This window comes from Candoia aspera, chromosome 1 (genome assembly GCF_035149785.1).
Source record: "Candoia aspera isolate rCanAsp1 chromosome 1, rCanAsp1.hap2, whole genome shotgun sequence".
Classification (NCBI taxonomy): Eukaryota; Metazoa; Chordata; class Lepidosauria; order Squamata; family Boidae; genus Candoia; species Candoia aspera.
Window position 1 is genome coordinate 37,922,041 of NC_086153.1, and position 60,948 is coordinate 37,982,988.

General features: G+C 40.3%; 2 protein-coding genes across 3 annotated transcripts; both read right to left on the minus strand.

Moving 5' to 3' along the window:
- Positions 1-1,471: 1,471 nt before the first annotated feature.
- MALL (mal, T cell differentiation protein like) lies at positions 1,472-13,584 on the minus strand. The gene is made up of 4 exons (XM_063302097.1): positions 13,388-13,584; positions 4,170-4,337; positions 3,838-3,975; positions 1,472-1,883 (listed from the first exon to the last, which is right to left on the minus strand). The coding sequence occupies exons 1-4, from the start codon at positions 13,496-13,498 to the stop codon at positions 1,821-1,823; spliced, it is 480 nt and encodes a 159-aa protein (XP_063158167.1). The 5' UTR covers positions 13,499-13,584; the 3' UTR covers positions 1,472-1,820.
- A 10,758-nt stretch (positions 13,585-24,342) lies between these two features.
- On the minus strand, positions 24,343-60,289 carry NPHP1 (nephrocystin 1). 2 transcript variants are annotated; one of them, XM_063302108.1, is made up of 20 exons: positions 60,118-60,289; positions 56,577-56,650; positions 55,504-55,564; positions 54,353-54,489; positions 53,208-53,440; positions 52,551-52,648; positions 51,673-51,770; positions 51,176-51,218; positions 50,309-50,393; positions 49,066-49,160; positions 45,753-45,881; positions 45,317-45,391; positions 43,255-43,365; positions 41,944-42,026; positions 33,359-33,435; positions 32,683-32,782; positions 31,388-31,500; positions 28,612-28,685; positions 27,804-27,848; positions 24,343-24,762 (listed from the first exon to the last, which is right to left on the minus strand). In XM_063302108.1, the coding sequence occupies exons 1-20, from the start codon at positions 60,187-60,189 to the stop codon at positions 24,487-24,489; spliced, it is 2,079 nt and encodes a 692-aa protein (XP_063158178.1). In that variant the 5' UTR covers positions 60,190-60,289; the 3' UTR covers positions 24,343-24,486. The 2 variants fall into 2 exon arrangements, with proteins under 2 accessions (XP_063158178.1, XP_063158185.1); XM_063302115.1 differs by lacking the exon at positions 43,255-43,365.
- Positions 60,290-60,948: the final 659 nt, after the last annotated feature.

Genomic DNA, 60,948 nt, shown 5'->3' on the forward strand with positions numbered 1-60,948 from the left:
TAGATTGGTGTCAGCATTACTTATCAGGAAGTAGCAAGGTCTTTGAAGCAGTGGCATCTGAACGTGGATCCAAGAGGGCTCAGGCCGAAGTCAGCGGCATCTTGACATTGCAACACAAGCCCCATTCCCAACATTCACCACATACCCCAAAGGAGCAGAGCTTGTGGTACAATGCTGTTTTTATCCTTCTGACAAAAGCTGGAAGTGCCTATGGACACTGCTACCTTGAGTTCAGAGAAAGATGGCTGAGGTTAAAAATAAATTATGATCTATGTATGCTGTAATGCCGAGCAGTCACACACATTTACAAATGTACAACTCCTGTAGTTCATAATAGTTTAAAGGTGCCTAAAATTGATGATAAAGTTATGTGCCCAATTAATCCATATTTTTGCATCTGCAATGGCACATCCCTCACTCATAAAGCAGCAGTGAAAACACTCACATGAGCCAGGCAAAGAAGGAAGAAAGTCAGTTATATTCATTGTCTAGGCAAAAGATAGTTAACTGAAACAGCAGTATAAAACAGAACTAAAAAACACATACAGGCTTACCAATAAGTTACTTCAAGTTTCTACATCAATACAAACATTCTATATACTGTAATTGGTTACCGTAAGTAACCAATTGGTTACCGTAAGTAACCAATAAGTTACTTCAAGTTTCTACATCAATACAAACATTCTATATACCGTAATAACAAAAAGTGGAACACCTTTACATGTATTAACATTACTGAAAGGGGTAAAATTTGCACAGCATTTTTTAATTGGTTAACATCAGGACAGAATGAGTCTTCTTCAGTTCTGCAGGAGCAATCTTGCTTTTTTTGTGCAGACGTAAACAGATGGTATTCATCAGCTGTTGCCACTTTAGGTTCATACATACTTAAGATAGAAATCACACATAAAGTTAAGGAGATAAAAATCATTTATGTCACAGCTACCGTAATGTGTGTGAACTTTTCTTCCCAGACATCTTGATCATTATTCCCCAGGCCATGGAGGCAACAGCTTGTTTTCTGTAGCCGAAAGGAATAATTGGTTGCATCTAAATGGGGAAGTTTTCAAGCAGTGTTGTAGAGGAACCTGAAATTCTCTAGAAGCTTTATCGATTAGAAAACAGACATACTTTCCTGGGTTGCCAACCACTACACAACCTTTCCTGTGACTCACAACCGCAAGAGATTGGATGATGGATTTTAAGGGACACTCTTGAGTTGTGTAGTATTACAGTATATACTATACACTGTCTCACTTATGGTTCATCCCAACTAGGAATTGGCCACCTCAGAATATGACCCAGAATCTTCTGCCACATGCAAGATTCCATAGCAAACCCAGGGCCGCAACTAGGGTCTGTGTCACCCAGGGCAAAGATGGATTCCACGCCCATTTTGGCACACACACCCCAGCGCGGCGCACAGGGCACATGCCCTGCTTGTCCCCCACCAGTTGCGGCCCTGAGCAAACCAACAGGAATTCCTCCACAGAAAACTGATGTGAAGACACAAGGTTCAAAAGTCCCCCTGTTTTATATGAATGTACATTATTTATAGAGGCTTTACAGAACAAAACCAGAGGGAAAAATTATGATTTGGGGTAATTGCAGGCATGAGAAATCAAGGTTTGATTAGTTTGAGTAGATTTTCATACAGAACTTAGAAGTGTGGTAAAAATAAGCAAAATACAGGTTTTAACAAGTATCTCTTTCACTTAAAATGAGATGGTGCTAGCTGATGGGTGAATTCAGTTGCAACTAAATTATCTTTTTAAATGTTAGCTGTTTGTTCTGGAATATAAACTCTGGCTCATGTCATTTCAATGGTAGTAGTTGCTGAAGGCATGCAAAATATACAGCAGTGTAGTGATGAAGGCGAAGAACTGAAAAAAGGAAAAAAATGACATAATTATTACCTATGGTTTCAAACTCTCAGCTTCCCAGAGTAGATTAGCATATGAGACTAGGAGTTTCCAGTTTCAAACTGAGCCAAGAAGGTAACCTTGGGCCAGTTTTTCTTCCAGCTACCCAGCTTGCTTGGTTGTTGTTGTTAGGATAAAATGAAGGTGAAGAAAACCAGCTTGAGTTGCTTTTTAGAAAAGAAGGCTATCTATCACAGTAGAAAAGAAGACTATTAATTGGGGTTGTGTAACACTATACAAAGATTCAAAGACCAGCATTGCTTCAGAGTGTGTTGTATGCAAAGGGAGCACCCAGCTACAACTCCTTATGCCGAAAGGCATGGCCTCTTTAAGGAATTGCAGACAGGTGATGTGTTTGCACCACCACCACCACCACCACCACCCTGTGCCCCAAAGCACCTTTTTCCCTTTGAATCCAAAATGCTTCATAGCCCTTCAGTTAATACACTTTCTGAGAGAACACAGTAGAAACCAGTTCTGTCACATAGCAGTTTAGGAAGTAACTAAACTGTCAAAGAGCAGGCCTTCCTAATGCACTATCCATTTGTTTGTATGCCTGGTTTGGCCTGGGAAGCAGATTAGATTCACCATTAACCAAGAGGAACACATGGGCTGAACAACCATGTTACGCTGGCAACATTTCCATGGTGCTCAGGGCTCTGTCTTCCCCGGCCCTCAGGCTCCTAGTTCTCCTGCTGAGTTAAACTCCTGCAATCTGTCAGAGCAGTTTAGCTCACAGATTCCTTTCATTGCTTACACTCAGAACTGCCTTATCCCTGCCCTGAATTAATGACTTTGCTTATTAATTGGAGAGGTTATAGAGCAATTGACAATTCTGCATATTTTATCAACTCTAGCTATTATTTTCATGTCTTGTTTAACCTACAGCTGTATGCAGAAACAAAGGGGGGGCTTCTTGCATCAGTGTTCTTCATCATAAATTCAATGGGAATAGCTAAATAGGTAGGGTTAGACATGCTTGACCCATAAATAGCCCATGTGCTATGTGAAAGTTAATATCACTTTACAACAGGCCTTTGTGCACACTTGAGTCATAAGACTCACGCTTGGTCTTTGATGTGCTGGGGCTGTATTCCAACAGGTAACAGCTAGGGCCAAACAAAAGTAAATTTTGTTACACTTCATTTACAAAAGTGTACTGTAGTGTAGTGTCGTGAAATGTAATTTACTCAATTATCCCTAGCAACCTCTCATGGAACCGTAGGGCTTCACAGAACCCCAGTTGAGAAAGTCTGGTCTAAATGATAAAACTAGGGTCATGCTGCCATGCCACAAAGTGCTTGCATCATCATGGGGCTTCTATTGTCATAAGGCCCCCTCTTGACGCCTCTGTAGCTGGAAGAAAACAAATAAGGAACTATGAGCACTAGAAAACAAATAATATGCCTTTTGAATCTTGTATGAACTTTTCACTGAATTTCTAGTAAATCAGGATGCTTTTTTCATTTTATCAATTTATGCCCAATGGAAACAATCCTAGCTGAGACACCAAACCATAATAGGAAGGTTGGCTGTTCTGTGAATAATCAAAACTTAACCAAATCAGAAGTTAACCAAGAGTAAGCATTTAATGCAAACAACCATTCAGAGCAAAGGATATGAAGCTCGTGACCTGTGAGTTGTGTCCATTAGGGGCTTCCTTAGAGTGGCTGGACATAAGATTTGGCACCTTCTTCATAAAGAACAGTGAAGCATGCATTTAGGTGAAACAGCATCATGAGGGGAGACAGATGAAGCATCTCAGGGATCAGGAAGACATTTTGAAACATTGGGCCTAGCAGGGGCTGCCCTGCCATTTTCGCTCTGGTTCCAGCAATAAAATGTCATGAGCAAGCACTGAAATGGGAGGTTCCAAGCAGAGCAGGTGGATGCTCAGGTGATGTGGGGATCTTACCGTGGCTGCAACGTTGAGCTGATAATAGCGAGGGTTGTATTCTGATAGCACTTCTGTCTCTGAACGGATTGTTGCGTTTGCCTGCAACACAGCAGCACTCAGGTAGAAAATGCCAGTGGCTCCATGGTAAAGGCTATCCTAAAAGAGGAGAGAAGTAGATATGGGGCAGTGTTAAAAAACAGGAAAGACATGTGGAATTCTTCAGCCTGTGTACATCATTATGCACATTATTACGCACAGACCAAAGCCATCCCAGTAAGGGGCCCATGCATGATCTGGAAGTTTTGCCCACCTCAAATCTCTTTAAGCTACAGGAATTGTTCCCACCTTACCAGTATTCTCCAGGATTCAAAGTTTTTGTGGAAGCCAAACAGGTAGCTCAGGAGGAGCAGGAAGGAGATGACAAAGGAGCTGACCGAGACATACATAACCCATCCTTGCAGCAAAGGGAAATACACCGTGGTAGCAGCTACAAGGATCCAAACCCAGCAGCCAAAGATCTGTAAGGGTGACAAACGTTGACATACAAATAATTATCACTAAACTTTTTTTTTCCCATCACAGATTGGTTTCGTCTCTGATTTATGTCTGCCATTTTTTTATTTATTCGATTGATTGGTTGGTTGGTTGGCTTATACATTTCATTAAAAGTACTGTAACTCCAGAGCAGAAGGCAACAGTACAAATAATACCACCATGTACAATTATCTATCTTAAAACAGCATGGTAAGAACACTGACAGCAATGCACCAATGCACAATATGTCCAAGAGAAGCTTAGTTGGACAAGTAGTGTTTCATATGGAACGTTAGAAGCTAGCAGGACATTGCACCAATCACTGTTGAGCAATTACAGCGCATCTCAGACTGCAAATACTGAATGTAAAACAAAAAACAAGTTCTAGCCGGCTTTCTGAAAATAGTGCACCTTTCCATACCCTCCTTCTTGTCCAGTATTATATTGGCTACGTAAGGAATGACCCTCAGAAAGAATAAGTATAGATATTATTTAAATAATAAATTGTAAACATGTTTGCAATAGACTGTTACGATAATATGCATAATCAGCAGGGTTGTTGTTGTTGTTTTTGCTTAAGAAACTTCTAGTCCAAATTAAAAATAATTCCCTTGGATGAATAACATACTGTATGCATATATTGTGGTTAATATGAAGCAGACAAAGTGCAAAACCACCAATAATTTTCAGAAGATTGCACAGAAGAGAACCAGTTCTGGTTTGCTTGTTTGCTTTTTTTATTTTTTTGAACAAGCAAAACAGCAAGGCACAAAACTTTTTTAAAAGCCAAATCAAGGACAACATAAAAACAAATGCAAGAGAAAGACAAAAAAATTAAAACGTGGGAATGCCCACAGTATATTTATATTATATGAATGCACATTGAATCCTAAGGAGAAATACCAACATTTTAAACAGCTGTATTCAGTATTTCCACTCTGAACAACATATGGTACAACTAAGGTAATCTATTAAGAAAAACGTTAACAAAGTAAAACCTCAAGAGACCGTTTGGGGGAAAGGGATGTCAGTTAAATCCAAATATCTGTTAAATCCAAGTTTAAATAAATGAAGTAATTAGCATCATTGCATCACTGATCATTTGTATCAATCTACATCATTTGCACAAATGACCTAAATGGATGCAAATTACATAAAAATGTCAATGATGCAATGGTATTGCATGTCAATTGTCCATTCTGCTTTGGAAACGGAAGTGTGAAATAAATCTGAAGTCTGAAGAGAAATCCAAAGTAAAATTTTGTCTATTGCATCCAAAGCCCTCTAAATAGAAGTCTAACAAATTGAGGTTCTCACCCTCTAGCCAATACTTGGTGACCAAACTGGACTACGTTTATTCTTCATTACAAAGTTTTTCAAAGCTCCGTGCTGTGCTACATTATCCACCACAGCAATTTCCAAAGAGGGCCAGTTTTATTATTAGGTCGAATGAAAGGCCTTTCTCAGGAGGATGATCATGAGTATCATGAAAAATCAGTAAATGACAAGCCACCCATTTTAGTATTGTTTTTGCTGCTGCTGCTGCTGCCATCTGAGCATTTTTTAAAATGCTCTTTTTAAAAAAAATAGCAAGGGGGGAATTGGGTCATTTTTTGATAGCTTGACCTTTTTTTGCCTATTATGCAGTAAAGAGAGGGCTATTTGCTTTTCTACTTGAGGCAGTAAAATGTTTTGGGGCCAGCCAAATATCTATACAAATTGACATGGAATGGTATTTTGTAGTTAGTTGGGAAAAATGGATCTTTTTTCCCCATAGGTTTACAGGTTTATGTTAAAGCTATGTACCAGGGCAGGTTGTAATCAATTAATGGTGATAACAGTTACTCATCCAAGGTCAGCCACTCCCTTTCACATTCAGATTCAGGAATTCAAACTAACCATCTGATCACTTTTTAATATTATTCATCTTTATCTTGACACTGGAATGTGGAAACCAGAATTTACAAGGCTCTACGCTAATTTAACAGCAACGGTGTGTACTAGCAATGAACTCCAATCTCATTTCTTTTTTGTGAATTCAATAGAAGGTTAGCTTTATTGCTAATAAAAATGCCAGTGTTTTTTTTCCAAAAAATTGTTTTTCCAAATGTTTGATTTGATCCCCTTGACTATGAACAACAAGCCAGATTATGAAAAAAGATGTAAGTCAAAAAAAGATGTATATAAAATTATTTAAAACTGTAATTTGCTTTAGTCTGTTTTCTTTTAAATAATGGATTACAAATCTTTTATAAAAAAACAATGTGGACAATTATAAATATTTCAAACCATTTATTCCATGCAGGACAAAGCGGCTTTGCAAGTATATAAATAATTGTGTTAAACAAAGGGTGGTACCAAATCCTTAGTGCCATAAACAACAATCTGAGACAATCGCTCATCCTCATCACCACCATCTGTCATCATATTCTGAGCAGCAGGACAATAGTACATTTATAGTTTAGTTCTGTGCATGTTTATTGTATTCAGTGAGGTTTTCTCCCTCCTTTTAGAATTGCAATCTAAATAATCAACATTTTAAAAAAAAAATAATCTTATTTTCGATTATATTATTCCATGTCACAGTTAACTTAGGTTGTATTCCAGATTCTTGATATTAGGACCAACGTAAGTTTGAATTCCAATTTCATGTAACCGCATTCTTTATTTTTATCCATTTCTCACCCGTCTTGATTGTGATTTTGGTTGTCTTCAGCAGGAAGGGTAGGCAAATGACATCATATGCATCATTATATCTAGTGCAAAGGATGCCATGACATTATTGTGGCTTGTACTAGACATCTATGATTGAAACTGCAATCTGCTCTCTGCAGGTCGTTTGGATAGCAGCATAAAAACAGACAACTTTGCTTAAATAAAGGGTAACGTGAACAAACTGAGCATTTCCATAGCTGGCTGGGGATTTCTGGGAGTTGAAGTCCACACACCTTAAAGTTGACAAGGTTGAGAAACACTGCTCTAGAAGGTCCAAACACTCTCTTTTGGATGGGAGTGAAAAAGCAGAAAGCCCTTTTTTTTTTTTTTGCATCACTGAATGACAGGTTGGCAGTCCTGGCTTCTTCCACACAACACTTCTCATTTCTGTAGCAGCCTCTCCTTTCCCAGTCTCTCCCCTAAAATTCCTTAAACAAAGGGCCCGGTGGTATATATTCTTCAAATTAGGCCTCGGTCATCATCATTCTTCTTCACCCTCCTGTGTTGCTTTCTTGGCAAAATCATAAACCAGATCTTCAGATGATTTTAAAAGGATAAAGCTTCCCCTCCCACCCAAGCAGCCACCAACCCTCATATTGCTGCAAAATGAACACCTTTCTGCTCAATCTTTCAAAATTCCTAGAGGCCTTTGAGGCAAAATGTTTGTTGGTTCTCCTTTCACTTTGGCCTTGTTGCATTTTCTGTTGAGGTGTCTTTTCTCCCTTGGTTTTATCTATAGAAATCAGTGATCCAGTGAATGGAATCATGAGGAGTAGAGCAAAGTCAAAATGTTGAATAACTTGTGTGATTACATTAAAATTAAATTTGAAAAAATGATTATTCTTTTGGCCTCCATACCCATGCTGTCTCATTTTGTGTCTCTCTCTCCCTTTGCTCAGTGGTTTCTTCTCACAAAAGTTACTGAACTGAGAAAAGCAAGTTCAAATTCTTTTACTATTTGATAACAGAAGCTTGTAAATCTCTTGTTAAAGAAAAAAAGAACTACCAATCAGATATTTATTCTATTTACCAAATGCCCAGTAGTGGTCTTTAAAAGAAGAAATGGCAAATGGAAAGACTTTTTTTCACTGATTCACTCAAGCACCAGTTGTGGATTATAGTTTTATATATTAGAGGTTTTCTTGAGTAATGATATAATTAATTTTCTTTGGAAAGGGCCTCTTCTCAACTGGTTTAAAATTGCAATCCTGCCTTTCTAGACAACAGTTGCATGCACACTTGCCTTTGGCTGAACGCTGTGAAGCTCCATATAAACATGCATAAGACTATGCTGCAGAGCACCTACCTAAAGCACCCTACTCAAGATACATGTTTCTGAGTAGTCAAGCATAGGATTGTGTTACAGAGGCACCTATTCTACTCCAAAGCTAACCAGGTTCAGATAGCTGTTTTCAGCTACAAGTGACATGGACTGCCTATTTTCTCATGGTGTCATCAGTAAGCCACCCGACTTCCAATTAGTTTGCATTTCAACAAGTTCACATTAAAATTACAGCCAATAGCAGTCATGGTCAATCAGACCAGGAGCCCGCCTAGTCCATCATTCCCATGGGAAATAGGACATATAAACATCTTCCTTGTGATTCCCAGCAATTGGTATTAAGAAACATGTTGCTATTCATGTCCAATAGAGGGGTGGATGGGTGGGTGTGGAGAGAGAGAGAGGGGACAAGTGTAGCATAAAGCTTAAGCATCAGAAGACTTCTCCAGGAGTTCTGCTGAATATGTGGCAATCTAAAATGATTGTAGAATGGGTCATAAATAAATGTGGCCACTGCTTTATCCAAACTTCCCCAATTCCAATGAGAGATCTGAAGAGAAGCTCTATTTATAATGGCTTGAATGCAAATGCAGTTGCCTTTCTAATCCTAGGCCCTAATAAAGCAGCTTCTCTGTGTTGACGATGTCCCAAGTTCTGTCACTGGCATCTCTAGGTATAGTAAGAAGACAAAAAAAACTTGTTCAAAACCTTGAAGAAGTCAGTGTAAATAACACTCTGTGCTGAATTGGAGCAGTGATCTGCTATGGTCACTTCCTGAATTCTGATCTGGATCCTTAAATATGACTCCCTGCAAAATTGAATATAAGATATTATGGCCCAGAAAAGGAAAAACATCTGTGATTATATTTAGAGGATATAGCATTTGTGAAAACATTTCATTATTAACAAATTATGAATTTCAAAGATCGTTAATTCCAAAGAACATGATGGTCCTGCAGTTCTCTCTGGCTGTCAGGTTCTTGCATACCTATTTTGGCATACTTTGTAAAGGTGTTCCCAGAAATACCCGGCACTCCCACTTCATTTTCAAGAGGGAAACAAAAGTGATCTGAGGATGTTGAATTCTTTTCATTACCCACCAACAGGCACACACCCACTGAATGCCAGTGAGCAAGGATCACTGTCAAGGAAGGCAATGCTCCCCCTTGCTGAGAAGTTATCAGACAGGTTCTTCAAGGTGGAGAGAACAGGAATATGCATTGAAAAATAAAAACAGTCAAAATGAAGTTTCCACATTGGTAGAACAGTGTATTATTTCAAAAGCCGTAGTGTTATCTCTTTGTGTTGCTTTGTTTTGTTTGTAAACTGCAGGTTCTTTTCATGGGAAATACAGCTGCAATTATAGTATACTTGTAGTTTCTATAAAATACTCAAAAAGTAATAGTTTGTGGAAAATTCACATACACAAACTCCTTACTGTACAAGACTACACTCTAAACTGACCCAGCCAGATGCAGATTTAAGTCTATGCTTAGCCGCAGAATTACACTTTGTACCAGTTGTCTTTCTAAACCCAATTTTACTTTCTTGAGTTGTTATAATAAATCAATGTATGTAGATTTGAGCTCCTAGAAGATAGGATAAAAATGCAATTAAGAAAAAAAGCTGTCTTCACTGAGCTGCAGTTAGTTCTGAGTGCGGAGTATTGCTGCTCTAGTGACATTACAGTATCTAAGTTGCTTCTGGCCACAAAAAAATGTAAAAAGAAAGATCTGGGATGAGATATGCTTGAATATTTTAAGTGACAGCAAGAAATAAAGCAGATTTTGGGTAAAGAGAATCAAAAGGCATGATCCTGTCTGTCTTCCTAACTTTGATTCCCACATAAGCAGCCATATTCCATTTTATATTCAGCTTTTGTCCTGATGTCCTTCATGAACTGCCTTCCTTGCCCTTCAATACTTGAGCAACTAAATATTTTAAAATATATGTATCACACAGTCAGAATTATGCAATTTAGTGTAAATCCATCTCCTCCCATACATTGGACATTTTTAGCAGTTCAGCAGACTTTCATGTTGCTTTCTCATGTGAAAACTGTCTATTATTATGTCACTTGTGAAAATGATCATGGAAAACAGAAACCCTCTTCCACTGAGTAGCTCATTTTTTATGCCTGAGTACAGCCATAGTCAGTGGGTTCCTCTGTACCACCATGGACTTGAAGATGCATTGCTCACATTCAGTAATGGTTTCTGGAATAATATTGTAAAGAAGGTGTTATCTAACAGGGTTTCCATTCTCTTGCTTGCTTCGTTTTCATTATAAGCTGTCAGCCCCACTAGGTAGATCAGACCAAGAAATCAACTCCACAAGAAGGCTAAAATTGGTTTTATGGAGACTGGCTATAATAACAGAATCTTGCAAGTTTGGTTTTGCCGCGCCCCCTCCCCCTTTCCATACTTCAATGAATTAGGGAGGCATCTGTCTGAGCTGCTTCTGAATGGTATCTGGATGTTCCAGACTTAAAACATATTTTACCACTTGTTGCCTTGGCAACAGAGATTGCATATCTACATATCATATCCTTGTTAAAGGCAAAGTCCAATTGAGTTAAAGCCCACGCCTCATACAATTAATTGAGAATATAATTAACATAAGGAACATAGTTGCTGTGCCATGTTTTGCAAATCTTAAATTATAACTTCCTGAAAGTTCTGAAAGTGAAGCAAAGTACAAAATGCAATGCCACCGCTTCCCAGGGAATTTCATTATCATACTATGTAGTGATGACCAGTTTATTTATTTATTTATTTCAAATTTTGCTACCGCCCATCTCCCCCAAAAGAGGAGTTACTTTGATTTTATATTTATAAAATAGGACAAATTCCTGAAAGCCAAGTTCTGCAGATGGATGTAACCATAGGGAATCTCCAAGAGTGTCAATACTCAGCACCTAACATTCAGAGTTATGCTGCCTTTAAACAAGGAGATTCTCTTAGGGTTTCCCCCCCACTGGATATATGAAGTCCAAGACACCAGCTGAACCCTCAAGAGATAACAGAAGGTCTGCATCTTTAGTTATCCGAACCTTGAAGATACATACATACATTTATTTATTTGTTTATTTATTTATGGCTCAAATCTAGAGACTTGCTAGGAGTAGGAATGGGTGAAAGGGTAGAAGGTCCTATTCCTCTCTCTTCCCCTCTTTCCTTCTCCCCTACAAATAGCCCTGTATAAAGTCTGGAGGATCCTGTTTAATGAACTGGGCTGTTTGAGAGTGGCAGTACTTCTGTCTCTCTTCTTTAGATAGGCTGGTTTTGGTGTTTTTTTTTAATGAACTCTGCCTTCTGTGTTGCTACATGGATCTTCCTGCTCTTGTCCCTGAATTAATCAGCTCAGCTCTTTCTCCCTTGTGAAGCACTCTTAGTTGAGTCAATCTTTATCCAAGGTATCACACGCCTAACTACAACTAGCCAAGAAGTCAATCCCTTTTTGGATTGTCTCCAGAATTCATTGTTTAAAAGATTGTGGCCCATATCTTCAAACAGCAAGTCCTGTATGAGCACAGCATCTTACAATTTCACAGCAGCCAAACTGAATAATCTGAGAATAATTAGGCTGGGTGGAGGAAAGATTCCCAAGCCTTGTAAACCAGACTGATTGAGTGCTGCAATGCACTATTAATATCTCCTAGCTAACCATTCCTCTGCTAAGAGTTTCTAGCTGTTGTTTCCTGAAAATTAGGAATATACCCAAAGAATGACATCCTTATACTGCTGTCAGATGATCAGCTTCATAGTTAGGATAATATTTATATATATATATATATATATATATATATATATATATATATATATATATATATACACACACACACACACACACACACACACACAAACACATACATATATATGTGTGTGTGTGTTTGTGTGATATTTTATGAGGATTCTGTAAGATACTCTGCGAGTTTCTACAAAAGGGTAAAATAGAGATAAACAAAGCAAATGTAATAGTGGCACCTTACGAGTCTATACATTAAATGGTCAAGCACATATCCTTCCACACGCAAAATGGCCCCACTTTCTCCAGTTAAAAAACCCCAAATAGCAGGAGATGAGAAGACCCTTTTCCAAAACCCTGGAGAAAAGCAGCCAGTCAGAAAAAAAGGATAAACAGATAAAACATGTTCAAGCCTCTATTCTGACACACCCAAAGGTGAAGCAAGTCATTAGTTGATCCCCTGGAATTGCAGCTACTACATAAAGTGGAAGCCATGTAGCAATACAGAAGCAAACCAGTGTTGAAGTTTGTGCTTTTGTATAGCTTCCAACTGAAGAGGAAGAATAAGTAATAGTTACCAGGTTCTGGAAATTTTATAGCCACTGACCTACAGTGATACTCAGTGTCCACCTTCTCTTATCAATGGATCAAGGTTTCCTGTGGTATTTGTGTAATTTCAAGAATGTGGTTTCTTGAAATTACCCCAGTTTTATAATCTTTGCCATCCCAGATTTAATGTACAAGCCACATCAGTCAAGCTGTTCTGTTTATCTGATGAAGTGATCTGCAGCTCACAAAATCTTATGCCTTAAAATAAAGATTGGTTAGTCTTAAAAGGTGCTGTTGGATTCTTTCTGATTTTCAGCTACTTTAGACTAACACAGCTCTCTTCCTACAAAGCTACAACTTTGGCTGTATGTTAAATGTGGATAGATGCTTCAAATCCTTAAGACAATTCAAGTGCACATCCCACTGAGAGCAATGGGAAGCAGATATATGGCATCTGTTTTGATGCATATAATCAACATATGCAATTCTTGATCTACAAAATGAAACATGGAAAGCCTACTAATCTTCAAACAAACCTTTCATTAACTGAGCACAATTAGCATAAAAATGTGTGTGCACAAATCTGCATATATCATGCAAGTAGCAGGTACCAGGACTAATCACTATGTCTTTGTACACTGAGTACCTACAGTTACACTGCATAGTGTGCAAAGCTGCCCCATGTTAAACTGAATATAGGATTTTTTAAAACATACAACAAAATAAAGTTAGTCGACTTACCAGCTCTGGCAAGATTAAGGCATATGGTATTGTTCTAAAAACAGCCAATCCTGAAGGAATATTTTCAAGTGCTGGGCAGCCAGGTGCTGGTCCCGAAGATTTGGAATCCATTTCTATTGTCTCTATGTAGCTGTCGTTACAGTCTGCTATACCCAATTATCTCTGCAGCAGAACTGCTGGCATGTGAAGCTTATAGTAGTATCCAGTGGCACACCCATGTGGACGTCAAAGGTGAAATCAGTTCCAGCTTGGCAGGTAGCTGTAGTCATCGTGGAAGAATTTCATACTACACCATGATTAAGGCAACCCATCCATAAGAGTTCAGAGGTCAAGCGCCCTGGTGGATGTATTTGTGTGTGATTAAATATCCTTTCGTATCAGAAGGAAATGAACCTACAAACTGTAACTCTTTCTAAAAGGGTTCCTTTTGAGGCTCAAGTTCTCCATTCAATCTTGGCAACTTTAAGATGTGTGGACTTCAATTCCCAGAATTCCCCAGCCAGCAATTGCCAAGGCTGAGAAACACTGCTCCAGTCCAACCTCAATGGAGGAAGTTGGTAAGTCAGATGGCTATCCAGCCGAGTCTCTGTTTTAAAACTCCCAAAAAGGCAAGTTCCATTTTTACTTTTAGGAAATTACTCCTAATATTGAAATGCAATGCTTCTAATTTCCCCCCGCTGGTAACTGTCCTGCTGGTTCAAAAGAGAACAGATCTCTTATGACAGCCTTTTTGTCTCCCGTTAAGACTTACATTTTGCACCCTAAATATGCCCAGCTCACAGAACATGCTTGTGAGACCTCTTATCATCCTAATAGTTCTCCTTGTTGACTCGCTCTAACTTCTCCACATCCCTTTTGAAGTGCAGTACCCAGAACTGGATACAGCATACAAGTGCAATCCAGCATGTGCCGAATAAAATTGAACTATTACCTTCTTATCTCACAATCTTAAACTTCTGAATTAGTCAAAATTAATCTACTTGACCATCCCTAACAGCAGAAACAATTAAGCAATGAAAAAAACAACAACCTGATTTTTAATTCTTATTTGGGAAAGTTCTACTGCATAAGACAGGGTTTCTCAACCAGGGTTCTCTGGAACCCCAGGGTTCTGCAAGACGTCACTAGGGGTTCCCTGGGAGATCACGGGTTATTTTAAAAATTATTGCAAATTCAGGCAACTTCACATTGAAGAGGTAAGTTTCATTCCTTATTTTCAGTTTAAGAACACTGTTAATGCATGCATGCACGCATCCATGCACCCACGCACGCACACACAAACACGGGCCTACGCATGAAATGAATATAATAATTTTGTAACTTCTGGCCTATATTTGAGCCTGCATGTGCAGGGGTTCCCCAAAGCCTGAAAAATATTTCAAGGGTTCTTCCAGGGTCAAAAGGTTGGGAAAGGATGGCATAAGAGCTACTTTACAAGTGAGCACACCGCTAGTAGAAGCCAGCAGGGAGGGGTGGCAACAGTTTAACAGAACAAGAGGCAAAAGAGAGGAAGAACAAAAGAACTGCAATGGATTTTAAGCCTGTTTTGTTTTCTTCTGAAATCAATACAAGGAGTTTGTTTTTTAGCAACAGTAATACGGCTTCAGGAACCGATTGTCTATGCTAGCCTTGGACTCATTCATTCCCAGTTCTAAAGTATGTGACCTGTCTTTGGCTCTTGCATGACCCTTCCTTTTAATGGGGAGCAGGTGGTAACAGGGGAACTAATTTGTACTGCATCTGAGCATCTTTCACCAATCCTTCAACTAATGCAAAGAAAGAAGATGCCACCAAGTGGGCACAGGAATGCATTGTTTAAGAAGCATGAAACATACCATTTCACTTGTACAATCTTTCCCAAAGGATGGGGTAAATAATCACTGAACTGGTTACTGAACAAGACCATGGTAGTCAGAGCATACTTTGGAAATAAGTACTTGATAATTTCCCCACCTCGCCACTCTCCCCACAATGCTGATCAAAAGCTTCAGTTTCTAATGCCAATGCAATGGAAATCGAACCCCATGCCACAAAGTTAAAACATACGAGTTTATGTGACTTTGTTTCAGCACATTCTTTCATTTTCTGAGCGTTTTCTCCTTGGGTAGCTCACAGTGAAAGCCTAGTAACTACATACCATTCCCAATATTTTAACTGGCTGTTTGCGTTCTTTAAATAAGGATTGCTATGAGGTGTTATTTATTGGCTGGGGCATATTACTTCAGGTACCATTCTTCTCTATTTTTGAGAATAGTATAAACATTTGAAATAAAATGGGCTGATGTTCAGATGTAAACATTGCATAAATCAACTTTGCTGTAACTATTTTGCAAGCCACTGTAGATCTATACAAAGATATACCCAAAATAGATGTTTTATGTTAATGCATTAGAAACTATGTCTCCCTGCAACACATAAATATAGACACACCTATGTAGGGGAAAAACATGCACCTCCAAGAAATACTGTAGCCTTGAGGACTGTAAACCTACCTGCTCAATTTCTACAACTTGCTGGACTGAGAGGAAGACAAATGCACAGCAAGGTGCTTAGCCTAAAGAATGTTTAATTATATACATATTTTAACTTTTGAGGTTGAGGCAGGGAATCTTTTTATTAACTTAACAGCAACCTGTTTTCAAACCATTTTAAGGGCAGCACTGACATGTTTTGCAGAACGAATTCCATTGTCTTGCTGTTAATTGCTTGGGAATACGTCCAAAAACATGACTACCTCTAGCTAGCCTTGTTGAACCAGTTTCTTCTCAACAGCTATATTTCTGATTTTGGGATCATTATGCAAATTAAGTAATTCGATTGTCATTTATTTCAGTGGGATTTGTGCCTGGAGACCAGGGCAGAATTCGATGGTGAGTTTCTGAGGGAAGTAGTTTCTAGGCAGATAATAAAAAGGAAGCCGTTTCCTCCTCTCCCCTGCAAACCTTTCAACCAGCATGTGCTTCAAGATGTACTCCATAGGGTCTTCCAAATTCTGTGACACATATTTCAAGACTGCTCTTAAGTCTGCCGGCAAGAAAACAAGAAGAAAGCCCTCTGCACAGCCGAATTCCATTTGTGTAATTCCATACCACTTGGGAGACTTTCTGAGGTGGCCCACATTGCAAGCCAGTCTCATTCCATTCTCAGAAGGCTACATCAATATCTCTGCTGATCATGCTGGAGTGACAAAATGCCTAGCAACACTGAAAAGGCAAAAGATGTTGATAAGCCTCATTGAAGTATGAACACATAGCAACATAGATCTCAGCCAAGTCTACTCCCATCCTACCAAGCAAAAGGCAATAGGAATACAGGTAGTTCTCATTTAGCAACCACAATTGGGACCAGCAACTCGGTTGTTAAACAAAGCGGTGACTAAGTGAAACTGCAACTGTGCTTATGATCTTTCTTCAGCTTTCCTTTGCTTTACAGACCTGTGAAGGTCATAAATACAAGAATTGGTCACAAAGTTACTTTTTCATTACGTTGTAACTGTCATGCGCTGCCTACCTCTGAATAACGTTCAGACACTGGGTTGCAAAGCAGGCTCTGGTTTATTTCAGGATAGGTACAACGTTGTTAGAAAAAGCTGAGAGTGACAGGAGCGCGCCGGTGCGGGGTTTAAATACCCCGCGCCGGTCAGCGCCCCCTCGCTCTCGGTCACGTCACCCCCCTTTGTCCCATGCGTTGCCCTGCCATTGGTTGAGGGTTTCTAGGATCGCCCATCCTCAGGTTTTCATTCTTCTGCTGATTGCTTTCAGCTGGGCGATCCCCGTGGTATTGCTGCTGATGGCTTGGGTGGCTCCGTGATCCGTTTATCTATTGTTTGTTAGCCGTTAGTCGTTGTGGGTTGATGGCTACTTAACTTGTACCCCTTCACCTATTTCCTTGTCATTGTCATGAGTGCCATTGCGCTGATTACTTTAGCTCAACGGCACTCATGACATACTGCCCCCTTTCCGAATAGTGTTCTCCCCCGGGTTTCTGGGTTTCCCCCATGGAGCTGTCAAAACGCCATTTTTTTTTTTTTTTTTTTTTTTTTTCAAAGTTCCCGCCGGAGTAGTTGTCGCCCCTCCCTTTGCTTCTCCCTCTACCACGTGCCTTCCCAGGGTGTGTCCATGGTGCGCATGCTCGGGTTCTGACCTGGCGTGCGCATGCTCCAACCACACCCTGTTTGTTTGGCTCAGTTCGGCGAGGCGAGAGGCGTGGCTGGTCGGGTGCTGCTCAGCTCCAGGTAGGGCCCTTTTTTGCTTATTTGGAGTGCGTCGCCTTTGTTGTGTCTCCTGGGCGTTGCCCCCAGGTTGCCCTGTTGACTTGCTTGCCACTCCCCCGCGGCCAGGGGGCGGGGGGAGGGTGCTGGCGATCGTTTGTCACCACCCCGTGGGCCCGGGGCGGGGGGAGTGAGTCCCGGGGGGGGGAAGGTCCACCCAAGTCGCGGGCTTGGGGGGGGGCCCCTTCCCTTGGGGCACGGGAGGCGGGGGGAGGCCTGCGGGGGGGGGGTTGGTTTTGCTGACCTTGATTGCGGTTTGTCGGGGTATGCCCGGTGGAAAGCTCTGGTCAGGTCAGGCGCTTTAACGTTGTGCGCCGCCACCCATTCCGGGTGGGGGAAGTGTTTCCACCTGACCAGATAGTGTAGGGTTCCTCGTTGCTTGCGTGAGTCGAGGATGTCCCTTATCTCGAAGTGGTGTTGCCCGTCGATCATAAGCGGTGCGGGCTGAGGCGTGCTTGGGTGCCATCGGGAGGTGGTTGCCGGTTTTAGGAGGCTGGTGTGGAACACCGGGTGGAGCCTCCGGAGGTTGTGTGGCAGGTCCAGGCGTATTGCTACCGGGTTCACTATTTGCGTGACTCGGAACGGCCCGATGTACTTAGGCCCCAGTTTTTTCGAGGGTTGGGTTGACTTTAGGAACTTGGTGGAGAGATAGGCCATGTCCCCCGCCTGGAACGTCGGTTGTTGGCGCCGGTGCTTGTCGGCCTGCTCTTTGTAAGCAGCCTGTGCCTCCTTCAGCGCCGCCGTGATTACTGGCCATGCTTCCGCGATCTTCCGTCCCCAGTCGCTGGCGTCCACCTGGGGTTCCGGGGGTTGAGGTAGCTCCGGTATGGGGACGAAGTCGCGCCCCGAGACTACTTCGAACGGGGTTTTTCCCGTGCTCGTGTGGACGGCGTTGTTGTATGCGACTTCGGCGAACGGGAGCAGTTCGGCCCAGTCGTCCTGGTGGTAGTTCGTATAGGATCGTATAAATTGCTCTAAGGTGGCATTAAGAACCTCAGTGGCTCCGTCCGTCTGCGGATGCCAAGCCGTAGACAGGGCCTGTTGGGTCCCCGTCAGCTTCAAGAAGGCCCGCCAGAATTTGGAGGTGAACTGTGTGCCCCTGTCGGTCACCACACGTGCGGGACATCCGTGTAGCCTGTACACGTGGATGAGGAAGAGTTTGGCTAGTTGTTGTGAGGATGGGACTGACGTGCAGGGGATGAAGTGGGCCTGCTTTGAGAAGTAGTCCTTCACCACCCAAATGGCCGTTTTCTTCTGGCTGGGTGGGAGGTCCACTATAAAATCCATAGAGATTTCCTCCCATGGGCGGGAGGGTTCTGCCACCCGTTGCAATAGCCCCGCGGGTTTGCCTGGTGCCCGTTTGGCCCGAGCGCACGTTGGGCAGGACGCCACGTAGGTTTTTACGTCTCGCCTGAGCGCGGGCCACCAGAATTGCCGCCGTGTTAGGTGTAGGGTCTTGAGGAACCCAAAGTGTCCCGCTTGCTTGGCGTCGTGTGACCTATGCAAGATCGCCTGGCGTTGCGAGTCCGGGACGTAGATTCTGCCTTCCCCCCATGCTAGGTCTTGCGCCATCGTTACCTTGTCGGGGTTTGCCAGGAACCAGGGGTCGGTTTTGAGGGCGGCGGCGAGGTCCGTGCGCATTCCCCCTGGTAGTTGCGGTTGCCTTCTTTCCGTCGCCGGTTGTCCCGCCGTCGGCTGCGCCGTAGCGTCGAGCTGCCTCCGTGCGCCGCTTCGGGTGGTCACGGCCATCCCCAGTTGCGAGGCGGATAGGACCGTCCCAATGGTGTCTGGGGCGGGCTCTTCGTCTTGGGGCAGCCGGGAGAGGGCGTCGGCCAGGAAGTTCTTCTTGCCCGGCATGAACTTCAACTGGAAATCAAAGCGGCTGAAGAATTGTGCCCATCGGACCTGTTTTGGGCTAAGGCGTCTAGGCGTTCGTAGGGCCTCGAGGTTCCGGTGGTCCGTCCAGACCTCGAATGGTTGGGTGGCTCCCTCGAGTAGGTGACGCCATGCTTCTAGTGCCGATTTCACCGCAAAGGCTTCTTTCTCCCAGACGTGCCATCGCCTCTCTGTCTCGGAGAACTTCCTTGACAGGTAGGCGCATGGTTTCAGGAGCCCCGTGGAGTCTTTTTGTAGGAGGATGGCTCCCAGGGAGAAGTCTGAGGCGTCGGCTTGGACCACGAACGGCCGTTCTGGGTCCGGGTGCGCGAGGATTGGCTCCGTCGTGAACAGCGCTTTCAGCTTGTCGAATGCGGTCTGGCACGCGGGAGTCCAATTCAGCACTGTGCCTGGGTTCTTGGCGCGTCTGGTGTCCCCCACCCCTTTGGTTTTGAGGAGGTCCGTTAAGGGTAGGGCTATCTCAGCGAACCCCCGGGCGAAGGACCTGTAGAAATTCGCGAATCCCAGGAAGCTCTGTAGTTGCCGTCTGTTGCGGGGCCGCTCCCAGTTTAGTACCGCTTCGACTTTTGCGGGGTCCATCTCGATGCCGTCCCCGGAGATTCGATACCCCAAATAGTCTAGGCGGTCTTTGTGAAACTCGCACTTTGTGGGCTTTGCATAGAGCTGCGCCCTTCTGAGCTTGTCGAGGACTTGCCTGACTAAGGTTACGTGTTCCTCGTATGTTTTTGTGTAAATAAGGACGTCGTCGATGTAGACCAGGACCCCTTTAAACAGATGTTCATGCAGTACCTCATTGATGAGCTGCATGAACACCCCAGGGGCCCCCGCGAGTCCGAAGGGCAGTACCTTGTACTGGAAAGCGCCTAGGGGGCAGTTGAACGCCGTCTTCCATTCGTCCCCCTCCCTGATTCGGATGCGATAGTACGCCTCGCGCAGGTCCAATTTGGAAAAGACTTTGCCCGTGGACAGGTGGGCGAGCATGTCCTTCACCAGGGGTAAGGGGTATTTGTTGGACAGGGAAGCCGCGTTTAGGCCCCGGTAGTCGGTACAGAGCCGTAGGGTCCCGTCTTTCTTCTCCCGGAATAGGACGGGGGCTCCGACCGGTGAGCATGCTGGCTCTATAAATCCCCTGTCTAGGTTTTTATCGATGAACTCCCGGAGGGTTGCCATCTCCTTCGGGGTCATCGAATAGATCTTTGGTCTAGGTAGGGGGACGTCGGGCAGTAGGTCGATTCGGCAATCCGTCTTGCGGTGGGGGGGTAGTTGGTCTGCCTCTGCTTCTCCGAAGACCTCGGAGAAGTCGGCGTATTGTTCCGGTAGGTCTGCAGTGGTAGCGGCGTTGTCTTGTGTGGTCGCCTCCGCTCGTCCTACCGTGGGGTTGCTTTTGCCAGCTGGTACTGGTGCTCGATACTCGCCGTCGCCGAATGTGAAGGTGCGGGTCGCCCAGTTGATCCGCGGGTTGTTTTTCGCGAGCCATGGCATCCCCAGGACTGCAATGGGCCGTCCGATGGGCGTGACTACGAACGATGTGCGCTCGGTGTGAGTGCCCATTTGCAGGGTGACCGGCTCGGTTTGTAGCGTGGCTGGTTTCCCCCCCGCTGTGGAGCCGTCCAGCTGGTGGAATGCCAGCGGCGTGGGGAGGGGGAAGCAGCGGAGTTCGAGTTTGGCGACTAGGTCGGGGTGGATAAGGTTTTTTGAGCACCCCGAGTCCACTAGTGCCGCGGCCGTGGTGGCTCCGTTGCCGGCAGAGAGTTGAATTGCTGCCAATATTACGGAGCTTTTGTCGTTTCGTTGAGGTGGTTCGCGTTGCTGTCCCGCCGCCTGCCTCGCCACGCGTTTCAGGGCAAGCGGGGAGCATTTCCCGCCGGCTGGTCGGGGTCGGTATTGTCCTCTTCTCCCCAGTAAGCGTCCCAGCCCTCTTCCGGTGTCGCTGTGGCCACGGTCATTCGGCGGTGAGGGGGCGGCCCCGGGTTGGGTGGTTTGGGGCTAATTTTCGGGGCGGGCTTGGGCGCGCTGGTCGGCGGTCGGTTGGCGAAGCAGTCCGCCGTCTTGTGCCCTAATTTGCCACACCTCCCGCAGGGCTCCCGGTTGAACTTCTTTTTAGGGTATATGGGGCCGGCCATCCCCCCGTGTGGTGCGGGTACCTTTTTCCCGACGTAGTTTGTGTCTTCCGTGGTTGTCATAAGGAAGGTGCGGTGCGCGTGTTCGGCTTTCCCCGCGAGGTGGATCCACCCGTGTAACGTTTCTGGGTCGTCGCGGTAGAGGGCCCATTGGAGAACGTCGCGGTTGAGCCCCTTTTTGAAGATTTCCAGCAGGGTGGTCTCAGACCAGTCGCAGACCTTTCCCGCGAGGGCTTTGAACTCCAGGGCGTAGTCAGGGACCGTGCGTGCGCCCTGTTTAAGTCTCTGGAGTGCGCTTTTCGCCCGTACTTTGGCTAGGGGGTCTTCGAAATAGTTTTTCATCTCGTTGATGAAAGCAGGGAAGGTGGCGAGGGCGGGGGAGCTGGACTCGTACAGTTGGACGTACCAGTCCGCCGCCCTGTCTTGGAGTTTGATTGCCACGGCGCCGATCTTGTCGGCCTCGGAGTCATAGGAGTGTCCGTGCCTCCCCATGAACTCCCTAGCGTTGGTGACGAAAAACGAGAGTTTTGAGGGGGTCCCATCGAAGAAGATGGGGAAGTCCTTTGGGGCCCGGGCGTTTTGCGCGGCCCCGCCTCTCGCTTCCCGGGATGTGGTGTCGGCCGCCTGTGCCGTCTGCTGGCTTTCCGCTGGCTCGTGTGGGTTCGGTGCTTCGCTCGGGGTGTGGGCTTGTGCGGGGACGTCATTGGGTGGCGCGGGGGGCATAAGCGCCTGGAGCATGGTCCGGAGTTCCGTCAGCTGAGCCCGCATGGCCGCGAGTTCAGCTCGTGCCTCCTCGTCCACAGCCCGCACCGCCGCTGGGGCCGGTTCCGTTGGCGCGTCCTCGGGGGGGGGGGGTTCATCGTCCCTCCGCCGCGGGTCCGCTTCCTCCTCCGTCTGATGGGTGTCTCCGTCGTCCTCCTCCGTGTCGAGCACCGTGGGGCTGTCGCTCCACGCCCGTTGCTGGGGTGCGATGTGGGGCGCGGGGTCCTCCGCTGGTTTCGGAAGTCGTGCTGCTCCCTCCCGCGGTCGGGTTGCCTCCGTCGCCATCTCCCCTTGGGGTTGGAGCTGAGGCTCGGGTCGGGTGGGGCGGGCGTCCATGGCTCCGGGAGTCCGCGGTGCCTCTGGCCTCGGTCGGTCCTCCTCTGTCTCTTGCCGCGCGGCTCGCCCTCCTTGCCCGCGCCGTTCCGGCCTCATCTTGCTGGTCTTCTCGCCGTCTACTCCTCCCGCGGCTCGTTGTCGTCCGGTGGGGCTCGGCGAGGCTGAGTTTATGACTCTCAGCTTTATGTCATGCGCTGCCTACCTCTGAATAACGTTCAGACACTGGGTTGCAAAGCAGGCTCTGGTTTATTTCAGGATAGGTACAACGTTGTTAGAAAAAGCTGAGAGTGACAGGAGCGCGCCGGTGCGGGGTTTAAATACCCCGCGCCGGTCAGCGCCCCCTCGCTCTCGGTCACGTCACCCCCCTTTGTCCCATGCGTTGCCCTGCCATTGGTTGAGGGTTTCTAGGATCGCCCATCCTCAGGTTTTCATTCTTCTGCTGATTGCTTTCAGCTGGGCGATCCCCGTGGTATTGCTGCTGATGGCTTGGGTGGCTCCGTGATCCGTTTATCTATTGTTTGTTAGCCGTTAGTCGTTGTGGGTTGATGGCTACTTAACTTGTACCCCTTCACCTATTTCCTTGTCATTGTCATGAGTGCCATTGCGCTGATTACTTTAGCTCAACGGCACTCATGACAGTAACTGTGAATGGCCACTGTACGAGGCAGTCGCTAAATTAGGACTACCTGTGCCAATTATGGATCCATACATGGTTTGCCCAAAATCCCAAGAGAGCTTTCAGTCACTCCCTGGTAACAGTGGCAACAAATTTGCCAGTTTGGTCTAGTGGTTAAGGCACTGGGCTAGAAACCAGGAGACTGTGAGTCCTAGTCCCGCCTTAGGCATGAAAGCCAGCTGGGTGACCTTGGGCCAGTCACTCTCTCTCAGCCCAACTCACCTTACAGGGTTGCTGTTGTGGGGAAAATAGGAGGAGGAAGGCGTATTAGGTATGTTCGCCGCCTTATTTATAAAAATAATAAAGGTGGGATAATTAATTAATTAATTAAAAAATTACCTTTGGGCCATTATTCAGAACCTCAGCACAATATGGATCTGACAAAGCTTTGTATCTGGCGTGCATACCTAAATAATTCAAACTTTGGGATAAACTGAAATTTCTTCTACAATAAAGACATCCATACCAATTCTTAACATTTCACAAGGGCATTACAAATATACCGCACTCTCATATTCATCAGCTTTTGCCAGTGATCAAACATCACCTTCAATTAAATCCATTTAGTAATAAACACCAGCATTTATCAAGGTGTGTTCATATATGTTTAGAGCAACTTCTGTAACTGACTCAATTCTGGTATTTGCTTAAGGTGATTCTTAAGATTTACTAAATTTCTGAGATTATTGATTTGTCTCACATTCAGGATTAGCAGTAGATATCAACATTCATCAAAAGAAATTTGCTTAATTTAAAGAAATATAAAGGAAACAGGAAAATAACTCCATGAAGAAAGACACTTAAAAACATGATAGAATATCTTTAATATGCTTTTACTTCCTTGATAAATATACAAAACAATTACCAACACGATAGCTAATTTTTTTAAAAAAAATTACCAATACACTGTATTTATAAATTTGGTGTAAAAGTTTAGTCAAATGATAAAAATACAACTTTTTGAAACACATTATCAATGCTATTTAATTGATTCACATTGGCTTGGCAATTGGCAGAGGTGCACAGCCACAAACTTCCTTCATATTAGAGGGCTAATTTTCCTAGCTTCTCCTAAAAAATCATATGCAATTTCCATGACATCAAAAGCTTTGTGAGGGCTTTCCAATGACAACAGAGAAGACAGACCCCCCTTTTCTTGATTTTTCTTCAGGAATTCAGCAATTATTCGCCAGCGAGTGCCTTCAGATTCTTCTTCTGCCCACTTGTACTCTGGGAGGAACACAGACTGAAGAAGCGGATAGACAGTGTCATGGTATACCAGGACAAACATCGATTTCAGAAATTCCCGGTCTCTCTAATTAAGAGGAAGAGGAAGCAGAATACTTAAAATGTACTATTCTCTGATGACATCAGAAAACTTTTATCTTTTTTGCATAAAAATCATCACTCTACCTGATGAGAAATTACCCATTTTTATACTGCCGCCTACCACTCTGCGCCACAGGCTCATATATTACAAAAACATTTGCAAATCAATAGGAAACTGGTTCTGTGCTTTCTCAAGTTTATAATGTGTAAATATCTATTTTAAAAAATGGCTATTTCTGAACAAATGACAAAGGAAAGATACATTATCCTTAATTACCCAGTGTCTGAAACGTGAATGGTAAAAAAGCTGAGCCTCAAAGAACTAAAAGCCAAAGATGTACTGCAGTAAATTAGATTGTACTGAAGGGGACAAGACAAGAGTATCCCCTTTCTCCTCCTTCATTTTTGCTGGCACTAAAACCACTGGCAATTCAACTACACCAGGATAACAGAATTTTGGGAATTAAACTAATTACACAAGAAGACACATTGAAATTATTTATGTTGATATTGTTCTTACAATTGTTCAGCATAGAGACACTTTAACATTGCTGATAGAACATATAAACAATATGTTTTGGTGTCAGGTTACTGGATCAATATAGAGAAAACTCAATTGCTGATACGGAATTTGACAAAGGAAGAAAAACAATGTGCATGTCAAACAACCCGGTTTAACACTGATGATAAGAAGGTAAAACATTAAGGAATTTTCTTGAGAAGAAACAATAAAATTTATTCAAAAATAATTATTTGCCAACTTGGAAAAATGTAACAACAGATATTCTCAGATGGAAAAAACTAAAATTATCCTTGTTAGGAAGAACTGCAGGCATTAAAATGAATATTCTATCAAGAGTTAACTTCTTTTTTCAAATGATTCCAGTCCCCTTTTGAGAATAAGGTACTAAATAACTGGCCTGGACATGAATTGAATTATTTATGGCCTAACAAAAGGCAAAGAACCTTCAGGACCTAGGAGAACAAAGTGGCCTAGTAAACCCAAATTTCAGACTAAATTATCATGCCAGCTGTTTAATGTGGATTTCGGAATAGATCATATCTCATATAGTTCTATAACCCCTATAGAAGGGGCAGGTCTTCCAGCGGGGCTACATAAATATATTTGAACCATTACCAACAGAAATAAAAAAATATATAAGAGGGTATGCAATGTTAAGTACTCTACTGAACATTTATGATAAATACAGCAAAAGAGCAAGCCCAGGCTTTCCACTCTAGCTTCATTATTAAATGTTTATTTTCACGAAGATGAATACACTAAGGAGTTTGTTCAGTGGAAAGGCAATAACCTGTTTACACAGAAAGTTCTTATTGTTAATGGGACAAAGATAAAAACATCTGAATTTCTTATTCCACAATACTCTACTACATTCTATTGGTTTCAGTATCCCCAAATAAGCAGTGCTGCAGAAGAAAAAAAAACAGAAACAAGGGAGAATATTGAGAGATCTGACTGAATCTTGTAACATGCGATTGTGAACATCCATTAGGTATACTTTCTTATTTATGTATTTAAAAGATCTGTTTGGCTGCCCATCTTAGAACACAGCTCTGGCGGCTCACAACAATAAAACCAAAAAAGCAGATACCTAAACAAGTTAAAGGCAGTATGATAAATGGATGCTTGAACACAGTTATAGAGATGCAACAGTGGGAAATTCAATGGAAGGAGAATATTAAATTTATTTGGAATATAATACTTAGAACTGGTACAAGACATTCTACTGTTGGTATATTACTCCAGCCTTGATTGCTAAAATAATTATTTTTTTCAGAAAATGCTGGAAATGCAGCCAAGAGTCTGGATCCCTTTTTATATGTTATGGCAATGTTGTAAAGCTCAACAATACTGGAAAATGATTCACAATTGTATAGAACAGATCAAGACACGAAGTTGTAATTCCATTATAACCTGAGATATTCTTATTATATTTCACTAAACCGTATGTCCCTTCAAATTACACTGCATTAGCATTGTATATGCTAATGGCTGAAAGAATTCTATGTGCTTTTTACTGCAAAAGACCTTTGTCTCCCCCTTTGGAAGGAGGGAGCAGCAGCAACAGCTGAGCCTTACCCAAAAGTGGACACACATTAAGGATCCCTTATCTTTATTTGTAATGCTTCTTATCACAGACTAATGTGCTGCCCTACATTTAATTAAAGTAAAACTATAGCAGTAGATACCCTTATAAATTGGCTGAGGTTCTTCTTATTCATATACTTAATTACAGTAAACCAAGCCATCAATTTAACACTTGTATCACTTCCGCTTTGTACTGGCTTGGCTTGCCCTGCTATTACAAGTGCAGCTGGAAAAAAGAAAGGCATAACCTGAGCTTCAACTTGTGGGTCAGGTCCCACAAGTGGACTATGTTCCTCTCTAAGGTAGCCAACTATTTTTTTTTAATTCCTTGTATTTAACAGAGAGAGAGAAAGAGAGAGAGAGAGCGTGCGAAGGCAAAAAGACAGAGAAGGAAAGAAGAAAAGAGAGAGAAGGAAACTGAGAAATTTAAAAATGCATTTTAAAAATTAACAGCAGCTCCATCATCACAGGTTGGGGTTTTAGAATAGATTCTATTCAATAAAAACATCTGAATGAGATGGCCAAACTGACTTCCTGGCTATGTGATCATTGAAAACAATTCAGACATGTGCTGCATTATTCTGTGGAAAGAGATCCTTTGCATGCAACTAAAGTCAAAGCTACTTAGACATAAAGATCTGCTGGAGCAGCATGGACAAGGCACTAGGGATTGTGAAGACCCCTGTGCACCTAATGCACAATTTCTGCAGTACTCCTATCAGAGAAGCTGCGGTTGTGGGCGGGGGGTGGGAAGAAGGATGGGTTCTCGGGATTAGCACAAGACAAGAGTACAGGAGTGAAGCTACAGTCTTCTTCGGATGGGAGTTTTCTGCCCAATGAGACATAGAATCACAATTTCACTATAATTCTGTTTAAAGTATTATCCTGATATTGAAAAAGCTGCCTCACTTTCTTACCTTTTCTGATCTCTTCAGCGTACTTTCTTTCTCTGCCCAGGAACTCTAAAATAATAAATTTCAAAAGTTTACAGAATAAGTAAAGTTTTGTTTGTTAACTTTTCAAAGTTTTTGTATACAGGTACCGAGGGATTAAAAGGACTGTGGAGATATAATTCTTCACGTTCTGTTTGTTTTTTGCATTACACCAACAGAAAGTTGGGGTTTATTACAGGATTTTCAAATCTAGACCTGAGAGAGAGATGCTATTCCAAATCCTCTCTGAAAAGCTCAAAGAAAGAGAATGCACAATCTAGTTTCTGCTCTATTGCAGAAGAATATACAGTGAATATAGTTGTTCAGAATATAATTCAAAACTATATTTTGAATCCTAAATCCACTGATATTTCCTTTTTCAAAAAAAAAAAGGAGTTAGATCTATAGTTCTCATCAGTAAATTTTCCAGGTTTTTCTCAATGGATTCAATATTTATATTCAATTTAGGTCACTGGAGAAGTTACCAGAAATCATTCCTGCTACAATGAACTACTAGAAATTTAAGTTTCAGAGCTTTCATTTGAACAAGCCACACCCTGTAATTAAATTCTAACCCCTCCTAAGCCAACTTTTTCTAAATACTTGGGACACTTTGCTTCAACTTCTATTTACTTTACTTCCATAGTATTTCTCGAAACTTAACATCATAGGAGTAGCATCTTAGAACAATTGTTGATAGAAATATGTAAAGGAACTGAAACCTGTCATGTTGAATGATACATTTTAATCTGAACCCTACTTTCATATTAGCAATGCAATACTTTTTACCCACCCTGAGTGCATCCATAATATCAGGCTGTTCCATGAGTTTAGGAAAAGTTGCCAAAATTGGATTGCTGATCAAATCTGCAAGAGGAACCAAAAAATGTAGCACATACATATGGCTGATTTAGTGACATTTTATGTATGACAGAAGCAATTAAAGAAAACTGTACACATTACCCTTATATTTTAAAAGTGTTGACTTCCATCCACATCCACAAATGTATACAAATGAATACATCCACAAATGTATATAATAAAATAGTACAGGTAGTCCTCAGGTTACAATGGCAATTGGGACCAGAGATTGCTGTTGCTAAGCAATGTGGTTGTAAAGCATGTTGTCATGTGACTGCATCGCTTAGCGACAGCAATCCTAGCAGTCCCCGTTGCCATCATAACCCCAAGACACATGGGTTGTTAAACAGGAAGCGGCAGAAGTCCCAGGTAAGGAGCACAGGGTTGCCGCAGGGGGTGGGGGAGGCCGAGGAGGCTTGGGAGACCCAGCACAAGCCGCACATGAGTTGAAAGAGGCCAGGGAGGGCCTGGGAGAGTTGGTGGAGGCTGCACACGGTCCGGGTATGTGTGCTGTGGGCAGAAGTGACTTACTGGAGCAACTTCCGACCTTCCCTGCTGGCCTGCCCATTGACTTTGCTTGTGGGAAGCTGGCAAGGAAGGTCATAAATGGTGATCATGTGACTGCAGCTCCCTTCAATGTCGTAACTGCAAAATGGGCACCTGAGCACCTGGATCGCAATCACATGACCATGGGGGTGCTGTGATGGCCATAACTTTGGGGACCAGTCATACGTCCATTTTTTCAGCACTGCCATAACTTTGAACAGTCGCTGAATGAATGGATGTAAGCCAAGGACTACCTGTATGTTACAAGGTGGGGTGCATAGCTCTCTAATGTTCTACAACAATGAACAAATTTTATTTGAATAATCTTACTTGTACTTTCTTGACTAATGGGAAAACCATTATCCTTTAGCTTGTATACTTCTTCAAATAATTCTTAATTAAAAATTCTATCCAAGCATCTGTATCCTCTATTTAATATCTACAGATAGTTATTATAACATTATTCATATTAAGAAAACCTGCATAAAAATGAGTGCCTTGGGAAATATTATCTACAAAATTTAAAAACAGATGGATTGAAATTAATAGGATCAACCTATGACTGAAAACATACTGTATATGAAACACATATGAACAGAAAATCACCCATTCCTAATATAAAATAGGAAAGAGGGCAAGTATTGACAAATCTTTTACCAAGCTAAACAGGCAAATTGAGTGACTAATTTCTACACATAAATAAATAATATCCTGCAGCTAAACTTTATTTGTAGAAACACCTAATCACTATGTAACTTTAGCTGGCATATAGAAAAAAAGTGCATTTTGGAGCTACAATCAGAAAATTTACACTAAGCAAAAACAAAGGGCAATAAAATATGGGATTAAATATCTACTTATTCATGGATTTAATTATTTTTCCAGAATTTGCTGTAAGATGCAGTATTTGTCACAGCTTTTCTTCCTTGTCAGATATTAGTCCATCCCATCCTCCCGCTGAGCAAAAGAGCCCATTGTCCAAATACTGACCCTATGTAATGAATTTGTGGTATATTATAGTTGCTTTATTGCAATATAACTCCAGATCATTCACCCAACATAACAGTAATCTACTGGTAAAATATAAACAATACTGACATTTGCATAGTTCATACAATACTGTAGTTCTGCCAAAAGAAAAGATGATGAAAGAAATGAGTTGCTATGGAATCATAAGAAACTCTCAACCTGCAAAAACAAATCCCTCCCCTGCAAGAAATGGCACACTGCACAACAAATGCTAAATCCATGAGCAAGAAACACAAGCTATGTGGTTTAGAAGATCCACCTTAGTGGATCCATTTAAAAAAACACAAGAAAAATAAATTCATTTCATTTTACATTATCATTGTTACCAAACATGGATTTGAAGCAGAAAAAAAGAAAAAGATTTCCAGACATAGACCATCCCATGCATGGAAATGGAAGTACTAGGTGGCCTATTTCCAGACTAAAAGATGTATATTTGGTGCAGGCATGGACTTGGAATACATATTTGGTTTTGGCACAGACTCAAAACATTCATGTTCCAGAAAAAATGTGTTCTGGGGTGGGAGACAGTGGGGATGCCACTGGTAGCAGCTACAGAGATAACAGATGCTGAGAAGACTGAGATGGGATGGACAGGCCAGTCGGGTATGTTGTGCTTGAATTCAAGCAGAGCAGCAAGGCACTGGGAAGATCAGCAGGCGAGTTACTGTGCAGGTCATGCAGAGGAAAAGCAGAAATCGAAATGAGGCACAACACTCACCCATGAGACCCCTCCAGAAATTTCTCAAAGGAAACCCAGAACAACCTAAATGTTCTGGGTTTCAGTTCAGCCAAGCCAAGACCCACCTGAAGCAATCCAGCCGAAGCTCAAAGCCACAATCTGTATTGTGCACAAAACCAAACATTTTCCTGACTCCAAACTCCAAGTAGCAATATATTTTGTAAATACCTAGCAGAAGAATGCTGTTACAGTCACATCTTTATGTTACAACATTAAAATAAATTAATTGTCAGAAGATCCCAACCAACTGAAAGCAAAAGAAACCTGTTTTATGAGACTGCATGAAGTATTAGTGGGACAGCAACTCTTTAATTTGGAAGCATCTCCAGTCCAAGCCCAAGTACTGAAAATATTTGCTGTATTTTCTGTTCTTCAAAGCTGCAATTCTTACCTGCATGTTGCATATTTGGTCTGTCTTTGAGGAGGACATCGCCAAGGATCTGACGATAAAACAGTATGAGATGCATATAGCACATGCTGCCAATTAATACTTCTGGTAATAGGCTGGTTAAAAGATGTAAAGAAAATATGTCATTTCAGGAGTAATCTCAAGTGACATCCTAGCACATCTTAATATAAACTTTTTTTCTGACCAGTTCTGAATTATTGCTTTGGCAGCCATTTAGCAATTTTGGAATTACATATAGAAACAATGAAGACAACTAAAAAAAAACCCCTTTTAATTCAGACAATTCCAAAGCAGTTCTATTAATCAAGATTTAACTATATAAGAATATTCTGTTTTTCTAGATTATCTTTTGAGAGATATAAGCCCTCTGCTCCCAATAGGATAGGTAACATTAACTTTTCCTTCCAGATGTTTATTTTCTTGTGCATGAGCAAAACTAAATGCCATCAAACCTCACACTCATAAGGCAAGTATTGTTTATTAAAAGGAATTAGATTTCCAGATCACATAATCTAAGAAGGGACTTTGTTCTTGTACATGTTTGCTTAAAATGTTTAAAATATGCAAACCTGTTCACTAAAGACACTTTTTTGATTAAAATGTTTTCAATTGTTAAATTAAACTGATTATTTAAACATTGCTGCCTTTTCTGCATTATATTAATTTGGCCTAAATTTATTGTGGAAGCTTCCTCTATTTTTTCTTTTGGTTCACTTAATTCTTTTCCCACAATAGTCTGATGGTACCATTTACTAGGGCTGTACACACTTTGGAACAAATTTGGAAGAAGTATTTTAGACTTAGTGCAGGCATAGCACTTTTCTGTTATTCAGTAAAGGAACATGAATAGCTAATGCTATATTAAGGAATCCACTCATACAAGTTAATGCAATTATTAAAACAGCAGCACCATTTTTCAGAGTTATGCAGAAGCTGGGAAAAAAACCAGGCTATTTTAGTGAAGAGGAGAGAGGTACTGCACTAATGAAGTCTGGATCACTTCTGAATACTTTTTAAAATTGTTTTTGTACAGCCCTACCAGTTAGTAACACTGAGAGAGTTGACATTTGATAACAGAAAGCATTTAGTACTTTATATGTAATAACAAAGCTCATCACATTCATTACAGAGCTTTATTTCAAGTTTGGACTTATGAGACTTTCAACATCATCTGGAAAAATCTCAAAACTGGTTTTGAATGTGCGATATTATAGGCATAACACAGTATCTATCTCCACAAGAAAAGGTAAGCCACAATACAACTAGCGCTCACTTACTTCAATATGCCTTTTGATCGTGTGGTTACAGACCTCAGTTTCACTAGAAGCTGTGGCTGCTTCCTCAGCGTTATCATATGATGAAAAACATTGCTGCTGGCTTTAGTAAAAGAAATAGCACATACAGTCAAGCATATTGATAGCAGAATCATCAATAGAGCACTTTCAAATATGTCCAAATAAATTGTTCTATTTTCAGCAACTTCTCAACCTAGTAATATGTTTTATTCTGATTTCCATTATCCTCAGGTTTGTTTTATTTCTAATTATTCTATTCATGTGTTTCAGCCTCTTTCATCTCTACAGATAGAATACTTTATCCTCACAAACACGTCATACTGCTGTGCTCTTCTTTTAAGAAATAACTTCAAATCACTCTTTTTATGATGGCTTTCACTGCTTGACAGCAATTCAGCAATACTGTATTTTCATCTACTCTTTACAAATGGTTTCATTTATTTTAATAATACTTTTATTTTGCTATTACCAATGTTTCTTATTGTTAAGCTATATACAACTGGCAGAGAACTGAGGCTTTTGCTTCAAATTCACACTTATTCCATGCTTACTGCACATTAAATGTTTCCAAAGCTAATAATACAACACAATAGGATTTCTGACAATGTGTAAATTGAGGCCTTTCATTTTTTTTATTTTGATACAAAATAAATTATACCTCTCCTTGAAATTGATGGGTCTATTTCTACCCTTTTTTCATATGGAGTCCCACCATTCAAAAGCAGCTCATATGTTCTGCAAAACATACAGAAAGATACATAATGTGGGAAAATATTAAGTAATTCTTGTAATCTATACTTCTTTTGAATTAGCACAGGGTTGAAATTAGGAAAAAAAATGCTATTTTTTTCTTGCATTATCCACACTTAATGGATAATGTTGGCAATTATTTGAAGATTCCATAAAACATAATTTCCATGTCAACAATTTATTTTGTTAAATCTCATTTATGTATTCATAAAATATTTTTCTCTTGATACACTGCCTTCAACACTGAACTAAACAATATCCTCGTCGCCTCCTTCACCTGGCAACCCAGAGCTTCCTTGGGGCTATGAGAGAAAAAGGAGATTCCTAAAAACTGGTTAGTGCTCTCACTCACAAAAGCTACCTAAACCTGATTTTCAGGGATCTCCCATGCCTCTATATCCCCCAGTCTTACCTTTTTAGAAAAGGCTATACACCAGTGGAATTTTTATTTTTAAAGACTATCCTCTGTCACATTCACACTGAGCTCAAAAAGGTGGATTTAAGACACTTTTGCATTTCAAAAGTAATTTTTACACCGAAATTCCTATTTGGCATGCAACGACCTGCACAGTTCTCTAGTTCATGCCCTGAATCACCAGGTGAATCTTGAAAGATGTCTCTGATGTCATAGATACACCCTAGATGCACTTAGAAGTGACAAAGGGCAAAGTTCTCTGGTGCTAAATTTACTCCTGTTTTTAATTCTAGACTACTTGTGTGCTATTTGCACAAAAGAATTCTATGTAGAAATAACTAATCCCATCATCCTCTTTTTACAGAGCATCTACAAGAAATCCCTGGATTACAAAAACCAGGGATAAAAGGATCAGACTGGTTGTGACAAAGGAATGCTGTAACTTTGAATTTATAAACAGGGATAAAAGAAGAAAGCTCATCTTCTCTTAGCTTCCTAATTCAGGAAAATCTGCTCTAGGTAGTCAATTTACCTCAATAGTGAATTAATCTATTTTTATCCTATTTCACCCCATTTTTTCATAAATATTGTAAATCGGTTATTAAGTTTAAATGGTTTAAAAAATAACTATTTAAAAAAATGAATTATTTAAAATAAATTAAATATGAATGCATTTAATAAATAAATGCCAGTCTAATAATGATGACCGTGAATTACATCAGCTATAAAAATCCCTGTTATATTACACTAGTGCTCTAAACTTGGTGGTAAACGGGAGTAAAATAGTTTTCCAGTACTCTCCATGCCTGTTTCTGGATTTAAGGGAAGCCACAACCTGAAATTTGTGTTGTTCACCTCACTTCGTGTCATACTTGCAACTTGATGTTTAAGTTGAGAGCAGGCAGAAAATAAAAATGTTGGTCACTTTTATTGCACACACAAAAAGGGTTTCAGTGGAAATAGCATTAAGTAAAGTTAATCAGAGAAGGAAGTTTCCTCCTCACAAAAAAGCTCTTTATAGGTGTAACAATAGTTATTCTGGTTTCAGGTTTGTTTTTAATATAATGGATAAGAAAAATGAATTAAAACTGATGGATAAAAAAAGAAAGAGAGAGAAAAAATATTTCCATATTATAGAAAATTTGTACAGGAAGAAAAAACTGCACCAATTATAAAACTATACACACACACACACACAACAGTGCTGTGAATATAAGGGAAGCACATAATTTGCAGCATGGAAAATTTACTATGTGCCTGCTTCTCAAGAAGCTGCCAGTATTGCAAGCCAAGTATTTTATAGGCAATATACTTGTTTTCTTTCTGCTGAGCCTTTGGAATCTTTTCCTGCTTGGGTTTCCCCCCACCCCCCGCCCCAATATAGCCCTTTTTTTGTAGGCAAGATTGCTTCCTGATGAAGGATTCTAACTAATGGTATCTGCTGGAGGAGCAGAATTTCCTCCAGTTACCCCATTCAAATTTGTTGGGGGAAATTGGAAATCCTCTGGAGGAGACTTGGGATACATCTGCAAAATAAAATGGTGAGGAAAGTAAAGTCCCATCATAGGAGTAGACTTCTGCTCATTTAACAGAGTACAGCTTTAACCATTATCAAGAGACTAGGAAGTTCAGGTCTGTTTTTTTAATTGTAATGTTCCAAAATTTTAAAAATTAAAGTGCATGCCTCCAAGTGAAGAATGATGTCATGAATATCGGTCATGCAGAATCAGCAGGCAGAATTCTGGACTTACATTGGGCCAGGACTTTAGTTCTCTGCCAAGGGACCACATGGACAAACAATATTTTCAGACTCTAAATGAAAATAACCATCTCATTTTCTTAGAAACCATCAAGATTGCATACAATTAATATTATTATATTTATCTGTATACTGTTCTTTCTCCCAGAGAAGCCCAGAGCAGCACACTAACTAAATATGTAGAAAAATAAAATAATGTAAAATGTTAGATTGTAATTTAGGCTTTTTCACACCATGCACCATAATCAAAATATATAACCTATTGTGTACTACCTGGAAGCAGGATCACATTGTCCTTTCCCAGCAATGGGAAAATGTAATCCCTACGCCACAGGAATGTAACTTACAGAGATGTCTAAACTGAAGAACATTATAAAAAATAACTAACCATGTTCACAGACTTTAAGACAGACCTTCCTTATTAGAACAGTTGATAATACAGACTGTTCCTGTATATTATTTTAACCCCTTGTCTAAGACAAAGGAAACTTTTATTCAAGACCTGAGGAAATAATAATAAAAATTAGGGATAAAACAATAATACAGGAAATTCTCGTTCAAAACTTTTTTTACATAAAGGAAATCACTATCTACTTCAATATGGCATATTCTCAAACCATATTATTTTAACATCTTTCTAGCAGTAAGACTTGATTAACAAGATTAACACCCTAGGCATGGGCTTGCAACCCAAGGGCTGCATACCTATCATATGACATTATTAAAACCAGACCATGCAACACATGTTTAGCACAAGCCTTAGAAAGAACGTCTTTTGCTGCAATAGCCAAGCCTAGCTCAGAGATCTGTGGTATGGCAACGTCCTTGGACTGAGTTCAAGGAATGCAGAAACCATCATCATATTTGGGTGGGAAAAGGAAATAATGAAGGAGCATTAGTCACTTTTGGTGTGTGTGTGTGCTTTAATTATACTGGATGTAAAATAATACTAGATCAATTTGAGTGAAGCTGGTTTAATGAAGTTTGTCAGAAGGAAAGATAGGAATGCATACTAATATAGCAGTCATCTTCAAATCTCTTGACGGAAGAAAATTGTATGTATATACAAAACATCACTGAGTGACTAAGGAGAGTTAAAAAAAATGGTAAGAGTTAAGTGGAGGAGGTCAAAGAGAGGCCCCTTTATTTCCTTCGACCTGAGGAACAGGGAGAAAGAGGAAACTGGTCTCAAACTGCAGGGGACATGTCATATTGGTTTTCCTCCCTGAAGATGACAAAAGCTACGTAGGCTGAATGTCCTCCTGGAAGAGAGATGAAGGGGCTAGAGGAGAATATGTCATCTTATCAGAGAAGATGAGGAATTCCTGGATTGGGCACAGAAAGTACCTGAACAAGGACAACATTACCAAGAAGCTACACAGGAGACAGAAAAAAGTAAGGTGGGAATGGAGGAACATGACACAACGCACAAAGCCTGCCAAGAAGAACTTTTCTGTGGAGCTTCAGAACATAATCCAGAGACTCCCCACTGATGATGATTCTAGGATGAAAAGCAGCTGCTATAAGCAGCAGTGTCTGAAGAAAATTACTGACTAGGCCCTGCCAAGAAAGGATTCCTGTTCTGCACTGAACAAGAAGTGACAGATGGCAGTGAGATGGATTAAATCAACAATTGGTTGGCCTGACTTCCTGTCAAGAGAGAGTGTACTAGTGTCATGACAGACAAAAAACCTGGATGATGCTCTCCTGGACTAGATTGTAGAAGTTTCAAGCAGGAGAGACACAATAATAATGGGAGACTTCAACTATCTAGTGTAGAGAAGTATGGAGATGGCCTTGAAGAATATAAGCAGCAATGGTGTTCCCTGTAGTAACATATGGCTGCGAGAGCTGGACCATAAGGAAGGCTGAGCGAAGGAAGATCGATGCTTTTGAACTGTGGTGTTGGAGGAAAATTCTGAGAGTGCCTTGGACTGCAAGAAGATCAAACCAGTCCATCCTCCAGGAAATAAAGCCAGACTGCTCACTTGAGGGAATGATATTAAAGGCAAAACTGAAATACTTTGGCCACATAATGAGAAGACAGGACACCCTGGAGAAGATGCTGATGCTAGGGAGAGTGGAAGGCAAAAGGAAGAGGGGCCGACCAAGGGCAAGATGGATGGATGATATTCTAGAGGTGACGGACTCGTCCCTGGGGGAGCTGGGGATGTTGACGACCGACAGGAAGCTCTGGCGTGGGCTGGTCCATGAAGTCACGAAGAGTCGGAAGCGACTAAACGAATAAACAACAACAACAATAAGGAAAACATCAACTTAGACCAAGAAAACAGGAAGACATGAGAAAGAAACTCAAGATTACCCCACCTTACCTCTCTTTGGTATAAGAGAGAGAGAAGGAAAAATGCTGTCAGGTTTGAAGATTCTTTTATTATGGCCCATATCAACAGAGTTCTAGTATTTCTTATGGTGTCTGTTTCCTGACCCGGTGTACCATAAAAGGCTGATACCTACATATCTGCTGGAAAATCAACTCAGCCAATGCTGCAAGGTCCCAAAAATCCTCTGTGATCTTGCTCATCCTAGATCTGTTCTTAACCAACAAGGAAGAGCTGGCTAAGAGATAAAAGAACTGCGAACCATGACAGGAAGTGACCAAGCATCTTGGGTTTCAACAGCTTTTTGGCCATATTAACAGTATGAGGAAGAAAAAGGAAGAAGTGACCTGCCACTTTCTCTGAGCAGCAAGATATATATTTATTAATTAATTAAATTTGCCACTGCCCATCTCCTCTCACAAGAGGGACTCGGGGAGGTGTTCCAAATTATGTTCCAATGGACAAAAGCAGCACAACTGAGAAAATAAGAAAATGGCAACTCTATGTGAGCAGAGATAGTTGGGGACTGCCAGGCTATCATGTTGTTGTTTATTCGTTTAGTCGCTTCCGACTCTTCGTGACCTCATGGACCAGCCCACGCCAGAGCTTCCTGTCGGTCGTCAACATCCCCAGCTCCCCCAGGGACGAGTCCGTCACCTCTAGAATATCATCCATCCACCTTGCCCTTGGTCGGCCCCTCTTCCTTTTGCCTTCCACTCTCCCGAGCATCAGCATCTTCTCCAGGGTGTCCTGTCTTCTCATTATGTGGCCAAAGTATTTCAGTTTTGCCTTTCATATCATTCCCTCAAGTGAGCAGTCTGGCTTTATTTCCTGGAGGATGGACTGGTTTGATCTTCTTGCAGTCCAAGGCACTCTCAGAATTTTCCTCCAACACCACAGTTCAAAAGCATCAATTTTCCTTCTCTCAGCCTTCCTTATGGTCCAGCTCTCGCAGCCATATGTTACTACGGGGAACACCATTGCTTTAACGATGCGGACCTTTGTTGTCAGTGTGATGTCTCTGCTCTTAACTATTTTATCGAGATTTGTCATTGCTCTTCTCCCAAGGATTAAGCGTCTTCTGATTTCCTGACTGCAGTCGGCATCTGCAGTAATCTTCGCACCTAGGAATACAAAGTCTTTCACTGCTTCTACATTTTCTCCCTCTATTTGCCAGTTATCAATCAAGCTGGTTGCCATAATCTTGGTTTTTTTGAGGTTTAGCTGCAAGCCAGCTTTTGCACTTTCTTCTTTCACCTTCATCATAAGGCTCCTCAGTTCCTCTTCGCTTTCAGCCATCAAAGTGGTATCATCTGCATATCTGAGATGGTTAATGTTTCTTCCAGCGATTTTAACTCCAGCCTTGGATTCCTCAAGGCCAGCTTGTCGCGTGATGTGTTCTGCGTACAAGTTGAATAGGTAGGGTGAGAGTATACAGCCCTGCCGTACTCCTTTCCCAATCTTAAACCAGTCCGTTGTTCCGTGGTCTGTTCTTACCATTGCTACTTGGTCGTTATACAGGTTCTTCAGGAGGCAGACAAGATGACTTGGTATCCCCATACCACTAAGACCTTGCCACAATTTGTTATGGTCCACACAGTCAAAGGCTTTAGAATAGCCAATAAAACAGAAATAGATGTTTTTCTGAAACTCCCTGGCTTTTTCCATTATCCAGCGGATATTGGCAATTTGGTCTCTAGTTCCTCTGCCTTTTCTAAACCCAGCTTGTACATCTGGCAATTCTCGCTCCATGAACTGCTGAAGTCTACCTTGCAGGATCTTGAGCATTACCTTACTGGCATGTGAAATGAGCCAGGCTATCATAAATGTGTTTAAGTATCCAGGATCAGATCAGATACATTTGAAAGCCTAGAAGAAGCTTGCAAAAGTCATCTTGGAATCCTTCTCTGTGAGAAATCATGAGGTCAGGCATAGTGCCAGAGTATTCCAGAAGGGCAAATGTCGCTTCCACATTAAAAAACGGGAAAAAAGAGGGCCTGTCTAATTACAGTCTGTTCATCTTGACAGTGATTCCAGACAAAACTATGGAATAGATTATTAGGCAGTCAATTCATGAGAATTTCAAAAATAGTGCACTGCCTGGCATGCCCAGCATGGGTTTAACAAAAACAAGTCACGCCAAGCTAACCTGATCTCTTCTGACAGAATGTCCAGTTTAACCGACTAGACAAATTTGGTAGACATAGTGTGACTCTTTTGAAAAGTATCTGACAAAGTCTCCCATGAGATTTTATTAGAGAAGACCTAAAATGTGAATTCAGCTAGAATACTATTACATGGATAAAAAGCTGCCTGAAACAATTGAATCTGACAAGCATATATCCATGCCCTGTGTGAAGGTGGAAGAAAAGTGATCAATAGCATAAAGCACAACTCCATCCCACACTCTATATCAGTGTTTCTCAACCCTGTCAACTTTAAGATGTGTGGACTTCAGCTTCCAGAATTCCCCAGCCAGCACACGTTGAAACACTGCTCTATACAGTTCAACCTATTATAAATTATTTGGATGAAGAGTTAAATAATTTTATTATATTTGGAAATAACGGAAAGATAGGAGGGATTGCAAATTTCTTAGAAGACCCTATCAAGATTCAGGAGGATTTTGACACACTGAAACAATGGGCAGAGGATGCAGGGGATCATACTGGGCAGTAGTATGTGTGAAAAAGACCTGGGGGTCTTGGTGGATCACAAATTCAACATGAGCTAATGCAACTGCAAAAAAAAAAAAAAAAGCAAATCGAGTCCTAGGCTGCATCAACAGAAATAATGTGTCAAGATCAGAGAAGTCATCATTCCTCTCCACTGTACATTGATCAGAATACTGCATCTAGTTCCGAGCGCCATATTTTAAGAAAAACTGGAGCATGTCCAAAAGACAATGACCAAAATGAAAAGAGGCGTGAAAAGAAAAACATATGAGGAATAGACAGAAGTGCTGGGTATATTTAGCCTGGAGAACACTGTGTGGAGGCATGACAGCCCTTTCCAAATTTATTATTTATTTATTTATCCAATTTGTCCCCACCCATCTCCTCCCATCGGGGGACTCTGGGCGGTTTACAATAATCAATTAAAACAATAATCAATTAAAAATGCCTGAAGGGCTGTCGTAACCTAGAATATAGGGCAGACTTAGAGGGATGCAGATTTTGGTTGAACATCAGGAAAAAATTCCTAATGATAAGAGCTCTTGAACAGTGAATCAGACTACCTTGGGAGGTGGTGGACTCTTCCTTGCTGGAGGTGTTTAAACTAAGACTGAACGGCCATCTGTCAGAAATGTCACAGTAGTGGATTCCCATATTGGGCAAGGATTGGACTAGATGGTCTCCAGGGACCTTTCCATTCCTTGTTTTCTATTATTGTAATGATGAAAAAATGATGGGAATAAAAACTTGTAATCTATTTGCTTCTGTAGATTAGTTAATTATTTTATATTTCAAGTTGCATAATTACTTAGCAGTAAGATCCACTGAACTGAATGGGGCATTTATATAAAGACACTTGAATAAAGTTTAATTCTAAATATTCAGCTGAAAGAAATAGGTAAAAAATAGATAAAAACAGCTCACTGATATTTTGATTTTGAACTACAATTAAGCTGTTAGATTCAGTTTAAAATATTGGATTTTTTTCTATTTAAAGGTAAAAGATTATTTTAGAAAAAGCTATCAAGCTGAAGCAGCTGCTGGCCCTTCACAACATCTCCACAAGGCCTTACATAAAGCACCTAAATAAAGCACAAGTTACTTCCTCCAACCTATGAACAATAAACATGTGGCTTTTATTTGATAAATTTGCAGTTCTGATTACTGGAATTTCTGGGTTCACTGATGCAGTATGTTTGCACATCTGGCACAGGACAACAAAAATGAAATCCAACACCATGTACCAATTGAATTGTCTTCTTATTATGGCTCCACCTTTTTCCTCTCTTCCCAAAGAAAACTTACTTGGGAGAAATTGGAAGTCCACTTGAGTCAAAAAGTTTTAGAAATGCCCAGCCACAGCTTAATTCTCCTCTCTCACCTGTTGACTGGAAAAGAAGGTGAATGAAATTAGGAGGCAACTTGATTGGGCACAATTCAGTTTCAGATCTGAAAATCTGATTGCCTACATCAGGTGATGGCTGCAACCCCCAATCCCCATTTTGCAACCCTTAAAATGTTCTCAGATCACACCACTAAAAGCTGGCAATGCAATTTCCTGATCTTTTTGCGTCCATGAGGTGTAAAATATCTCCACCTTGTAGTATTAGATTCCCAATATCCCCAAATAGAAAGTATCCCTTAAAAAAAGCTTCTGTTTTCAGTCTCATCCACACATATTTACTGTGTCTTTTTCATTTGTCATTCTACTCTATTTCTGAACATGTTCTGTTTGGCCTTAGAAGATAAGAGGGGTTTTTTGTTTTGTTTTTAAGTGTAGCCCCAGCTGGAAAAACCTGTTGACCCCCATCTTACAGCCACACTGTGTATAGTTACAGCAGCAATGACAAAGTTTGTAGAGATTAATGTAGGCTTTCCTTCCTCCCACTCTACATACCAGTGTCAGCTTGTTATTCAGTAGTATTAACCATGCAAATAGATCATGGCTAAAGGGAAAAACCACTCAGGAGACTCTACTGGCTCTACTATTATGAAGGTAGTCAAGCCTACACATTCAGACAGACTATTCAGTCATTACACTATGTCACAATGTGGTTTGTTTGTTTTAGCATAGTGAGTTTTGCAAAATAAATTAATACAGATTGTAAATCATTGCTGATGCTTAACCTATTTGTAACCTCACTTCAATCCTTATTGACTAGTCATTCTAGAAATAACAAAGCATCAGGTACAGAGACTTATCATAAAAGACTATAAACAGTATTTGATATTTCATGACCAACAAGAAAAAAGAAGGTAAAAAGGGTATCTTGATGGTCTTTATCATTATCATCACTTAATTTTTGTTTACATTACCTAGGTCTTTTTTACTCTTATTTGTATAATTCTTATCTATACTGTTTAAAAGCACTAATGGCTAAGATGCTTAATCTCAAGAAGCTGCACCTAACAACCAAGCTGCCTGACCACTCCATCAGAAAATGACGAAGAAATATATTAAAATGTGCCAGCTCCAAAGGAAGTGATTTTTTAAAAAATACTGAAATCTACTTATGTTTCATTTCTATGGATTATCGTGCCAAGCACTTTGCACAGAAAGTAGCAGTGCAGTCTGCTAATATAGTTTCATACACTGAATCATCTCTATTGACTTACATTGTGATTATAAGTGATGCCAAGTTCAAATAATAGTCCAATATCTGGAGATGGATTGTTAGATCTAATGAAACAATCACCATCAAGAATACATGGTAAGATGCCAGTGACCTACGAACAAAAACAAACTGTTCTAATTATTTGATTTTAAATATTTTAAAAATATAAATCTATCTTGTAATTATTTGAAGAAACTAATGATCAAATTAAACCCTGGCCATACTCATCTTTTGATATATTGTAATTGTAGGTAATAGTGCTAATTGCCCAATTCAGGGATGGGCTTTCTGCAGCCAGTTCTCAAGTCTCTGTTTTGTAGCTCCTCTGAACCCTTCAGAATTGCACTGCCAACATTCAAGGGTAAACTACTAATTTTGGGGACGACTGCTGTTTTAAACAAAATAAGGTTTAAAATACGCAAGGTATTTAATATGCTTGAGTAAAAAAAAACACACAGCCACACCCCAAGAAACTGTAACAGCTAGCCTGAAAATATTTGACCCACCCCTTGCAAGGATATCACCACTACACTCCCTGCAACTTTTTTGAAGGGACACACAACAGATGTCCCTTCAAAAACAGAACAGATTTTTAGAGGGTACAAAGAGTAACAAAAGGGGGAAGAATAACTCAAAACCAGCTCCTCCCATCCCCTGTCAGAAGCATCCCCTTATAAGAATCCTGGATCCAATTCCTCAGAAAAGATGGCAAAGCTTATGGGATGTCTATTGGCTTCCTGAAAACTGAAATATAATGGCAATACAAAGGAAAATTTCTATCTGAACTATCTGCCTGCAAATTACTCATCGTGAAGGTTTTTTCTTCTCTTTTTTCATGTAGCTCTCATATACTACATACTGTAAATTTAATACTGATTCAGAGATGGTATTGCAATCTGCTGAAGAATCCCTGAAAATTCTGTTAGTTTAAATACAGTTCACTAATTATGTCCCAGTTGCAACAAAATTATTTAGAGCTGCAGTGATCAGCCTTCACAATGATATTCAGCGTAACCTAAGTATTACCCATCTGGTTCAGGGCAGGTGGGCTTTTTTGTTTGTTTGTTTTGCTCTTAGTCTCTCATAGAGACAGCCAGTTTGGGGTAGTGGTTTAAGGTATCAGGAGAGAAACCAGGATACTGTGAGTTCTAGTCCTGCCTTAGGTAAGAAAATTTGGGCCAGTCACCCTCTCTCAGGCCTAGGAAGAAGGCAATGGCAAACCACTTCCGAAAATGTTGCCAAGAAAACTGTACAGAGTTATCCAGGCAGTTGCCAGCAAGTAACTGACCTGAAGAAGCACAAAAAAAGTCTCCCAAAGAACCCCTATCAACCTGTCACAGAATCCTAGGTTGTTCCAACACAGTTTGAACAACCCTGGTTTAGTATATAATATTTGGTTAAACATAACATTGCTTTAAAAAAAATCTGACTAAAAATCAATAAAATAAATGTTTAACTATCTGTATTACTGAGGGCCGTATTAAGAGAGCCACGTTTCCTAAAAGAAAATTAAAAATTAAAAAACATTCAGTTGAGACCAGGAGAGAAGGGAGGAACTCCATGAGCAGTTTTCCTTAACCAAACCACTCTCCCCTTGAGATTGTGTCTGCCCCTGCTTTTCCAGTGGTAAATAAGGGGTGGGAGGGTATTTAATCAAGAAAACTGTTCAAAGGAACTCCCTTCCACTTTCCAGTACTCGGAACTCTGACCAAGGCTGTTTATTTTTCAAGAATGAAATATTCGAAAAACCAATCATTGCTATCCCAAGTCTTGTTTAATTAGCTCCCAGATAGTAAGGTTTAGGTAATATAGACTGTGATATAATTAAATGCCATACATTATTCTACATTATAACAGATATTGTGATTTTTTATGATTTAGCTTTCTACCTTTTGAATCAGAAATAAAACCCAATGGATATTTTGATAAAGATTGGGGGAGATTATCATCAGACAATAATACCAATATTTATAAAATAGACTATAATACTACTATACTTGCCTAGTCCTCTGGGCAGGCAAAATACACATATCAAATCTATCTATAGTAGACTGTATACTCACCCTTGGAGAAAAGCTCCATGTTTTGGGGTTTTTTGGTTGCCATGTAGCTCTCACAGTATGGATGTTGCTCAGAATCTAAAATAAGATAAAGCATAGGGAAGACCCACTCAATTAATTAGTGTATCTAAAAATAATGAAGTGATAATAAAGAAGACACTCCAATTATTTTCTCACAAGATCAGTATTGGTTTGGAAGATCAGCTTTCTCCTTCAGTTCAAATGAATTAGAACTATGAACCCCATTTAACATAAAGTGGTGAAAGATCCTTTCTACAACTTTTGTAGTCATGTGAATCACTTGATAGATGTTTAATTACATAAAGAGTGTCAATCAGTCACTCAAAACTCTGACAGAAGGAAAGATATAAATCTATTCAGTGTGACATTCTAACAGCAGCACATACAGGAAAAATCTGGAAAACATGTTGCAACTTACTCGGTTGCCATCAAAAAGGCAGAGTCGAATATGTCTACTGAGGACCTGTATACTAATGCCAGGAAAAGGAATTCCTTTACAGTTCCATAAAGTCATAACTAGTGATATCCGAGTTGGCCTTGGCTGAATCTGAAAAGGATAAAACAACAGAGCCAACCATTAAATACAACATAATTGGAAAAATAGTAATGTCTAGTAACTGTATTGTTGTGTTTAAAAGATGTACATATCATGGTTAGAGGATTTTCCTATACAGCTACTCCTTGTTTAGCAACTACCTCAGATAGCGACCATTTGTAAATACTGTATGACTGTAATAAACAGTAACAAAAAATTCATTTTCCGACCAATGCATGCATTTATGACCAAATTTGGTGGGCCTGACAACAAAAACCTTCAGTGTGAAACTGATTAAGGTCTGATCAGTTTCAGGCAGCAAGGCAGCCCCCTGAAAGGTTCAAATCAACTAATTAAGGTCACAGAGCTGAGCTTGCTAACTTGTGGTTAGCACTTAGGGAAGTGCAGCTCAGGAAGAGATAGCTTGTTTAAGCTATCTCTTCACCCTGAGAGGGGGCAAAAAGAGGGGGGGAGCAGGTCAGGCATAGGACACTGTACAAGAGAACTTTATCTGAATAAGACAGCAGCAACCAGTGATCGTCACACTGGTCTCTATCACATGTTCACTTAATGACCATTTTGCTTAACGATAAAGTCACTGGACCAGATTGTGGTCGCTAAACGAGGAGATGGTGTACCTAAGAGCTACGTAGCAGGCTGCCAAAAATCCTAAGGCACCAGCCACCAATTCTAAATATTCTCGATCTGGATCCCAATTTGGTCCTTCTCTGAAGTCGTTCCAGCTTTTCCCTCTGCTTACCTGCTTCTTGATAAGTTTTCCTGTTGCCTGGAAACATAACTTAAACTCTCTATTTTATTCATATGGAGTATACATAAAGAGCAACACATGTTCTTGCTATGGCAGACACAGTCTTAATAGATTTGTGCATTTACAAAATGGATGGGTGGTGGATTAAACTACCTGCAATTTTAATGTAAAGCAAGATATTCTATGTCTGAAGCAGATTTCATCTGAAGGGCACCTTCATCTGGTGCCCTTCAGATGTGTGGCTTTCAATTTTTATAAGACAGTATGGCCACAGGGAGAAGTGCAAAAATTCAAGACAAAGTCACATGTGTATATGAATTATATCCTTTTTTCCTTTCATTTTTCCTTTCAGCCGCCCAGAGTTGTTGTGTACGAGTTGGGTGGCAAAGAAATTTGATAAATAAATAAATCAATTTTATAACCAAATTTTACAAAAAAATACACAAAAACAGAAAAAACAAAATGCAAAAAAATCTAATAAACAATAACAAGCTATAAATCATTCCAGTTATATCAAGAAGACAGCTATGGTTAACTTCTTCAAATGCCTCGCTAAAACTGAGGTACACTATATCCATAGCATTCCCTTAGTCTAGTCACTTTGTCCAAAAAAAAAAAGGGGGGGGGAGTAAGATTTGTCTGGCAGGACCTATTTTTTACAAACCTACTCATGACACCTACACTGGCTTCTACTAATCACCTTGTTCCTTTCTAAGTGTATGCAAACCCACTACTTGATATTTTGTAGGATTTTTCTAGGTACTGATGTCAAGCTGATTGGTCTACAGTTTCTTGCAATATTTTTTTTTCCTTTTTTAAAGACTAGAATGTTAGCTCTTCTTTAATCTTCTGGCACTTCCCCTGTACTCCAATTCTCAAAGGCTGCAGTCAATGGCTCTGAGAACCCATCCACCAGTTCCTTTGCCACCCTGGGATATACAGTATTTCATCTGACCCGGACAACCTTAATTTATTCAAAGCAGCTAGATGTTCTCCCACTACTTCCTTGCTTATTTTGACCTGCATTTCTCTTCTAGCCCACATGGTGCAATTTCTGGGAGCAACTTCTGAGAGACTGGACCACTTTTTCCTTTTGAAAAAAGACAGATGCAAAATTGGAATTAAGTAGTTCAGCCTTCTCTCTGTTGTCTATCATCATCTTGTCATCGTCTCCAACCAAATCGACCATTTCCTTGACTTTCTTCCTGTTCTGCACATACCCAAAGAATCCCTGTTATTTTTTGCATTCAGCTTAGCTCATTCTGAGCCTCAGCCTTCCTGACCCACTTACAGATTCAGATTATTCCTTGATATTCTGCTTTTGTTACATGCCCTTTTCTATTTTTTTAACTTGTTCTCTTTGTTTATCAGAGAGCTCTTTATGCAACCACATTGGTTCATCAGCTGTCTCCCATTTTTCTTTCTCTCTGGAATTGTTTGTGTTTGGGCCTTAATTATCTCATTTTTCAGAGTCTCCCAACCTTCCTGAACTGTTTTTCCCTTCAGGATTTCCATGCATGGAATCCTTCCTACTTATTCTCTTACTAGAAATTAGCTCTCTTGAAATCTAGAATGCTAATCTGACTGCCTTCTCCCTGTCTGGAATATGATGAATTGCAGGATCACATGGTACTCTCTCCCAAGGTTCCCACACCTCCCACTTCCTCAACCATTTCATTCCTGTTAATAAGTATTAAATCCAGTATAGCTGATCCCTTTGTTCCTTTTTCCACCCTTTGGAAGATAAAGTTGTCTGCTAATCTGCTCTGTATCATTCCAATTTTAGTATATATGCTGCCGAAGTGAGCATGGAAGATAAAGTTGTCTGAAAGAACCTGCTGGATCTCCTGTTTGCCACAGAGTTTGATTCCCAGTGGATGTTGGGGTAGTTGAAATCCCCCATTACCACAGTTGTATGTTTCACAGACATACCATGGCCACCTGTGAAGACTTCATATATATCTTTGGCTTGACTGGGCAATCTGTAGTACACACCCACAACAGTGTCATTGTTTCTTTTTCCTTAATATTCACCCAGACATTTTCAGTAGGGTTTGCATCCTTGGTGTTATAAATTTCCATACAGATATAGTCATTTTTATGTATGCCACCACACTCCCCTTTTCCTGGGTCTGGTTTTTTTGAACAAATTATATCCTTCCAGGGCTACATTCCAATCATGAGTTCCATCCCACCAGGTTTCAGTACTATCAACAACGTCATATTTGCCTGCCTTACCAGGGGTCCCTGTTTGTTCTCACACCCTGTACATTTATGTATAGGCATCCAAGCCCTTTAGTACTGCCCATTATATACTTCATGATATTCTTCCCAAACTTTTGCTCCATTACACCCAACAGTTTCTTCATCTTCTGTTACCCTGAAGACACTAGCCTTTAGATGGCTTTCTTAAGAACGAATACTTACACTGCCTTTTTCAGGGCTCCATGCTAGATCTTGGAAAGAAAGATTGGAAGGTGTAAGCACTGGTTGCAGGAAGGAAGATGCCCGAAACTGAATTCCTAGAAAAACAATATATATGTAGCTTCTGTTAATATGTTTTCTACTACAGATTAAGGTTACTATGGTAACTAATCATTTTGGCCAGGTGAAGAGGTTGAATTTAATTGTCCCCTTTTCACGTGTTAATGGTTGCATTGCCTAAGGGAGGAACTTGCCTGGACTTGTTTTAGGTTTCAGTTTCCCTTCTGTGTAGGCTTGCAGAGAATATGCAGCTGAGAGAAATCTCTCCTCTCAGCAAACAGCCTTTAAATATGTTTGTTTTCTGTAAATAAAATTATTTTTATAGAAATGCCTGGTGTGTGACTTTTCTGATCTCTCCTGGGCCAAAGGCTTTCAAGCACTCTGCCAACAGCTTCATCCTTCATGCTTTCTGGGTGCATAGTCTCTGATAGGGTTTAATAACTTACCCCCACTCTCCCAGCCTTCAGAAAGGGAGTTAAGACTTGGCTATGTCACCTCACTTGGGGCAAGAGGGGGGATAGTCGATCATGGGGGTGGCTGGTATCTTGATGTGGCCCTGGAAAATTTTACTAAGTCTATATTGGACTTTATATTTTATATTTCTTATATTTATGTATATTTATATTTTATAATGAATCTTTTATTCTTTTATTCATTTGTAAACCGCCCAGAGTGGTTGCTTACGAGATGAGCAGTGAAGAAATATGATAGAGAGATAGAGAGATAGAACTTTCAAATCTGAAGCTATGTTTTGTTAATTTCTGAACCATATAAACATGTCTTGAATCACAGATAATTGCTTGTTTATCAATGTAGCTGAGGTCTGGCACCAAATTATAAGAGGTAACTGACTATCTCAATTACCTGACAAGTTTAGCTAAATGACATATATTTTCAAAGATGTTTTTATTTCATCCATAGTTTATATGTTTAAGCATACACTTTTAAAAAACCTTCTTATTTTGATAGTTAGGAGGCATTTAAAATTCTGTTAAACAGTTTCTATCACTATGGATGTCCAAAATCTAAAAGGGAGTAAGCGTTGCAATTGAAATAGCATTAAAACCAAACAATCTATGATGATATTCTGAAATTAGAGTTCAGTGTTGTCCTATCAAGCTTCAGGTCTCCTTAGAGGCATCAGACTTGATTTAGATTTAGTGGAGTAACGTTGTAGAAGTCCTACCTTCATCCAAGAGCTGCGCAAGCGTTGAAGGTCGGAATCCAGCAGGCACTGCTCCCATGGTTGTCAGTGCATCTAAGGTATTATTCTGTTCATTTACAATGGAGACATTTTATTGATTAAGAAAAGCCCTATCTAAGCCATTAGAGTGGGAAAGGCAGCAAAAAATGTAGTTTGAGCTTGGTGAACAAACTGCAGTGGCTTGTGGGAATGTGGAGAAGGCAACACACCTTATATTGTGCCGCTAGTTACATCAATGCCGTGACCGATTCACTTCACTCTGCTGCAGTGCCAGGGAGGATGCCAAGACCTATGCACGATTTGCTGGTTTTCGATTTACTTCTCTTCCCAGCAGTGGATTTGCTGGTCAAGAGACACTCAGTAAGATGCCTTCCAGGGAGAGATTGCCTTCCTCTCTGCCTGGCTGTTCTCCAGCTGCTGCCCCGCTTTCTTTCTCTTAGTGCTACCCTCCCGCTTACCCTGCTACTGGCCTCCACCACCTTATTTCTCGTGCCCAGCATCCTAACTGCTCTGCTATCCTCCTTTCATTCACTTTCCCAGGCGATTATGGAAGCTGTCCCAGTTTAGTTTTTTTAACATTTAACAAAATGCCTGCTGCTGAAAGCTTCGGCAATACTGTTCCAAAGTCATGCTAGAAATTAAGATGGTAACTGATTCTGAGTAAATACGGAAAAGATTGTGATATGAATATTTATTCCAGTATAAATATTTCCAGCTTGCTCATTGTGTATTCCACAACAGGAATACAGTCAGATGTTTGCTCTTCAATCAAAATCTTTTAACAAAACAAAGGTGACGATTCAAATCGTAACTGACATATAAACATAACTCTGTAAAATGCAGACTTACCTCTGTGAGGGCCTTTTTGACAGCACTCCAGTGAGAGTCTGTTCTGCAGACAGCACAAACGTTAAGAGAAAAAAAACCCTACAATCATGTACTTGTGGGAAATATACAGACAAGCAAATTGGCATTCAAAACAGATAGCTTTCTGGGCCCGATTCAAAGTGCTCAATATGGTGTTAAAGCCTTAAACAGCTTGGACCCAAAGCCCTTGCAGGATGACCTACTCCTGTACAGGTTCATTGCACACACTTAGATCTTCAATAAGACTCTTTCTGTAAGTCCCATCAAGGATACATTTAAAAGCAAGAGCTAATTCTTTTTTATGGTAGGTCCCATATTATAGATAACTTTAGGAATAGGATTGAAGCTATGACTTTGGATGTAGGGTATTTTTTTTTAGTTTCTTACACATCACATATAAAACTGCTTACAAATTGAGTAAGTTCTCATAATAATATGCCAGTTGATGATGTATTTCTGCATTAAAGTCTATGGTCTACCTTTTCAGAATATTGACTCCACCTGCTGTTTCATCTGCCACCTCAATGTCATCCTCTGCTTCCTCTTCACTTGGCTCTTCTCCTTTCCTGTCTTTTGCCTGCCACGGGAACATAGTACACTGATCAGCCAAACTGCATCCTTACTTTTGTAATGGGAAGAGATATCCTGACAACATGATGCAGAGTAATAATCTGCCATGAACCTGATGTTTTTATTAGAAATAATATTCCAATTCCCCACATCCCTGAAGCCCATCACCCTACTTTTCAAACTGTTCTAGAGGGTCCCACTGATAAATCTGGAATAGGGTTACTGGTTGCTGCCTGACAATCTAACAAAAGAAGAAGTCTTTCACCTTCACCATCACTATTCCTTTTGCATCTGAAGGAGCAGGTGCATCACCTTGTGCATTCAAGACTTTAACAACCAAACTGGCAGTGCCCTATTGTAAAAATCTGCATCTCTCTATTACTGCATTGTAGTGATCGCTGATTTTGAATTGTTAAGATTGTGTTTATTTATTTAACCCAGAAAATATCCCAGGCTATAAATAGTTGTATAAATAAATACAATAGGTGAAAAATCTACACAATTTTCAGCAAATTTTTGCAAATGGACTGGTTCCAGAGATATTGGCACTATCAACAGCGCCAATCAACACACTGTTGATCAAAGTAAGATCAACAGTAAGAACTCAAATATGGGCAAGTTTTATTTCTATCAGAAAATCTAGGGTTTACAGCAGGCTATGGAAAAATATTTCAATTTTGCTTTTATATAGAACAATGCTACCAGTACACCAGCTTACAAAAAAGCACAAATACCAACAATAATTAAAACAGATAAAACTGAGTAGAAAGGGAAAAAGCATACCAACCATAAGATAGGTTTTAGGCACAAGGCCTTTCTCCCCTTTCAAATTTTTAGCCAACCACCAACCATCAGGCTTTTTCTCAATGATAAGAAGAACTTCTTCTTTCTTCAATATTGAAAACAGAGAAAGTAAAAGAAGGAAAGTATATTAATATTGAAAGTGTTTGAGTCATCTGATACAATGCACTGAATATATGGTGTATGCTTTAATTTTTGCTTAGCATCAAAAAGTGACCACTAGTCTTATTTTATCAAGTGATGTTGATAAATGTTACTAAAGATGCTAGAGACATATAAAAGAAAGCCATAGAGTTTTGTACATATTCTGAAGAATATGAAAATGTTAACTTGAAGACTAAAAAACACTACATAATAATTACGTTCCATTCCGCTTGATAAAAATTATTTCCTTTAACATTAAAAACTTCAATCAACTGAACACTGGTAGATTTACAACACTGCACCTATACAAGCGTGTTGTTGCACTTGGCCCCTTTGCTACAATCTAGAACATATTCTGGACAATGCATACAACCCTGGTCAAAGTTATGTAGGTCATGATTCTCCATGCTACATTAAATGGTATGGGGCACAGATCACAACAAACAAGTAGAGACAAAAATGAGTGGAATTAGTGGAATCAAGAAATGCTAGATTTTACTTGCTTTAAATGTCAAATCCCCTTCTTGCTGTGCAGCAAAATCACCAAGAGCAATAAACTCTGTATTAAGTGAAGTGTCTAGTTTATTTTCATCATCATCATCATCATCGCTATCTTGCTCCTCTTCCTCTTCCTCCTCTTCATCATCATTTTGCGTACTTTCTCCTTCTTCCTCATTTTCTGTCTCTTCATTTTCCTGCTGTTCCTTTGGGCTGCCTTTCATTCTCAAATCCCTAACAACAATGAAATAAAAACAAGACTAACTGATCTTCTGAAAATCAGTTATTTTAATCAGTCCTTGATTTGACTAGTATGTAGTTTGAATTGGCAGTACACAAATACTGGAAATAAATAAATAAATAAAGTTTCTGGATTTTTAGGAAAAAAACACATAATACTTTGATTGCCCAATTGCCCATTTTATTTATTGAAAACATTTTTATCATACTTTTCTGCTTAAAAACACTGAATGCATTATGAATGCATTAAAAATAGAATTTAAAAATATAACCAACATTTAAAACCACAATTAAAAATGTAATATATATTTTTAAAATGTATGAATCAAACCTAATAGAACCATTAAAAAATAAATTAAATGAAGCCAGCAATCCCAAAGAAGACAGGCATATCTTTTCCTTATTCCTGAAAACTTAACATCTGGCACTAAATTAGCTTTAAGCAGCTTCCACAAAATGCCAGCAGATATCAAAAAGGTGTGAAAATGCATGTTGAATGCATTTAAATTGCTATACTGTCATAAATCTTATGTTATAGGAAACAAGATATCCGTGCCATATTTGCTTGCAATCTTTGTAAGAAACATTTATACTGGTCCTGAAGCACGCCCATGCTTAAATTTAAGCAGATCTATGATAGTTGGTTGTGAGAGCCAGTTTGGTACAGTGGTTAAGGTATCAGGTTAGAAACTGGGAGACCATGAGCTCTAGTCCCCTCTTAGGCACAAAGCCAGCTCTCTCAGCCCAAGGAAGAAGGCAAGGGCAAACCACTTCTGAAAAACCTTGCCAAGAAAATTTCAGGGACTTATCCAGGCAGTCTCCGAGAATCGGACATGAATGAATGGATAAAAAAAAGAGAGAGTTGACAATAACAAGAAAATTAAATCTCTTTTTTAATCTACCTACGTGCTGGAGTCTTTGATTACATTTTCCCGGTTAAGGATCGCAGCAAGTTTTTCCAGTTGCTGAGAAAGCTTTAACAACTGTTTTTCTTCTTCTTCTTTTCTCTCATTATAATTTCCTACTGGTGCAGGCTCATCTGACTGTGAGATAGAAACACACCCAAATTTTGAGAAAATCCACATGTATATTAAGATTTGCCATATATTTCATTTACCTTAGTTTATATTTATATCTTGTTAAGATGATGTACATGAAGGTTTCCCTTCATTTTAGTCTCACAGCACCAATCCAGTGAGACAGAAGGATCAAAGTCACCCATGTGAGAGCCATTGTCAAGTGGGGACTCAAACTTGAATCTTCCCAACTTTAACCACTATGGGCTTCCAAATCACATTTAAGGAAGATATGCTAATTACAGGTAAACATTCACATGGTTGTTTATGCTGAAATAAACACACTTGTTCTTGTGCAGACTTAGTACTGTTTATAATTAAAGCATGAATTTAATTTAGAATGACAGAAACTCAGAAAGCTATATACTAGAACCTGGAAAAAACAGCTTGTAATTTCAATACCACTTTAACAAACAGTATATCTAAATCTTCCCTCTCTTATTTTTGGATAAGCATTGTGCCCTTAATTGGAAAAGATATTCAAATGCCATAATGTGTACAAAGATCAGAATTGTGCAAGCCATGGTATTCCCTGTAACACTCTGTGGAAATAAAAATTAGACTTTGAAGAAGCAGGGTAGGAAAAGTATTGATGTTTTTGAACGTTGGTGTTGGAGAAAACTCCTGAGAATACTGTGGACAGCCAAGAAAACAAACAAATGGATTATTGAACAAATCCACCCAGAGTTCTCACTCGAGGCACAAATGACCAGGCTCAAATTATCTTACTTCAGACACATTATGCGAAGACCTAGCTCACTGGAAAAGGCTCTAATTCTGGGAAAGATGGAAGGAAAAAGAAGATGACCAGCAGCAAAGTGGATGGATTCAGTTACAGTGGCGATAAGTGTACAATTGGGAGACTAGAAAGAACACATTAGGGATAGATCTTCATGGAGGATATGAATATATATATGCTAGGAGTTGAAAAAGACTTGATGGCACATAATCAATCAATCAACTGTACCCCTAAATATTTACTTTCTTTAAGTTCTGAAGAGCAAAGGTATTTTCATCCACAGACTTCTTCAGCTCCAAACATCTGTAACAGAAAGAAAGATTGCATTTTATATGCTGTCTACCCAACCATCAGATATGCTGATCTCAAAATATTACAAATAATACTTTGCTTAAATTTAATAAACAAGTCACTGATGAGGTGAGCAGGTATGTTAATAACATACTGCCATCGTTATTACCATCAGGAAAAATATGAAGCAATCTGTCTTTTTTTTTTCTGGCACATGCCCCTAATGAATAGAAAGAAAGAACACATATTGATGCTGAAAGCTATTAAAACCTGCTACATTTGCCTGGTTGAGGAAAAATTGCACAATACCTCAGTTGCTCATTCTCTTGCAGGATCTCCAAAACAAAAATCTATTGGGTGACAGAGGGTGAAACCAAGTCCACCAGGTACATCCTGGCTGCTGTCATTTTTGCAAAGAATCCTATAGTTCTTTGGCTTTGATCTGATCTAGAAAGAGATCCATCCTTAAATATAAATATACAGTTGGAAACATGTACTGTAGATAAATACTAACAGGTTTGTATGGGGGGTAGTTAATCCTGAATACTTTGTAAATCGGCCTTGAATCTACTTTCATAGTGAAAGCAATATAAAATATTTTAAAAATTAATGATAAAATGAGACATATAAACATAGCAGTTAAAATGAACCAATTCACCTCAAAAGTAATAGTATATACTGAATGCTGACATTCAAATATAATGTATATGAATGTGAAAAATCATGAGACTGAAATCTGTACATTTCTAGATAGTCCACTGAAGAGCAGTCCCAAATATTTACATTCATGGACACTCTTCTACAAATATGATTTCATCACATTTCATATATATCTTTGAAGTAAAATACACATGTAGAAATGAGTCTTGTTATTTTTGATGAATTTTATTCCAAGTAAATTTATTTAGGATTTTAGTCTAAACTATTTTTAAATCACCTACTTAATTTGTTTCCATTTGAAGTACCATATACAATGTTACATTTGTTCCTATCAACGGAATGCTGTAGTTAAAATGTACATTACCTCTCACTAAGGCTTTTCTTTTTTTCAGAATCCAGAGCCTTAACTGCCTTGCTTTCTTGAAGCAAAGTTCCCACCTGAAATATTTTTTAATTAAGATATAATTTGCTGAATGAAAGCAGTTGCACTGCCTCATATATTTAAAACTTAAATATGAACCTCAGAAGAGTTAATACCCTTCTGTTGTATCTATGTTGTATTTATGATCACAATCAGCACTCCAAAGCAACTTCCCCATATTCTTTAATATTCACACATGTACACACATCAGCTGCCCAATTTTAATAATATTCACCAGACCATTACATTCTTAATTTCCCCTTTATTACAAATAAGTAACTTCAGGGTGGGGAAATTCACTAAGGCTACAAACTTATACAGTTATCTGTCCCATTAAGTTCTAGGTACATATAAATTTTTACTACAGTGCCCTCTGCAGGATCTTGCTGCTTTAATCAGTCTGATCCACTTGTTCCATTTTAAGTGACAGTTTTAACTCTTGCATTAATTAAGTTACGACACCTGTATGCATGTGAGAAATATGCTACATGGAAATGCTTGTTCTTACATAATACATATATCTATCTATCATGCTGTTTCCTCTCAGGAAAGGAGTATAAAATAATAAGCAAAAGAAATAAAATGCTAAATCTAATGTCCATCAGCCATACCTTTATATCCTTGCAAACCATCAAGCTTATTTTGCTAAACCATCAAATTTTTGTTGTCCTAATCAGTTCAGGAGGCGGCAACAAAATACATCCCAAAGAAAGAGAAAACCAAGAAGGCAAAATGGCTGTCCGCTGAGACAATAGAAATAGCCCAAGAAAGAAGGAAAGCAAAACGCAACAGTGATAGGGGAGATATGCCCAATTAAATGCAAAATTCCAGAGGTTAGCCAGAAGAGATAAGGAATTATTTTTAAACAAGCAATGCGTGGAAGTGGAAGAAGACAATAGAATAGGAAGGACAAGAGACCTCTTCCAGAAAATTAGAAACATGGGAGGTAAATTCCAGGCCCAAATGGGTATGATCAAAAACAAAGATGACAAGGACCTAACAGAAGAAGAAGAGATCAAGAAAAGGTGGCAAGAATATACAGAAGACCTGTATAGGAAGGATAACAATATCGGGGATAGCTTTGATGGTGTGGTCAGTGAGCTAGAGCCAGACATTCTGAAGAGTGAGGTTGAATGGGCCTTAAGAAGTATTGCTAATAACAAGGCAGCAGGAGACCACGGCATCCCAGCTGAACTGTTCAAAATCTTGCAAGATGATGCTGTCAAGGTAATGCATGCTATATGCCAGCAAATTTGGAAAACACAAGAATGGCCATCAGATTGGAAAAAATCAACTTATATCCCCATACCAAAAAAGGGAAACACTAAAGAATGTTCAAACTATCGAACAGTGGCACTCATTTCACATGCCAGTAAGGTAATGCTCAAGATCCTGCAAGGTAGACTTCAGCAATTCATGGAGCGAGAATTGCCAGATGTACAAGCTGGGTTTAGAAAAGGCAGAGGAACTAGGGACCAAATTGCCAATATCCGCTGGATAATGGAAAAAGCCAGGGAGTTTCAGAAAAGCATCTATTTCTGTTTTATTGACTATTCTAAAGCCTTTGACTGTGTGGACCATAACAAATTGTGGCAAGTTCTTAGTGGTATGGGGATACCAAGTCATCTTGTCTGCCTCCTGAAGAATCTGTATAACGACCAAGTAGCAACAGTAAGAACAGACCACGGAACAACGGACTGGTTTAAGATTGGGAAAGGAGTACGGCAGGGTTGTATACTCTCACCCTACCTATTCAACTTGTACGCAGAACACATCATGCGACATGCTGGGCTTGAGGAATCCAAGGCTGGAGTTAAAATTGCTGGAAGAAACATTAACAATCTCAGATATGCAGATGATACTTTGATGGCTGAAAGTGAAGAGGAACTGAGGAGCCTTATGATGAAGGTGAAAGAAGAAAGTGCAAAAGCTGGCTTGCAGCTAAACCTCAAAAAAACCAAGGTTATGGCAACCAGCTTGATTGATAACTGGCAAATAGAGGGAGAAATGTAGAAGCAGTGAAAGACTTTGTATTTCTAGGTGCAAAGATTACTGCAAATGCTGACTGCAGTCAGGAAATCAGAAGACGCTTAATCCTTGGGAGAAGAGCAATGACAAATCTCGATAAAATAGTTAAGAGCAGAGACATCACACTGACAACAAAGGCCCGCATAGTTAAAGCAATGGTATTCCCAGTAGTAACATATGGCTGCGAGAGCTGGACCATAAGGAAGACTGAGAGAAGGAAGATCGATGCTTTCGAACTGTGGTGGTGGAGGAAAATTCTGAGAGTGCCTTGGACTACAAGAAGATCAAACCAGTCCATCCTCCAGGAAATAAAGCCAGACTGCTCACTTGAGGGAATATTAAAGGCAAAACTGAAATACTTTGGCCACATAATGAGAAGACAGGACACCCTGGAGAAGATGCTGATGCTAGGGAGAGTGGAGGGCAAAAGGAAGAGGGGCCGACCAAGGGCAAGGTGGATGGATGATATTCTAGAGGTGACGGACTTGTCCCTGGGGGAGCTGGGGATGTTGACGACCAACAGGAAGCTCTGGCATGGGCTGGTCCATGAATTCACAAAGAGTCGGACATGACTGAATGAATAGACAACAACAATCAGTTCAGAACATTAGACCCTTTATTTGCTGTATTCATTTTGTATTATTTTGTAAATAAATGCAAAGTATACTTTTAAAATAAAAAATAAACAGTCCTATTAGCTTCTTTTTACAAACATCCATTTCTCGCAACATACTACCAGCTACCTTTCTATCAGCATCTGCACATCTTAACATTTCTCCATTCTTCTATACAGTATTTAATAACCATTCTACGGTACTAAGGCTTACAGATTAATCTACTTGCTCTAGTTTTCTGACATTTATAGATAAGTTGTATTCATTTACTCCATTTTCCCTGTTGAAAACAAGTTTATTCTGTTATAAGTGGAAAATTGCTTTAACCTATTAGTTTATTTTACTGTCACAGATGCTTTTTCACTGTTAATGACAGTTTTGTTGAGAATCTCGTTAGGAGGGCTGCTTGTCTCTAACAACATTATTTTACAAAATAACTCCCACTAAAATCATGTGTTTAAGATTAGGATTACTATCTAATAGTTCAAAAGCCTGTAAAATTATGGATTTTGAATTGGTCAGGGCCTGCATATGTCTCCCCCACCCTTTAAATCTGCACGTGCGTCTTCTGAACACTTTCTAAAGAAAATGTGTATTAAACAGTAAATTTCAGGCTAGTTGTCTAGGGATTCACATATTAAACAGCTGAAAACGGAGGGATCCCATTTGGGTAGCCATGTCAGGTTTGCACTGAAACAAACCCATATACATGAGTTCCACAAAACGAGTTTTGTCCAACCGTCGCGACGCATCGGAAATCCATCTCCTGCAATCTCAGCTTCCCCTCTTTCTCTCCCACCTCTCCATCTGCTCTCTCCGAGGAAGGTGACGCCAAAAGATACCTGTTCCCGCAGCTCTCGGCCCCGACGCAACGCGCTCTGCAGGGGGCCTCTTCGGCTCGGACGGCTGGTCATTTCTAGGGTCACTGCCGGGATTGCCTTGCGCAGAGAGCGCGACCACCGTGGTCGCTAAGGAGACCAACGCTGCGGCGCTTAAGTAATGGCGTCATCAACCGGCGTTCCGAAGACCCAAAGCGCGATCGGTTCGATGCCGGGAAAGAATCGCGCTACGCGTCCCAGCCTGTAGCAAAGCCGAGGCAGCGGGATGTTATCGCGTAAAGGGAAGGGCTGAGGAAACTACCAATTTTGATCTGCTCTACAGTTGTAAGAAAGGGAATAGGCGATAAAATACCGTTGTTGTATTTCTCGTAATTCGATGATTTTAAGAATTCTTACAGCCCCACCCAATTAGGCCCCAAGAATACGGGAAATTATATAGGCAACCTATATAATCTTCCCTTCTCCAATTTTATTCCCCAAACCTCCTTGTGAGGTAGAGTGGGCCTGAGCTTCCATGCCTTAGGGTGAACTTGAACCTGATTCTCTAGCCCAGTACTTAATTGAAACCCCATGTTTTACACTCTGTGAGAGAATCACTTGGGCAGGACAAAAAGCACAATAAATTAAGGTATATTCCAGCTTTCTACTTGAATGGTCAAGGTGCCTAACATTAAGCAGAAACTAAAATGAATGTTTAACTATTACAAATTTGGCAAAATAAACCATTTGTCATTATTTCAAGCTGGACACAAACATCCCAGAATGAAGTGCTCACCACAGAACTAATACAGACCTTTGAACTGAGTATATGAGCAGTTACCTTTTTGCCACCAG

What these genes read in the sequence shown, in the direction of transcription:
- MALL (XM_063302097.1), bottom strand. Translation starts at nt 13,498, where the DNA reads ATGGATTCCAAATCTTCGGGACCAGCACCTGGCTGCCCAGCACTTGAA. An exon ending in CCTTAATCTTGCCAGAGCTG is followed by an intron (nt 4,338 to 13,387) that starts GTAAGTCGACTA and finishes TCACCCTTACAG; the next exon opens with ATCTTTGGCTGCTGGGTTTG. An exon ending in TTGAATCCTGGAGAATACTG is followed by an intron (nt 3,976 to 4,169) that starts GTAAGGTGGGAA and finishes CTCCTCTTTTAG; the next exon opens with GATAGCCTTTACCATGGAGC.
- NPHP1 (XM_063302108.1), bottom strand. Translation starts at nt 60,189, where the DNA reads ATGACCAGCCGTCCGAGCCGAAGAGGCCCCCTGCAGAGCGCGTTGCGT. An exon ending in TCAAAAAGGCCCTCACAGAG is followed by an intron (nt 50,394 to 51,175) that starts GTAAGTCTGCAT and finishes GTAAATGAACAG; the next exon opens with AATAATACCTTAGATGCACT. An exon ending in TGCGCAGCTCTTGGATGAAG is followed by an intron (nt 49,161 to 50,308) that starts GTAGGACTTCTA and finishes TTGTTTTTCTAG; the next exon opens with GAATTCAGTTTCGGGCATCT.